At 33.2% G+C, this 72,089-nt stretch overlaps 1 protein-coding gene across 1 annotated transcript; it reads left to right on the top strand.

Annotated features, from left to right (window-relative positions):
- Positions 1-22,364: 22,364 nt before the first annotated feature.
- LOC149567389 (protein DETOXIFICATION 27-like) lies at positions 22,365-53,685 on the top strand. Its single transcript, XM_089817481.1, has 9 exons — positions 22,365-22,654; positions 49,197-49,738; positions 49,862-49,948; positions 52,030-52,086; positions 52,167-52,405; positions 52,725-52,843; positions 52,938-53,024; positions 53,112-53,185; positions 53,456-53,685. Exons 1-8 carry the CDS (start codon positions 22,412-22,414, stop codon positions 53,181-53,183), a joined length of 1,446 nt encoding a protein of 481 aa, XP_089673607.1. The 5' UTR covers positions 22,365-22,411; the 3' UTR covers positions 53,184-53,185; positions 53,456-53,685.
- The last annotated feature ends 18,404 nt before the right edge of the window (positions 53,686-72,089 follow it).

The following is a 72,089-nucleotide window of genomic DNA, read 5'->3' as shown; positions in this document are numbered from 1 at the left end:
ATCATCAATGTGTCATAATTTTGTACAAACCCTAGAAGCCTCGGTGTTTGAAATACTACTTTCTCTCTATTGCAAACCTTTGTTCATGCCCTTCCACGAAATAGTGATGGTCGTTGTTTCACACTCCTTGAGAACCTTGGATAGCGAAATAGTGATGGTCATTATTTGTAATCCCTTTGAAACAATTTATGTGAGATAGTGATGACCACTTCCCTTGCACTTTGCGATATATTTTGAAAATAATTTAGACCTTATTCATTTTTTATCAATTCAATCTGCTATTTTTCATATTCCCAACACCCATCAAAGTAGAAAGTTTTACAGAAAAGAAAGAAAGAGCCATACAAGGTGTTGAGAACAAAAAGGGTGCATTCAAGCCCTTTTTTGAATATTTCATTTAACATGGCACATGAGAATTTGTTGGGGCAAACACTAAATCATTTGCATATGAGAATTTTTTGGGGTAGACTAGGTTCATTTGGTAGCGGGAATTAGAGGGGAATTGGGATTGTCAAATCTTGAAATTGAGATTTTTAATGTTTGTGTTCAAAAAATAAAAATGGAAGGGATTTGTTATTCTTATTTACCCCAAAACCAACATTTGAATCTGCCACCTAAATAGGTGGAGTTGGGAAATTAATTCCAATTCTACTTAAATGGGAATTAGGGCAAACTAAACTCTATAATATTCTGAAATCCATATGCATAAACAAACATCAAATCAATAGTATTTTTTATTGCATGGGGTATTCTTCCCTTGCTTCTTGTCATGTTAAAACTTTATATATTATCAATAGTATTTTTATTGCATCATTAATTCTTCTGCTACCTGTTGCCATGTTAAATTTTATAATATTATTGATAGTATTTTGTATTGCATAGTTGATTCTCCCAATGCCTAAATTGGTGGATTGTGACAATTAGGAGAAGAATTGTTGTACTTGTTATTTCATTTCAAATTTTTTCTAAATTCGGCAAAGCCCAAGCCATCATCCTTGCCCTTGGATTCTTAGGAAATAGATAGCAATTGTTGAGTATGCACATCAACCTAGCAAAGAAAGCAATTGTACGTCACATGTGGCTTCATCAATACATTATATTGGATTCACCTTTCATTTTCCCATACAATTAATTAACCCTTCATTTTAATTTTTCGTGTTTGACTATTGCTATTTCAATTTCTTGAACTTTCATCTTGTTTTGTTTGCACATTTCTCAATTGCTTACCAAATCCTCTTTGAGAATGACCATCTTAAAAATGTCTTTTGAGTGGAATATAAAATGAATTTGGTGTGTGTTGTGTGTTCTTGGCTCTATAGAATTTGAGTCTCTATTGAATAGAAAGGATTCAAGTCTATGTTTCTCCTATTTCTATTGTTTCATGTGACTTCCTTTGTCATCATAGATGGTATTCCAACCCAGGCAATATTCCAATTCTAGGGAATCAAGTGCAAAAAATGTGTCTTCTCATTATAAATTCCAAGCCAACCAAATGGTTCCAGCCATATTTTGAAAATTATTTTTGGGATTTAAAACTTCTAGAATTGTCAAATACTAGAATTTGTCAATTCTAGCATTATTTAATTCTAGAAATCAAATGGGCCCTTAATCATTTGGGTGTGAGTTGGTGGAAAACAAAAGGCACATAAATTTAGAGTTTCTTGTGTTTCCTCCATGTTGCCAATAAAACTCCCAGTTATGCTCTTCCTTCCTGTAATTTTCATTTAACTTGTTAAAAAGAATCCATATTGAGAACCCACTTGAAACCCAATACCCCCGAAAGAGATTCAGCTAGTTTAACTATATGAGGTCTGGAATTAGCTTTAAAAGAGGGTAGAGTCCCTAGTGAAAAATACTTTTAAACCATAAGCTAAGAAATTTACCGATGAGTAAACCGCCAGAGATAAAGGTGAATGACTCCTTGCTAACCCCAAGCACAATCAATTTTCCATTGATCTTCAACAGGGAAATATATGGTTCCATCGGATGACATGCTGGAGTGGTGTCTAATACGTAATCTAAGCTCTCTGCTGCTCCCTGTCATACAGCTATACATTAGATATGTATCAATCTTACAGAAAATCAAGGAATAAATCACTGTTACCATTGAAATAGAACCCCAAACTAATTTAGCTTGGCTAAAGTAATGCTTGTATAGGAGACCAAAAAAATGCTGGACATCAAAACCAGGGAACTCAAATTGCCTCAGCTTTGCTAGGTGATGTTAGTATTGGAAAAAAAAATAAGTAAGAGCATTAATCATTACTCTTAGTAGGTGAGAGCAGTTAAATTTCTGTTTTTGACGTTTTTTTCAAAGCTTAAATTATTTTTAGTAGGTGAGCAGTTAAATTTCTGTTTTTGATGTTTTTTTAGGAGTTTAAACTATTTTCATTTTTTCAGTAGCTTATTTGGCAAGTTTATGATTTCTAAATAAGATTTGATGGTCACATTATCAAACATGATACCATATTAGTATGGTTTTTACCCAAGTGTTAATAGGGTCAAAAAAATGTAACACTAATAATCATGCGCTCAACCATGATTTATTGATGTCTGATGTCAAATCACATGATTTGTTGTTTTTTTCATCTAAGAAAATAGAAAAGTACCTGAGTTGTCCGGTTTGCACCTTGAGCCCTCAAACCAAATTTGGGTGCAAAGCAAGTACAAGTTCGCCTATGGGATTGTGTTGGGTATGCATAGGGTGTGTGCCAACATGGTGGATACTCATGGGTCCACATAGCCGCGAACCCATAAGTACCCACAATGTCGAGTGTACACCCTATGCATACCCAACACGAACATTAGGGAACCCATTGAGTACCCAAGTGAACCTGTGAGAACCTAAGACCCAAAGTTTAAAAAGTGGGCCCAAACTTGAGTTGAAAAATATTTTTAATTACATTTTATTCATAACTTTAAAAAACTATATTTCATTCAATTATGCTAAGTTACTGATTCTGATTCTGATGCAAATGTAGGATTCTGATGCACAGATGTGCGAATTTTTTTGTTTTGGATTTTGGATGTGTCTTTATATATGTAAAGAAATGCAGGAAATATACAAAAAAAAACCATTCCATTGCATGAATGGACAATGAATGGCCTCTTTTAGGGCCTTTTACGATTTAGGATAAAAAAGGAGCAAAAAAAAAGATTAAAATGGATCAAAGTTATCTCCTATTTCATCTCATTCAACTCCATTAAAATTGGAGGATTGAATCTCACTCTTGATCTAGACTGTGCACTCATATCGATCTTGACTATTGATCAAATTCTAGGATTCTATAAAAGAAACCTTCAATTTCTCATTTTGGGAGCATGCACATGAAAAGTATAGAACTAATGCTAATTTGATTACTCAAGTGTCTTGCATTTGAATTTTCTCTTGCTTTCATATGCTCATCATTTAGACTAAAATGCATTCATTTAGTTATTACTTTCCATTGTTCTTAGATTAATTTCAATTTCATCTAGATTAATCTAATATTTTTTCATTTGAAAAACATCAAAAACATAGATTAGATTGCATTTGCATTCTTCCAAATCCTTCATACTGGTTTGGTCTGGTTGTTGATCTCTCAATTCTAAGAGTGAATAGCTAAGTTACATGAGTACCCCTCCCCCCCCCCCCCCCTTCGGACCTCGAACTGGTTCGAGATTCGGGTCCGATTTGACCAAGGTTCGCCCAGAGTTCGATTTTCGAATCTTGGTTTGAACCATGGTTCGAACCCGGGCGGACCAGGCTGGGAAAATCGAACCAAGTTCGAACCCAGCCAAGAACCCGCCCACAGACGCAAAATTAAAGTTATTTATTTGCATTTTTTAATAATTCTTGGGGTCCACGTACCCTAAAAAGGTTTTATGAATTGGTTTTTTGTTCTCTCATAGTCATTTGTTGTTTCTAAATAGGTTGTTTTGCCTTGAAGGAGAGCACATAAGTTTTTGAGCAAGCATCCGGTTGTGCAAGGAGGAGTTTGAAGATTGACTTGTTGGTGTTCTTGAAGTGCGTGTGCATCATTTATACACATTTGCAAACTTGCAATGGCTGGAAAAGGACCAAGAGGTAAGATCTTATTCCATTTACTATTGTTTTGTTCTAGTTTTTCCATTTTTTTTTCATTTCTCTTTCAATCTTCATATGTTCTAAGTTCTTGAATCTTTTCCATTATTTCAAAATTCATCATTTTCTTGCATATAGATTATGAACATATATCTAATTAGTAATCTATTGTCATAGGGAAAGGTTCAAAAGTAATGTCATCTACCTCTTCATCAATAGGCAACACTGAACAAAGAATGGAAACCAACTCTGATTCTCCTCTATGGAAGTATGTAGACATTATAAAACCCATTCCAGGAGGTGGTGCATTTCGTTGGAGATGTCGAGGATGTGATGTAGAAAGAAATAGTTCTTATTATCGTGTGGTAGGCCATCTATGTGGTTATACTGGAAGAGGAGTCAAGAAATGCCCTGGCAAAAATGGTGTCCCTATACCAAATCACATCGTGTTAAAAGATATTGAAGAGCATGAGGCACCAGAAGAGAGAGAAGGACACAGGGCAATAGAACTCGGTAGTAGTAGCAATAAAAGTAAAAAAGCTAAGGGAATGCAGCCCCCCTCAGATGTTATTGTACAAGACCATCCCTTCTTCAATACTACAATGGACACTGACACTGAATCTGTCCCCATTGTACACAAAAGAAAGGGGCCAATAGAAACTTCTTTTCAAAACAAGGCTCAGGATATTGCTGACATTAAGGTGGGAAGATGCCTCTATGCAAATGGGTTGTCTTTTAATGTTGTCCACTCTCCGTTTTGGAAGGACATGTTGAGGGGTGCCAATGAAGCTCCAAAAGGGTATTGTGGCCCCGGTTATGAGAAAGTGTGCACCACCTTGTTGGATGATGAGGTCCAACGGGTTGAAAATCAATTGAAGCCCATAAGGGACTAATGCGTTGAGACAGGGGTGACAATTGTTTTAGATGGCTGGAAGGATTCTAGGAACCGTCCCTTGATCAATGTCCTTGCGGTGTCCCCTAAAGGGGCAATGTTTCTGAAAGTGGTGGATTGTGAGGGCAAAGTAAAAGATGGGCCATTTATTGCTGATATCTTAATTGAGGCCATTGAACAAGTGGGTGCAAGAAACGTTGTCCAAGTCATAACGGACAATGCAAAGAATTGTAGAGTAGCAGGTTTGTTGGTTGAATCACGATATCCACATATCTTTTGGACACCTTGTGCAGTCTATTCACTCAATCTTATGCTACAAAAGATTGGGAACCAAATTGAGTGGATCAAAATAGTGTATGAAGAGGCCGAGGACATACAAATGTTTGTCACAAACCACCACATGACTCAATCTCTTTTCAGGAACTACTCAAAATTGGAGCTATTGAAGGTAAATGAACTTGAACTCAAATTAGTAATTTAATTTTTAATATTTGACAATTTCTGATTTTTCATATTTTACTTGTGTAATTGCTAATGTGTATACTTTTCTTAGTTTTCTAAAATATGTATCTAATAGTTGTTTTTTGCTCTAATTTATGTCACAGGTTGCTGAGACTCGTTTTGCATCACATATAATCGTCTTAAGACGACTTGTGCAAGTGAAAGATGCACTTCAAGGTATGGTAATCAGCAACAATTGGGGTGTATGGAAGCAAAAGAACACTGAAAGGGCAAACAAAATAAAGGATAGGCTATTGGCTGACTCATGGTGGGAACGTGTGGAATATCTCCTTAAGATCACCGAGCCCATTATAAGCATGCTTAGGTACACTGACATGGATAGGCCTTGCCTTGGAGAGATCTATGATGGTATAGACTCGATTGAGAAGATCAGGCAAGTTATAAATGAGCAGGAGCAAGATCCGCAAGAGACCTTTTTCAAACAAGTGCAAAAAATTATTGATGAAAGATGGAACAAAATGACCACTCCATTACATTTGCTTGCCTATGCCTTGACCCCCAAATACTATAGCTCACAATATTGTGATCTACCAGGAAGGTTGCCACCATACATAGATATGGAAGTGTCTGACGGGTACCAGGCAACATTTAGAAGAATATTTCCTGATGATGATATAAGAGATGTAATCATGGATGAGTTCATAGAATTTGTCAATGCTATAGGTCTAAGTAATGATGCTCTTCGTCATCGGTTCAAGAAGCATGCTCGTGGTTGGTGGTATCTCCATGGCCAAAAATTCTAAACATTGCAGCCCCTTGCAATCAAAGTTATATCACAAGTAAGTTTTATTTTTTTTTAAATTAGCTCACTTTATCTTCAAAAGAATTTTTTAATAAGATTGAATTAATTCCTTTTTAACTGCCTACCCTATGTTGTCTTTATAGGTTGCTAGTTCTTCTGCATCAGAAAGAAATTGGAGCGCCTATTCTTTCATCCACTCGGTGAAGCGCAATAGGTTGCAATCAAAAAAATCCAAGAACCTGGTATTTGTGCATAACAACTTGCACCTTCTTTCACACAAGAGTCAAGAATACAAAGAAGGGGAGACAAAGAAGTGGGATGTAGATGCAGAGATTGTGGACTTGGATGCTTCCACTGCTATGCTTACAATTGATGATTTTGATAACTTTGATGCCAATACCATTGTTGATTCTGCTGCTAATCCCATTGGCCTTGGTGCAAGTAATAGCGTAGGCGAAGAAGGAGGAGATGAAGAAGAAGATGAAGAAGAAGAAGATGAATATGAAGAAGATGAAGATGAAGAATGAAGAACTTAGAACTAGAAATTCAGAATTTTAATAGATTTTCATTCTATTAGTTACTGTTAAACATTGAACGTGAAACAATGACACTTGAACTTGATATTTTAAATGTTTTGAATCTTTCATCTTTGATGTTGAAGTTAATTGAATTATGTTACTATATGATGGTATGCTCACCATGATACATTGATATGTTATTGTTTATGTTGTTTTAAAGTTTTAAATGTGTTTATGGTACTATGCTACATTCTAATTTTAACTCATGCTTCATAAAAATGTATATATATATATATATATATATATATATATATATATATATATATATATATATATATATATATATATATATATATATATATGTTTTTGTACTAAGGAACCCAAACAAACCCAAACCCCTTTCCAAAATTTCGTCGAACCAGCGAACCGGTTCTCGAACCCGAACCCGAAACTGAACCACGAACCGACAACTTAGGTGAATAGCAAAACCTCGTCTAGTTAGAAGGCAATAGATTACCTTGTGTAGGCATACCAAATGGAAAATCCCATGGTCATTTTGGGATGTTTCTGACATGTAAAGATCATGTTGAAGTGTGTGTGGATTTAGAGGCCCATAATTAGCACTCACATTTCCTAGCCCCCATCATGGGGTAGAAAAATCAATTTTCTGGCCTCAATTTTTAATTATTTTTTGACATTCTGACATTTATGTATGCACAATTCAACGAATTCTCATGCGATAAGATCATTCCTCGCATGAAGAAATTGAATCTTTGCATTCGTCTCAGTACTTTCTCGTGTGATAAAGTGTATGCTTGCATGAAGAAACCAATTTCTTGTGCAACACACAATGTATCCTCATGTGAAACCTTGTAGAGTTTTGCGCAAGATTTGACACTAGTAAAGGAAAAATTACAATTTTGAATTATGTTTTTCAATAATGACTTTGATCTAACACTTGTTTCTGAAGCATTTGTTTTTTATTTTTTATTTTTGAAGCAACTTAACAATGATTTGCAAATTGATTGTCAAATACACCTTGATACAAACATACAAACAATACTAATGATTTGACTACAGGATGTTCAGTCAAAGATTTGCTTGTCAAAGAACAAATTTAAACCTACTCAAATATTGCATATGTTTTAATGCTTTCTTACACACATAGTTTAATAGGGCTTGTGAGCATCGTAGGGCTCTAGATAAAGGAATAGGGGAGTATGCTTTGTGCTACTTGGAAGTGATGCACAAGAGTAAATCAGAAACCTAGGCACCTTTGGAAGATGGTACCTGAGGGATGTAAGAAAGTTAGTGGTTCTCCCAAGCAAATCTTCTTATGAAGAGATGATAATTTCCTTTTAGGAAAATCAAAATATTGGAAAAAGACACGTTGGGATTGATAAGCTAACTTAGTTATGAACATGTTCTATGTGTTTGGGTAAGGTGACAAGGTAGATGAGCATACTCTTTTCCCTTTGGGAAAATCAAAAACTTTGACCCTTGAATCTGAGCTATAGTCCAAGTCAACCTTTGGAGGGCCCACTAGAGTGATCCAACCTCTTGGAATGACCTAGGTGAGCACACACCTAACTCTGGTGATTCCAACTCACTCTAATAAAGAAGATTTGTAGAGAAAAAGACTCAAAAGCCATGTTAATTTCTTCTTCTTGATTTTGATATCACATATCAAGAAGAAGCTTTGTTTGTTGCATTGGTCAACCCTGCCCCTAATCTGATAGTCAAGTGTGTGCACTTACAAATGTTGGTGTGGGTTGATGGCCTCAACTTTATTCACAAAGCCACTGGGGATTAATATGAAATAAAAGCCTATTAAAAACTTTATAGACAATTCCTACCTAGTTCACCTCCGAAAGGGGGCATAATCTTTGTGCAAGGAGGGGGAAGAATCTCTCTTGTAGATCCTCACCATAGGCATGTACCTGGATGTTGGAAGGTGGTATACACCCTTGACCCCTACCACAAGGGTGCTCATTAAGAATATATGTTATTGAGTCCTTGAAATACACTGAAAATATAGGCACCCTTTAGTGGGGTGACAAGGCTATGTGAGGTGAACGCATGTGTATAAGTGTGAGACACAGATTTTATTGCCTCTACCATTTCTGGTTATAGAGATAAAAGATTGTTTTTTTCAAGTCTACAAATTTTCCAAACAACAAAAGGTCAAGGCTCCCTCATCCTTCCAAATTTCTTTCCTTAGACAGATTGCTTACATCTACTATTTGCATCCCTTGTCTAAGAAACAACTATTTACTTGCAAACCAACATGATGTCCAAAGTTTGAAAATGATGTCCATGTCTAGTTGAAACTTCCAAATACTATCAATATGTTATTCAGAAACTACCAAAATCATCAAAATCTTTTCAAGTATAGTCTAAACCTTTCAATTTTGTCCTTTCCTTGCCTGTAGTTTTGCAAAACTTCATGCAATAAAACACCTTTAGGACTATCAATTAACATTTCCTCATGCAGTCCTATGTACTTCCTTGTATGGGAAGTTGAGAATCCTTGTTCAAAATTTTACCCAAACATAGCAATTTTTGTCAAAATCTTGTCTTTACTGCCAATCTGTCACTTCCTCATGCAACTCTGTCCAAATCTTCATGTGAGAAAACACCTACAAATTTTTTGTTTTGAATCCTTGTGTGAGCTTTGGTCATAAAACTATTGACATTGGTCTACCAGAGGTGTTCCCTTGCTTGGTTATCAGTATTTCCTTGCTTGAATGTCATTTCCTCATGCAATTCTGTCCATAATTGTCCAAAAATAATGAGCTATTCTGAGCTCCCGTGTTAAAACTCGATCCAAATCTAATCAGTATCCAAAAAAATTTAGTCATTCCTCTGTTTGCAATAGTATAAAACTCAAATTTCCTTCTTAGTCGATTACTTGTGATTTGCACACAAACTAGTCTCCTTACTTAGTTGTCCTATTTTCCTCTCTTTTGTTTGTTAAACCTTTCATCATGATAGTCAAAACTTTCAGTTGTTCTAGCTATTTCTCTAACTATTTGTACCTAGATATACAACACACTTACTTACTTTGAGACAATGTTCTAATGTGATCCTTGTTCAAACTTTGTCTTAAGCCATTGTCTATGACTATTGCAACAAGGAGAGGACATGTGTTTCCTCCCCATAGACCAAGACGTAGTAGAGATAGAGGTAGAATATCACAGCAAAGGTCACTCCCAGTTTTACATATAGTCTAAATTTGGCGAAGGGTCATCATAATCTCTTTCACCTATTGGTCCACCTAGTGCTCAAAGAATATTTTCCATAAACTTGCAACAAACTAGGAATCCATTATATAAAGAACATTCTTAGTCGATCACTTGTGATTTGCACACAAACTAGTCTCCTTACTTAGTTGTCTTATTTTCCTCTCTTGTGTTTGTTATACCTTGCATCATGATAGTCAAAACTCTCAGTTGTTCTAGATATTTCTCTAACTATCTGTACCTAGATATACAACACACTTACTTACTTTGAGACAATGTTCTAGTGTGATCCTTGTTCAAACTTTGTCTTAAGACATTGTCTATGACTATTGCAACAAGGAGTGGACACGTGTTTCCTCCCATAGACCAAGACACAGTAGAGAAAGAGGTAGAAAATCACAACAAAGGTTACTCCCAGCTTTACATATAGTCTGAATTTGGTGAAGGGTCATCACAATCTCTTTCACCTATTGGTCCACCTAGTGCTCAAAGAATATTTTCCATAAACTTGCAACAAACTAGGAATCCATTATATAAAGAACATCTGGATATTGACAAGACACTTACATCTTTGAACAGAATAGCTAAACTTTTGTTCCAAACACCTATATAGTTGAAACATATTGAAACCTTCTACACTCCTAGAATGACTAATCAAGATCAAGAAATAGGAGACAATACCAACAAGAATACCAAAGAAATGAAAGGATGAAAGAACCTTACACCTACATGAATGAGTATGGGGATACTGAAGAGATGCCCCTCGAAGGCATAAAGTACTTTTAGAAAATGATTGAAATCTTGCTCCATGATGAGAAAGAAAAATATTTCCTCAAACTCACTCAAGAAGGAGCAAAACTACCTGAACATTTCAATGTTGAAACAATTGTCACACAAGAAGAGGAAACTAAAACCTCCAAGTTACAAAAAAAAACTCCAATCCATGTAAGAGAAATTAGCCTGAATGATGAGAGACAAAGATAAGCCAATTAAACATTACATGTTAGACACTATTTGTCCATTTCCTTTCAACAAGGACTTGTATATGCCTCCTTTTTGTAGAGGAGTTGAGTTACCCAAATACAAAAAATACTTAGGAACATCTGATCCCTAAGATCATTTGAGGGAGTTCGGTGATTTTTCTATGGAATTTGTGCACAATCAAACGTATCTCATGCATTTGTTCCCATGGAGTCTAGGGGGTCAAGCCATGGAATGGTTTTTAAGATTACCTATTGGTATTAAAACATTCGATGAGATTGCTAATATGTTTATTCAATAATACTCACATAATATACAACATCTAGTCAACATACAAGATTTGTGTAACCTTAAATAAAATATTGGCGAACTTTTCCTAATGTTTCTCTAAAGATGGCAACAATTGTATACCAAATACTCATGAAAAATCATTGAAATAGAAAAACTCAATATCTTCATGGATAATCTTTTACCTAATTTTGGGTATAGAATACAACTTCAAAGTCCACAACCTTTGAAGTTATGATTACACAAGCCATTTGAATAGAGGAGTTCATGGGGGCAAAATAACCCTTCAAAGAGACATCAAGCAAGGGTCTACCTCTATAAGGATAAATCCAAGTATGCTAACAAGAATCGAGAGGTAGTACATGATGGAGTAGCAAAAAATATTACTCCCAAACCCTCTAAAATGAATTTCAATCTCACAGACAATATCAATGTGTCTAAAACTAATAACAAATCTACTCTAGATAATGAGACATTTGGGAATAAAAGAAAGAACTCGTCTTGGGTTACTCAACCTAAACATGAATACATACCTCATGGTGAACCTATAAATGTGGTCTATAAAACCTTGCTTCAAAATTAGATCATTACTCCACTGGATAATTCTTGTCCTTATGATCCACAACCATGACCCACATGGTGGAATGAGAATGCTTATTGTGAATACCATTAGAAGAAGGGTCACAAAACAAACAATTGTATCAATCTACATCATAAAATTCAGGACCTAATTGATGATGGTGAAATAGTTGTTGGTGCACATAATAAGAATTCATACCACAAAGCTTTTAAGGAGCCATTTCCACATTATGACAAGGGAGAAAGCTTTAAACCAAAAACCAATAACAAGGTCAACTATGCATACACTAGATGATAATGTGATCAACATGGTTGAACCTTTGGACTTTGAACATTGTTATATTATCATGATTAAAGGAAAACATGATAATACAAAACCTAAGACTCCATTTGTCTTAAGAGGTGCTACATGCCTTACATCTAATCAAGAATAATCACAATATTGTGCCAATGTTGTTACACATTCTCATGCCAAGATAGTACTTAAAGGCCCTATACCTTATGCTCCTGAGGTAGATCAACATAAAGAAAAACCTATTGTTGGACCATCTATAAAAAATACAAAAATTGCAACATCCTCCACAGTTACCAACTATAGTATCTTTGACCAATTGCAATGAACAAATGCTCAAATAAAAATCTTTGAATTACTTAAAATCTTGCTTGCTCATAGACAGATTCTTGATAAAGCCCTCAATGAGGCACCTCAAGATCTTGATCTTGATAGGTTTCAATCTATGGTGGGTCATTTGACCTCACCTCATTATTTGTCCTTTTTTGAAGAGGACAATAATTCATTGAATCATCCTCTAATCAACCGTTGCACATTGAAGTTATGATACATCAAAAACGTGTTCTCGTGTGCTCATAGACAATGGAGCTAGTCAAAATATATATTTTTCTACTTTGCTCAAATAATTGGGTTATTTTGAAGAGTCTATTGATCCTCATCACAAAATAACCATCAAGGCATATGATGAAGTTGAACGTAAATCCCTAAGTCATGTTGTGTTTCCTCTTTGAGTTGGTCCAATTGAAAGAGATGTTACTTATCAAGTTTTAGATATTCCATTAGCATACAATATCTTGTTAGGGAGACTATGGATACATGAAATTCAAGAAGTGCCTTCAACATATCATCAATGTGTCAAGTTTCCATTCCAAGGCTCTAAAGTTACTATACCTGCTACTACTGGTTACACCTATAACATGCTAATATCTGCTAAAAGATTTTTACCTACTAAGAGAGAATCTATAGATCATCGTGTCAATAAGCTAAAAGAAATGGAGAAGTCACTCAAGTTAACAAAAATTGGGATGGACTAATATCATATTGAACCTATTATATCTTTGACATCTCTTCCTGAGTCTCACTGTCATTATGGGAGACCATCTAGAGTGAAGAGACCTTTTGTGCTATCACCTTAGACAAATTCAATGGTGCCTTTTTCAGAGCTACTATACCTCTAGAAGAGGAAGATAAAAATGGAGCCATCACTACATGGTTATATAAAGAGGAAATTCCAGCCGATTTGACGAATCAGTCTCGTGAGATCACTCTCGAAAAGTATGGTCCAGGTCTTAAGCTAATCAAATTCTTTGGTTACAAAGGAAATGGTCCAATTGGATGTAACAACAATGACTTGATTGATCATATCAAAGCAATATCGAGAAGGCCTTGGGACACAACAGGTTTAGGATTCAAGAAGGTTACCTTTCATATAGGGATCAATAAATTAATACTAGAATCTAAAAGTTCATCTGAACATGAGTCACAAACTTTCCATTCATCTCCTTCTCGAATCCATATCTGGTGATAACCACTCTTGAGATCTATCTTTGTGAAGTATTGAGCTCCACTCAAGCAGTCCATAAGATCATCCATCCTTGGCAAAGGAAACCGGTACTTGATGGTTATCCTATTTATAGCTCGAGAATCTGTACACATCCTCCACTCTCCATCCTTCTGTGGTGTGAGTACTGCAGGTACTGCACATGGACTCAGGCTCTCTCAAATCAAGCCCTTCCTCAACAGCTCCTGAACCTGTCTATTTAGCTCCTCTGTTTCAGTAGGAGTCATCTTGTCAGCAGCCTTGTTAGGCAAACTAGCTCCTGGAATCAGATCTATCTGATGACTGATTTGCCTTACTGGTGGTAATCCATCTGGAACATTATTAGAGATAATATCTCCAAATTCCCCTAGTAAATCTGAAACTTCAAGTGGTATTTCGCTACTACCTTCTTTATCTTTCCTAGGAATCAAAGCATAGCACATATGCTGATGTTTCATGCCATCTAAAAACTTCCTTTCATCAACAAGACAAATCCTAGCACTGCTATATACCTTTTCACCTTCCTTTTTCATGGGCTTCAATTTGTGGCGAACTCCATCCTTTGTCAGAGAGTATGTGTTTGCATGTCCATCATTGTACTACATGTCTATCAAACTGCCATGGTCTACCCAACAATAGATGGCAAACATCCATCGAAATAACATCACAGAGAACTTCATCATGGTAACTCCCAATTTTGAATTTCACTAAACATTGTTCACTTACCAGGACCTTATGATAATCTTTTACCCAAGCAATCCGATAGGGCTGGGGATGTTTCTCCCTCTTGAGCTTCAGCTTAGAGACCATCTCTTCTGATACCAAGTTATCAGTGCTACCACCATCAATGATCACATCACAAAATTTATCCTCACACTTGCATCTAGTACATAACAGACTCCTCCGTTGTCCTGGTTCAATCTCACCACTTAGTAGGACTCTTTCATTTACCAAGGTCTCTCCTCTTTTTGCATCCTCTGAATGCGATGATTGTGCATCCTCATCCACATGAGCAACCCTAGCTTGGCCCTCAGCTCTCCTATCTGTCCTTCCTTGTCGTTGAGGGCATTCAAAGGCACGATGGACTTCTTCATTGCAATGGAAATAGGTACCATGGAAGCTGCCTCTTCCTTGTCCACATCCTCTACCTCTTCCTCACTAATTTCCAAAGTCTTGATCATGGGAGTGGTTGAAACCCTCATTCCTTTGGTTCCTGCTAGTACCCACATCTTCATTTTTCCTTTGGGTTTCATTGTGGCCTCCAGATGATCTACCGCTTCCCCTTCCTCCTTGACTGTGCCCTCTTTGTCTTCCTTCAAACCTTTTATTCAGCTTCTCTTCAACTCATAGGGAAAATTGGTATGCCTCTTCAATGCTGGTCATTCTTACCAAACTTAATTCCTCTTGGATGCTAGGTCGCAACCCACTGATATAACGAGCAACCTTCTCCTTATTTGCTTCTGCATGCCCTGCTCTAATCAAGAGTCGATAAAACTCCTTTGTATATTCTTGGACTGATCTTCCTGCTTGCTTTAACCCATGCATCTTCTTAAACAAATCAAGCTCGTAGTCCATAGGAATGAACTGCTTCTTCAATTTGTCCACCATGCGATCCCATCTTGTGATCTTCTCCTTTCCTCTTCTGTTTCTTTCCAATTGGACCTCTTGCCACCAGATTTTGGCATGGCCTTTCAGTTTGGCCTTTGCAAACTTAACCCTATCTGGGTCCCTGATATCCTCATACTCAAAGTATTCTTCCAGTTCATTGATCCAATCGATCAACTCATCTGGTTTCAGATTTCCTGAAAATACACCCACTTCAATTGTAGGTCTTTTCCCAAACTTAGTAATGGCCCTAAAAAGCGTTTCCTCCGCATGATTTAGAACTTCCCGGTCAAATTCCCCTTCTGGTCCAATTTCATCTTCTTCGTTGTCATCTTCACTTTCATCACCTGCGGCCACCATTGTTCCTCTACGGAGCTCCTCCTGCAATGCTAGTACCTGCCTTTGGAGGGCTCTAACCTCCTTAGGATTAATAGCTCCGGCCCTTCCGCCATGCTCTCTTTGTGGAGGCATCTTCTTAACTCAAACCCACAACCACACAGTCCTGGTGCAAATTGCCTCACAGTCGGCGCTCTGTCTACACACTCAAGAAAAGCAGCTCTGATACCACTTGATGGGGACACAACCCAAGAACAGAATGGACACAACAAAAAAAGGGAAATTGTATTAACTGAAAAATAAGCTAGTACATTCAGTACAGAGAAAATAAACTTCAAAACATGCCCTAAGGGCTTACAATAGCATAAATGTGGAGATAATTTCTCCTTTCAGTACCTCCTCTCAAACTCCACTCTGAACTGCCTTTTACAATGTCAGAAATCTCCTTAAATAGACCTCGAAGGGTTAAGGACTAGGAATACATTCTAGAAAGTGCTAGTAGGCATCCATCGACCAAATAGAAGGTTCCAGAAGCTACGTTAGAAGTCGACGCAAATCTAGAAGAATCCAGAAATGGTAACCAAACTTCCGGGAGGCATAACTTTTGAACCATAACTCCGATTGATGAACCATTTACATTTTCGGAAAGCTCTCAAAGTGCTCTATAGCCCTCTAGAAAAGCTTTGCTCGTCCCCTATTTTTGGGCCCTTTTAAAGGTCATTTAATGCCCCTAACCTGACTTTGAAGCATTCTTAGGAGGTCTCCAAAACCTGAAAAATCACAATAAATTTCAAACCGTGGGGCCTTTTGACCTAATTCTTTTTGTGGAATGTTCTAAATCACAATTACATTCATTTGGCCAATTTACACCTCCTAGTTCTCCAAAATGATGGCTCAATTACATACTCCCATTTTTTTGGGATTTACACGAACACTGATAATGGAACTGTGAGAGTTGGAACCTTTATTTGACCCAAATGGGTATCCAAAAATGAAAACAAATGAAACAGAAACTAAGTCTAAGTACAATTTTTTTGGGTGACACAGGATTGCCCTTATACCTCTGGATGCTCCTGCATCAATAGGAGCTAGATGATGATATCATTTCGAATCCTCATCCTATTCTTGAAATAAGACATTACATATATAAGTGTGAAGTACAAATTCTGCATCCATATTGTTATAATAATTCAATAGTTTGTGAATATGAAAATGTTCTATAATTGTCCTAGATAAATAACCCTTATTCGTTAACTTCTATGTCCAATACTATTCTGGTTTATTATTATATAGGCATACTATTTTAATGAATTTCTTACATTTTATCCTTTATTATTTTCAACTATATTGATGGCTTATGAACTAGGTGCTACTAACTAGATTTTTAAATTAACGATCAATTATTTATTTTTGCAGCTAGTACAATGTATTACCACCTACTAACCCTTTATCAATAATTAATATTTTAATTTTAATATTTCGAACACTAAGCTTACATGCTTCTAATAACCATTACTTACTAACCATGAACCTCCACTAGCCTCTTTTATATTATTCAACATACAAATCTCATTTTTAATCAACTTCTTCCTACTTAATTGAAGGATACCTTGTACTAATTAGAGGGATTATAATCTCATGTTCTAAATATATATCTTTATATGTCATCAAAATGATAGACATATTATTTTATATTTTTGCATGTCCTAACTAACATATTATTTCTCATTGTCATACTTTACCTTTACCTATAAATCATATTACACATTACTTATAGTATGCTACGTTCATTGGTTATAGTTTATTTGAAGGTTAATTATAATGACTTAACAAATGTATATATACTATTTAATATACATGTGCAAAATAATTAAAAATATAGAGGTAATGTGAAGCATGTTCCCTAAACCCCAGATTAATTATATTGCTACCAAGTATTATTTTCATGATCTTAATAATAACTCATAACCTAAGGTGTCTTCCAAAATAAATCTACCTAATATAACATAACTAGATATTACTAACTAACATCTTAATCCTATCTCCCTAACACTTTTGACACATGATTTAATATAATAGTCTAACCTATAAATAAATCTAACCACCTTTATTTGATATCTTATTATCCCTACCACTAAAATAGATGCCTATCTCCCTTTTCCCAAGATTGTCTACTTTCCTAACCTACCACCTAGCACCTATCCCTTATAACATGCCTACATCTAATTCTTTGCATTTTAACTTTACTAACTACTTTTCCAACCCCCATTCCAAGAAAAATTCTCTTATAGGTTCACATGAGAGGAGGGAAGGCTCTTCTTTCCTTCTGATCCCTCCCTTTTAGCACTTTTCCCAAGATGATAAGGACGGTTAGGGGTCTTGTCTTGGTTGAAAGGCCTTTTAAATTTTATCCCCTCCACTTTTAATTCAATCTTGTCATCTCCCCCAAGACTAGGCATACTTGCTAGGAGTGGGTACACACTCCCATTTGTGAGGAGAGAGGGTAGGTTGGAAGACCAAGGATGGGCAGCTTGGAAGTGATGAGGATTTTTTTTAAAATATACTTTAGTTAAATAGGTGTTATGAATGGATCTACTTACCAAGAATACTTAGGTGTCATGTGTCTTAGCTATTTTTTTGTATTTTTTTTTGTATTGACCACATCTAATCCTAGGGTACTAGCATCTATTATTATACTTATCTTGTTCATAGGTAATATCCTTATTTATTTATTTATATATTTTTTTGTTGTAGATTGTGACATGCAGTCACATGTCTAACACTAGCATAAAGGGTGAAATAAGAAAGGTTTATTTCCTAAATCATTATTTGATGGTTCTCTTTTGTTGATAGGACTAGATGCTAGGAATATGCTTTGGATTATTTTATTGTATGTAATTGGGGAGAGGAATTATTTCCTTCTCCCATACAATTTCCAAAGAGTAAAATGCATCTATAGCATAGTCTCCCTTAAGGATTTTTAGGCTAGATCATATGTGGAGTTATACTTATCCATTTCAACTATGGATTTAAGATAGTTTATTTGATGATAAATTTATGTAACTTCATACATCTCATTAGTCTAGAGATTTATTGGTGCTAGAGGCTTAAAATTTATATACTCTCCATACAACCAACTATAAAGAGTTTCCAAAATGAATATACCTCTAAATGAAATTATTTATTTCCAAGAACATATTGAATCACTTCCTATGCATACATAAGATCTATTAAGAACTTAATATTTTCATTGCACCAAGATACATATCCGAAAACCTTGAAAATGAAATTACTCAAGTCGGCATTCAACAATCATTACAATATTTTTCTCACATGAGAGTTCCATTAGGTTTAGCCATTGTTTGCATACCAAAATCTAGGCAAGGACAAGAACTAAATTACATAACTTCAATTTGGCTTCTCATAATAACATGTATTCTCTTACATGAAAATTATCTCTTTTGCAAGGACAATTGTACACAAAGAAGTAATCTCTCTCACATTACAAGGAAATACATTAGAAGTTTGATAACACAACACAGTCACAAGATGACATGGAAAGCATTGGTCTCTTCACTACACTTGGTTCTTCAACAGTGCCAAGGGTGAAACCCTAATCTCCTCAAGGGTCTATCTTCACAAAACTTGCAAAACAACACAAAAACTAGGAACCATGGAGGCTCACCTCCCATCCTAGGCTTCTATGAAGCCACCCATCAAGCAGGGGAAAACAAAGCTAGAATGGGGGTACACACAAACATTTACAAATGCATACATCCACACAACACAAAACACTTAACAATCCCTTCCATGGCTTGCACAATGATTCACCATTGGAATCATGAATATGTTGGGTGAAGGTGGGCTCTTCAAAGAGGAGATTTCCTATGTCAATATAATTCACACACATTAAATTTCACCATGCCTCTACAAGGCTTGCACCATACATTCTTCTCTTCACAATTTCCACTTATCACCCCCAAATCATAATATGAATACAATGGCTTCAATGGAGCCCATACTCCATGAAGTTTCCCCCCCCCCTTTTGTCCAAGAGAAGAGGCTCTCAACTACATTGTTGAGCCCAACTAACCCCTTCACCCAAGGCTTCTCTTCCCTCCCAAGGGTGAGTGAAGCCTTCACACCCATGAACAAATTCAACATTCAAAAAAAACAAAGAGATAAAGGAAGAAAACTAACAAAATGCATGAAACTCATTGCACAATCACAACAAAACACAAAAATTACAATAACAATACATGATTCCATAACAACACTCCATACTTGCAGATTCATTATGTAATGCTAAAACAAAATGCTCATGGTTTGAGCACCAACCTTGGTCCAAGCTAAAGGCAATGATAGTTGATGAAGAGTACCCTTAGCCTCCCTCCAAAACCCTAACTATCTCTAAAATTAGAGAGTGGGTGAACAACCCACTAGTTTGTCCAAGACTCTCTAAAAAGGATTTCCCACTAACTATTTTGGTAAAAACACCCAGCCACTTCCTCTTACAAACTTGTCTCCCCCTAAGTTTTTATTTTTGGCTTCATGGAAACATGGGAAAGAACTCACGTGATAGCTCCATTTTCGAATTGGTGGAAGAAGGCATTGGTAAAGCCCCCCCCTAGGTTGTCTAGGCCCTATCATGGTCAAAATTAGGTCCCTAACATGTTATACTATCATAAGGGTAGTTTATTTTCACACAAAAGGCACTTTGGGACCACCTAATGACCCTTCAAAACCCTAGTCAAGTCTAAATTCGATTTTCCTTTTGATAATGACCCATCCTAGCCCTTGTCAAGTGGGTTTACTTAATCATTAACAAGATAATTAGTTTTAGGGTAAAATGCTACCATGACCAAACCCTAAGTGTCATGTCATTAACACACACCAAATCCACAAATGTCAAGTGACACATAAAAGCACAATACACATCATCATGACATGTCCCTAATGCATCTTTGAGATTAAAAATTTTACACACATGAACACTTACATTTATGAGTTAAAATACATCACAACGAGGCTTTTGAATCTTCCAAAGATTCGCCTTGGCTAGATCATGTTCACATAGGTTTGGACCTTGTTTCCCCCAAAATTTTCCATGGTTCCATTCCTGCATTCTGAACTCGGGCATCAGTAGTCCAAGGAGGTCATATAAAAATACATATCGTAAATGCATATAAATTCAAATGCTATGTAATCCATATTAACATAATTTAATTAAATTTCTTTTCCTAATCATTTCAAATAAATATCAAAATTTGCATATCACATTAAATCATAAATCATCATAATCAAATTAACATTTCACATCACATTATAATCTAATTTATATCCTACCATGTGTAAAGTTGCATCCATGTTTGTTCGATCATCCCTTTCAAAATATTAGGTTCTTAGCACATATCATAGATGCAAACCACTATTGTAATGTCAAAATCAATAGATAAAACAAGCCATTGTCCATCTAAGTCTCGAATAAATGTCTAAATATCAAAGTCCCAAATGTCAAAATACAATTAAAAATATATATGCTATGACGGGTCGGGGTGAGGCCTCACAATATTTCACTTGATAGAAAACATCTTTATAGAAAAACATCAGCTCCCACTAACATGTAGGGTCATGCATGAATGTCTTAATTATGAATGATTAAAAATATGATGAAATTTGATATACATGTATGAAAATCAATTTAGGATCTAGAGCTAAAAGGTGTTGTAACATAATATCCTTGGGCAAAAGGTTAGGCTAAAATGTGTACTGAACATTATGATAGATCAAACCCCAAAATTTTGAAAATGGGCAATAAAGCCATAATTATATTAGATCTAAGATTTCCTAAATTCAATGAAGGTGTGACCTTAAAGCCAAATCCTCGAAGTATAAACACGGGCAAGTCAATTGAAAATCTAGAAAAAAGCAACACTTTTCCCTCAAACTTATTTTGAGAATACTTATATACTAAATATAATATATCCATATACTAATTCCATTAACAAATCTACAAGCATAAATATCTAAATTATTAGGATATTAATTGCTAGAAAGTTTCATTAAATGATAATGACAATTAGCTCTAGAATAAAGAAGAAATAATAATTATGATACCACTTTGAAACTTCATTGTCCAAAGAATAAATAATATCTCTTTAATTGCATTTTCTATCATAAAAACAAAATTATTATCAAATTTATAAAATATTGATTCTAGAAATATAAATTTGATTTGATCAAAAAGTTGATTCTAAAAGTATACAATTTTTTTTGATGGATCAAGGGCCCATTGACTATACATTTGATTGATTTGATCAAATACAACTTTAAATAATTCATTATTAGAATGAGTATGTAACACTTCAAAATTTGATTGTCTCAAAATAATATCTCTTCAATTGCATATTCCACAATTATTGCCTACCTTATAAAGAAATAGATTTCACAAGTGCAACTTTTATTCACCACAATAACACTCTTATTTTTATAAAATCTGACTAAAGAGAGAATGCCAAATTGCAAGAATCACATTCTATGAAGTTGACCTTCTTGATAGCATTCTGATTTGTGGCTTGAAATAATAAACTCTCACATTCTATTCACATTTATTGTTAACCACACAGCAACTTAACCCACCACAGTCCAATAGCATTAGATAATTGATTACAGTCGTCCAAAATATATAAATAAAACAAAATGTTTACTGTAGTTGAAGAGAGAACAAAATGATATTTAATATGTATAGCTGTAGCAGGAAAACCAGTATATTATTTGCTCTGCAAATCTGTAAACGATAAGAGGAAAGAATATGGAAGAAGGGTATCTGAGCAAAGGTCTCATAGATGGAGAAGAAAAGGAGAAGTTCTCTAAAAGGTTTTGGATAGAGTCAAAAGCTCTATGGAAAATTGCAGGGGCTGCCATATTCAGTAGGCTTGCAACGTTTTCCTTCACACTCATTACTCAGATGTTTGTTGCACAAATTGGCAAGCTGGAGCTGGCTGCCTTTTCCATGGTCATTGGCCTTATTGTGGGCTTCACTCAAGGTCTTCTTGTAAGTAGATTTATCTCATCCACTTCTGTTTTCTCTTTGTTCTAACAACTTTCTTTACAAAAATTCAGCAATTTATGTTGTTATTGTTGAAAAGATCTCATTTTTGAAGAAGGAAACTATGCTGAAGTTGTCCTAAGATTGGATAAAATTTTTTTATCTAGATATGAGATGATAAATTAGTGGATTTTTTAAATACAATGAAAAGGGATAGAGGGTATTATTGGTTTTAAATTTTAAAACATTATCTTATTAAGGGATTGCGGATTGTTATCATATTTTAATTGAATGTTTAATTGGTTGTTATCATATTTTAGTTATGATATTAAAATTTGAGGTTGTATGTTTGAAGAGGATATTTTAGCAATTATATTGTTATACAATTTGTTGGATGGGGTATATTTTGTTTCAAGATTTAGCCAATCATTTTGTTTCAAGATTTAATGGAAGAGAATAAGGTTTGGAAAAAAGAGGACCTCATTATCAAACTTTTTAATAATTGTTGTAGAGTCTAAAAATCAGGATTATAAGATTTGTTGTCTCATAAGTGTGTTTTGCTAAAATTATCCTATTCTATATTTGTATATGTAAGTTTGAAGAGAATTTGAACGAACTATTTAGATTTTAGAAGTACACAATTTTTCATTTTAAAATGTTATATACTAACATTATTTAAATGAATTAAACCACAAAATAAAAGATCAAACTCTAAGTTGGTCGGTAAATAAACATCAATAACTATTAATTATATTAACTAAAATAATATATACATAATGATATCTTTCTTTGAGGATTCAGTTGATGGCCATAAATTTATCGATCATTTTCATTCACTATTTACTATCCTAAATAGTAGGAACCAAATGTAATTTATTTTAATTATATTAAATATTCTTCAAAAGATATGTTCTACTTACATCTAATATATCATTATACTATTGTATCTATCATTATATTGAATATGCCTTCTTAGATAAAATATTTAAATAAATCCATAACCATGTTTCACTTTGGTAGCTTTGGAAGGCAAGGTGGATTTGAGATGGATAAGTTTGAGTGAAGAGAAATAATGCAATAGGTGCCAAAAATGTCGATGAATTGCCTTTGGAGTTTTCCTATTAAGTTTCAGAAGGTAGAGTTTGAGATGGATAAGTTTGACTGAAGAGAAAGATAATCCAATAGGTGCAACCAATAATGTTATTGTATTTCCTTTGCAGTTTTTGTCTTTGTAGCTCATGATATTGTTCTCTATATATGTGGAATAGGAAGGTACACATGTTTTAACACGATACAAACTTCTGAATAGTTAATGTAGGGAAATAAATGTTTTTAATGACATTTAGGAGATAAGACAATCTATAGTATTCGAGAGTTAAATGAATGTTTCATTCAACAATTTGTATTTTGTATTTTAAATTATTAACCATAGATTTTTATTTTTCAATAAATTTTGATAGAATAGTTTTTATCTTTATATAATGTTTTTTCCTATCATTATATGTAGGATTAATTTATTTAATATAATATTATCTTTTCCTTCTATTTTTTATCTATTGATGATTCAACTTTGTTTCTTACATACTTTTTTATTTCCATATAATTGATATTTTAGGCACTCTTTCATGTTAATGCCTTATTTACTCACCTTCTTGGTATTTTTCTTCATTTGCGATTTTTTTCTTCTACTTAGCTTTTCTCCATCGCTAATTTTGGGCCAACGATATCCTTTCGTGGTCTCTCTTCCCTCAAATACCCTAACAACTTTTCTAACATCATCACTTATATTTGAAGGCTCCAATCTTAGCATACATGATTTCATATAGAATCACAAATTCTATATTGAAACCACTTCTACAACTAAAATGTCATTTAGTTTCTCTATTTGTCTTTACTTTGATGGTAACATGTTTCCCCAAATGTAATATTCACACAACACCATAGGCATAATGCATGACTCAAATAAAGTTTTCTCTATTTTATTTCTTCTCCCCTCCCCTCCATGGTAAACACATGAAAACCTTATTTTTGTCAATATTCAATTGCACTCTTTCCTCACAATGTAATAGTTCTAGAACTTATTAGCACCTAACCATTCATGTCTAAAAAGTTATAGATCTGATTGATATCTTCCCAAGTATTGTACTTCTACTATGTATATATTGGTCTAAGTGTAGTATAGGGTTGTCCATGAATAAATTTTGGCTAAAACACTACCATTTATTATATACATTTTGATTTTCATAATGATATTTAAGAACTATTTCATATTAATTCCTTATTTACTCACTCTCTTAGTATTTTTATTCATTTATATATTTTGTCTTCTATTCAACTTTTCCTCCATTCCCAACTTTGGGTGAACGATATCCTTTCATAGTCTTTCTTTCCTCAAATATCCTAAAAATACTTTTCGCACCACCAGTTCTATTTGAAGGCTCCAACTTAGCTAAGACGATCTCATATGTAATCACAACTTTTATTTTAAAACTACTTGCAAATAATGTCATTTAATCTTTTTTATCATCTTTATTTTGAGCTAACATGTTTTCCAAACTCAATATCCTACAACACCATAGGACTAATGAATGACCCAACTAAAATTTTCTCCATTTTTCTTCTTTTTTGCCTAAAGGTAAAGATGAGAACATTAGTTTTGTCAGTATCTAATTGCATTAACACCTCCCAACATAATTATTCTAGAGCTTGGTAGCTATTGGCATAATTGTCAAAGGAGTCAAGTTATGAAACCGGTGGAGCCTACCAATAAGATAGGTTATATGAGTGTTTTCATTCATGTCAATGAAAAATTGAAGTATCAACTAGTATGGGGAGAAAGGTAACTGATGAGACAAGGAATGAAACAAGTTCATCCTAGTCATAGGAGGACATGTCTAGAGTATGATGAAAGAGGGACATGTGAAGATAGGTAATATTTACAATCACATAGACAAGTGGACTAAGTATAAATCAACATCAAGCAGGAGATAGGAAATGAAAATAAGAAGTGGTGGCTAGTTGCCAACAAGATGGGATAAAATGAAGTCCTTAGGGATGATTGGAGAGATTTAGGCAGTGAAGATGATAAAGGGAAAAGGTAGGAAACCTACAACTAGACACGTCATTGAGTAGGTGTAATTGATCTAACACCTTGGATAATGTAGTGGGAAATATCACATTGATTTCTAACAAGAATATAGATGAGAGGATCCAAATTTGAATTCATCCCAATGATTAGACTAGATTCACAAGAAACTTATGACTGGTTGTTAATGGGAAGAACACCTAATACATGCAACCTGCAAGAATGATGCATGACATATAATAGTACACACAAGAAAAAGGTAGGAAAATTCTAATTTTGAATTATCAAATTAGGGTTTGAAGATGATTAAGGGTTGCATAAAGATCATTCAATTTTGAGTAAACAAAATGGATTGCATATTCTAAGAACTTGGAATACCATAGTGATAGATTGATTGCAATCATAGAAGAAAGGGGAGAAGAAAGGATGAAGGTATTAAGAATTGTACAAAAATGTGTTGAGTGAAACCATGGTGCCAAACACACAGTGGATAGAAGTGTTAAAGACAAGGAAAGTTGAATATGGAAGTGGTTAAGTCTAAATTGTAGAGTTCAATAAGTTACAAATCAATTTGTGAGCTTAAAGGAAATCTAACTCAAGCTATCTATCTATCTTTCACATATCACTCTTCTTGCTTCTTTCTTGTAATTACAATAGAAAATCCCATCGAGGGTGGACTTTAACAAGTCCTTTGTATAAAATTCCTTAACTGGGTAATACATTCACTTGTATCCTAAGTCCTTTAACTAGGCTACCTTTAATTGGGTAACAAATCTAAGAGATCTCTCCCAAATCCCTTAACTAGGTGACACTTGACAGTGCCTTTGTAATCTTTTAATAGTGATAAGATCTTGACCAGGAACACTCTATAGGGATACAAGCTTTGTGAGCATCACCTCACAATCATGGTTTTCCACCCTAATTGGGGTTCCATGAGATAAATTGGTGTTATTTCTGCATATATGTTTGCCTTGCATTCTATGTTATTTATCTACTAAATGGTTATAATATAGGAAGTCATATCAATAGAAAAGTAAATGATAAAAGTTTTAATTTACTAGTAATATACTAATACCCCCCTCCTTAGTATATTTGGTAATTTTCCATTTGTATAACTTTTATAATATTAATTAAAGTCTCAATTTTATAATAAGCTTACAATATAGACTCTTAGGCCAACACCATTACTATCATATCTGATAATGTAACTTGTTTACAAATTTATTTCCAAGGGAGAATTCACAAATTTGGCAAAAGTGTGAATTCAATAATTATTCCAATAGTAGAACTATGGTTTTGTCTATCGCTTTTGACAATATATTGAAGGTTTCTGCTTTCATAGATTTAGATAATGCAAAACATCAACTAATTTTCTCAGTCAAAATCCATAAGCATGTCAACTTATCCTCTTAGCCTTTATTTTATTACTTTCTCATAGAGGTGAATTCTCTTCTCTAGGCCATGAGGGACTATAAGTTAAACACTTTATTCAACAACTATTAGATTTCCCAACAAGTGACTTTTATTTAATAATTCTCCATTGACATAAAGTCACTTAAATTTATTAAGTAAATAGTTAAATTAAGCAATCATTAAATTTGATATAATTTGACAACTTAGAAATTAATTATTTAATTAACTTCAAATGTCACAAAAAGGGGATATTATTGTCCTAATAACTCTCCTTTCTATTAAATTTTTTAGTTAAATTCTAATAAGCATTCTGACACACATACATATTATGTTGTCATCTTTCTTGAAAGATAATGACCTTTTGCAATTATGAAAATAACTCCCAAATTGGTAGGATGCATGGATTTGATACCAATGTTATATCCCTTAGTGATATGAGATAAAATTTCTCCATTATACTCTTTGAAATTCCATCAAACAATCTGCATGAATGTTGGTTAGGAGTTTCAATTTGCAAATGTGCTAGAATATATAATTGATATTCAATGCAAGATCTATGTGGAATCAAAAATGAAAGAAATCAACAAAACCCTACTAACAAAATGTGTTTCCAAATTTAAAGAGTACGTGTAACCATGTAATTAAATTTTTAAATTCATATGAAATATTAGAAAACTAACCTCCCAATACCATTAGTATATAAACTCAAAATGGAAAATTTCTTACCTTATCTAACATTTGTGAATTGTGTCAAATTAGACAATGATGGAATAATTAAAAATTAGTTTAATTGGTTCATGCCAAAAAAGAATCTAATTGTAATGCCCCACCCATGGATTCTTGGAAACAAGGATAAAGCATACACTAATTTATTTTTCTTGCTAACTAAAGCATAGATACATTCATACATAAATCATAATGATCACAAGGAAAAAAAAATTAACCAACTCACCAAATATTTCCAAGTGTTCCATTACTTACAAAATACATACATTTCCATGTAAGTGATTAATCATGCAAGGTTAATTAAATTATCAATATTGAATTAGATATGACATTCATTTTAATGCCCAAATACAAGATCTTAAATGATTAAATATGGAAGTCAGTTTCTGGCTTAAACAAAAGAATAATGTGTGGTGCCACATATTTGTTCTCTAGATATCATCATTATTCATTTGACTATGCAGCAATCATATATTATCTTGATATCTACATTACTTATATGTGAAAATATTACAGGCATAATGAATATATGCTGATAGCAATAATATAGTATGGAGTTGTAAAAAGGGTTTTGGAACTAAAATGCATAAGACACTTGATCTAAATTTCTTTTTAAACATACAGAGAGAAAACAAAAACCAGAGATTGTGTGCATCCAACTTCTACCTCTGCTATTTGATGTTATCAAATTCATATGATTTAACCAATTTATAAATCTCCATGTTGGTGTGAGAAATAAAAATAAATTTCAATCACCAAAAATCCTAACTGTTGCTTGCACAACCCAAAAAAAAATTGCTCGGCAACAACTATTATCGAGTGATAGTTTTGCTCGGTAACCAAAGAAACCATGTGGCAGGAGTGTTTACCAAGTGAGCTCGGTAAATGAAGAGAAAACAACTCGGTAGATGAAGAATCAACTCGATAAATGAAGAAATCGGTACACACTACAGGGTGTGATTACCGAGTGAACTCGGTAAGCAATGCGATCACCGAGTGAACTCGGTAGCCATTGGAGAGTGGAGCTCAGTAGATGAAGATACCGAGTGAACTTGATAGAGATAGTAGAGATAAGATCTTTTAACAAGACTTCACTGAGTGATGATTTATAACATGAACAACTTTCACCATTAAAACCAGAAATTCAAAACTTGAAGCTTCCAAATAAAACTTTTCAAATGCAATGAATAGAAGGAGACAAACAGATTCAAGTATGCCTGCTTGCTTTCTATTCAACTTGGATTAAATCATTACAAAATTTGGGAGCATTCGGCTTCAACCAGAAAACCCTAAAATAACCTTAAAACTTCAAACTGGAAAAACTTCAAACTTTAAACTTCAAACTTATAGCTCTAATGGCTGCATACTACAATGCCTAAAGCAATCACTGCTTCAACAAGTCGAATCAAAACAAAAAACTATGAACTTACAGGATGACACAAAAAGCACGTGCAACTGCAGTCACAAAATAAGCTTCCTCTGTCTCTGCAATAACCAAATCTGCTGATCACTTCCTTTCCCCCTTTTCTCTGCAACTTCTCTGCTCTGCTGAACTCTCTCTATCTCTCTAGATCTTTGAATCTCGAATGAATGACAAAACATTCCTTTTGTCTTTGGCAAAATATTTTCCCCCTCATTTTTTATTTCAAAATCTCACCTACCAAAATAAATGTTTATGACTATTGGCAGGTCGTCAAGGATGGTAGGTGGGTGTTTGGCTCCAATGACAAATGACCAACTGCATTAAATATTCCAATACTTCCCCCTTTGTCCCAAGCCAAACAAAAAAGGATCACTGCTGATCCAAATCAACTACACCAAGACACTCTCTTAGGTGTACAAATGTTCCAATCCCTAATGGCTTAGTAAAAATGTCTGCTAGCTGCTGCTCAGACTTACGAAATTCTACTTTGATATCTCCATTCTCCACCAACTCCCTAATGAAGTGATATCTGATCTCTATATGTTTGCTTCTCCCATGGAAGACTGGATTCTTGGACAATGCAATAGATGAGATGTTGTCACAATAAATTGTGGTTCCATCCTCTTGCCTTTCATTCAAATCTGTCAAGATCCTCCTTAACCAAATAGCTTGACATGCTGCTGCATTTGCTGCTATATATTCAACCTCTGGTGTAGATTGAGCAACAATAGGTTGCTTCTTGGATGCCCATGAAATTGCACCTGATCCCATGTCGAACATATATCCGAAAGTGCTCTTCCTATCATCTAAACTTCCAGCCCTATCACTATTAGTGTAACCAACCAATTTGAATTCATTTTCTGTAGTATACAAAATCCCAAATCCCTTGGTACCTTTCACATACCTTAGGATCCTCTTTCCCACTTTCCAATGGGAATCCTTTGGTGTTTCCATAAATCTGGAAATTAGACTTATTGCATGCATTAGGTTTGGTTGAGTTGCAGTCAAATACATTAAACTTCCAACCATACTCTTGTATAGTGTTGGATCCACTCTCTTGCTAGAGTCTTCCTTGATCAACTTCAGACCTACTGCTATTGGTGTGGGGGTTGCCTTACTATTTTGAATTTTAAATCTCTCCAAGATCTGCCTTGCATATTTTTCTTGAGAGATGAAGATGCCATCATGCATTTGTTTTACTTCTATGCCTAGAAAGTATTTCAAGAGACCTAGATCTGTCATCTCAAATTCATTTTTCATGGCCTCTTTGAACTCACCAATTAGAGCTTTGTCATTACTAGTAAAAATCAAGTCCTCTACATACAAGACAACAATCAAAACATTTCTATTTACTACCTTGATGTAGAGAGTAGGCTCACCATTTCTTTTTCTATAGCCATTGCTCATCAAATATGAGTCAATCCTACTATACCATGCCCGTGGAGCTTGCTTGAGCCCATAAAGAGCTCTCTTCAATCTATATAATTTGTTTTCTTCACCTGCAACTTCATAACCAGGTGGCTACTCCACATATACTTCTTCCTTCAATACACCATTTAGGAAGGCAAACTTCACATCCATTTGGAATACCTTCCACTTGTGCTGAGCTGCAATTGCTATGACAACACACACAGTTTCCATTCTTGCAACAGGGGCATATGTCTAATCATAATCTCTACCATATTGTTGTTTGTAGCCCTTGACTACCAGCCTTGCCTTATGCTTATCAATTTTGCCTTCAGCATTGCATTTGGTCTTGTAGACCCATTTCACTCCAATCACTTGCTTCTTGGGAGGCAATTCAATTAGCTCCCATGTCTCATTCCTTTCTATAGCATCTATCTCCTCATCCATGGCCTTACACCATTTCTTCTCCTTAATAGCTTCTTCAAAATATATTGGATCACTATGAGAAAATAATGCAAAATTAACACTCTCATCATAATCTTCATACCTTTCATCTTGGTATATCTCCCTAAGACTCTTGGTCTTTCTTGGTAACAGGGAGGAGAGTGTGGGATTAGAATCTTCACTGCTACTGCTTGGCACTGACACTCAGTCATGCCTAGAGGAGCTCGGTAATGAATGAGGCTGCTTGCCTTTTCTTCTATCTGCTCCTTCTTCTTGTTGTTCATCAACATCCTCTTCACTCATAATTGGCACTTTACTTGAAGTGCTTGGTAACTCATCATTTGGACCATACCAAGATCGATTTTCAAGAAATTCCACATCTCTTGAAAGAGTCATCTTATTGTTCAACGGATCATACAATCTATATGCCTTTGATTCTGAGCTATACCCTGTGAAGATACACTTCACACCTTTGTCATCCAATTTCTACCTTTTCTCTTTAGGTACATGTGCATATGCAATGCAACCAAACACCCTTAGATGTTCAACTGTCCATCTTCCTCGTGACCATGCTTCCATTGGAATCTTGTCACAGACTGCCTTTGTAGGACACCTATTAATTAGGTAACCTGCTATTGCCATAGCCTCTCCCCAAAATTCAGTTGGGAGACCTTTCTCTTTCATCATGCTCCTTGCCATTTCAACAATGGTCATGTTCTTTCTTTCAGCCACTCCATTCTGTTGTGGTGTATAGCTGGTTGTGAGCTCTTTCTTTATACCATGTTTCTTGCAAAAATTTACAAAAAAATTGGAGTTATACTCCCCTCCTCTATCTGATCTTAGGACCTTGATATAGTGTCCACATTCTCTTTCAGCCTGGGCTTTAAATTCTACAAATTTATCAAATGCTTCATATTTATTCTTTAAGAAATACACCCATGTCCTAAAACTAAAATCATCAATAAATGTCATGAAATAAGTACTCCCCCCAATGGAAGTAACTTGCATAGGACTGACTAGGTCAGTATGCACTAACTCTAATGGATATCTAGTCCTCCTAGAATTTTCAAAATTAAAGGGAAGCCTATGTTGCTTACCCAAAATACAAGCCTCACACTTGTCACATGAATTTCCTATACGTGAAAAACCTTCTACCATTCTTTTATTTGACAATAAATTTAAACCAGCATAGCCAAGATGACAATACTTGAGGTGCCATAGCCATGAGGGGTCTTCAATCACACTCCTTAGAGCTGATTGTGTGGGAGGTGTAGCACAAACTTGAGATGAGAAACATGTCTCTATCTTCAAGGGAAACATTATGTTCTTTGTCATTTGAACTACTGCAAGTAAATTCTTGCTCCCATCCTTTTCATGAATGACACATGTGTCATTCTCCATCAGCACTTTGTATCCATTTTGAATGAGCTGACCAATGCTCATCAAATTGTGCTTCATACCAGAGGCAAAATATACATTTTTTATTTCCTTCTTCTCACCTTTCTTAGTGCGGACCATAATAGATCCTTTGCCCACTACTGGTAGGGTTTCATTATTACCCATCTTAATTTCTGATTTTAAACTCTTGTCAATGAATGAAAACAAGGTTTCATTACCACTCATGTGGTTGCTACATCCACTGTCGAGGTACCAAACCTCAGGGCTTCCTTCTTCACCACCATTACACATGATGAAGGTAGTGGCATTCTTTCCACTTCCTATGTTAACATCAGCCACGTTTGCTTGTCCTGACTAATCATTTTGCTTCTTCCAGCATTCACTTGCATAATGCCCATATTTATGACAGTAGTACTAGTATACATTACTTCTATTTGAGTTGTAGTTTTTCTTACCTCCTCTTGAGGTATTTTGAGAGCTACTTGCTCCATCTGCTCTTCCTGAGCTTTGTGCTGCAACATTCCTTTGTCCTCCATTACCTCTGCCTCTGCCTCTAGAGTTTCTACCTAAGCCATTTCTTCCTCTCCCCCTTCCTCTTGGATTTGTCTAAGCCTTGAATGCTTGCTCTTGGGAAGATGAAGAAGCAGATCTGTTGATCCTATGCTCATGGGTTTGAAGAGTACCCATCAACTCATCCATTGTCAAAAAAGTGAGGTCTTTTGCCTCTTCTATGGTCATGACCAAATTGTCATATTTATGAGGTAAAATCCTCATTATCTTTTCCACTATCCTCTACTCTTAATAGTCTTCTCCATTTGATTTCAATTGGTTAATCACATTGGAGGTCCTTGAACTGAAATCTGCAACTGATTCATTTTTCTTCATCTGAAGGTTCTCAAACTCCCTCCTTATATTTTGTAGTTTTACTGTGCGGACTTTATCAATCCCCTTGAAGTTTGTCTCAAGGATATCTCATGCTTCCTTTGCATAATTTGCTGCTACAATCTTTGGGAATATTGTCTCTGTCATTATTGCTTCAATAAGAATTAATGCCTTAGCATCCTTCCTCCTTGACTCTTTCAAATGAGTCTTTTGTGCATTTGTGAGTGCAACATATTGAGTTGGATTTGTTACATCATTGAAAGCATTTGTCACAAACTCCCACAAATAATTTGCAACCATTATGGTCTTCATCTTTTTTGCCCATGTATCATAAATTTTCCCATTAAAGGATGGTGGCTATTGCCATATCTTTCCTGCATCTCCTACCATGTCAAATATCCCAAGAAAACAAATGCCCTAACTCACTGTGGATATGGGGCCTCAAAGCTCTGATACCATGTGAGAAATAAAAACAAATTTCAATCACCAAAAACCCTAACTGTTGCTTGCACAACCCAAAAAAAAAATTGCTCGACAACAACTATTACTGAGTGATAGTTTTTCTTAGTAACCAAAGAAACCAAGTGGCAGGAGTGTTTACCCAGTGAGCTCGATAAATGAAGAGAAAATAACTTGGTAGACACTGTAGGGTGTGATTACCGAGTGAACTCGGTAAGCAATGTGATTACTGAGTGAACTCGGTAGCCACTGGAGAGTGGAGCTTGGTAGATGAAGATACCAAGTGAACTTGGTAGAGATAGCAGAGATAAGATCTTTTAACAAGACTTCATCGAGTGATGATTTATAACATGAACAACTTTCACCATTAAAACTAGAAATCCAAAACTTGAAGCTTCCAAATAAAACTTTTCAAATGCAATGAATAGAAGGAGACAAATGGATTCAAGTATGCTTGCTTGCTTTCTATTCAACTTGGATTAAATCATTACAAAATTTGGGAGCATTCGGCTTCAACTAAAAAACCCTAAAACTTCAAACTGGAAAAACTTCAAACTTTAAACTTCAAACTTATAGCTCTAATGGTTGCATACTACAATGCCTGGAGCAATCACTGCTTCAACAAGTCGAATCAAAACAACAAACTATGAACTTACAGGATGACACAGAAAGCACGTGCAACTGCAGTCACAGAATAAGCTTCCTTTGTCTTTGCAATAACCAAATCTGCCGATCACTTCCTTTCCACCTTTTCTCTACAACTTCTCTACTTTGTTGAACTCTCTCTGTCTCTCTAGATCTCTGAATCTCGAATGAATGACAAAACATTCCTTTTGTCTTTGAAAAAATATTTTCCCCCTCATTTTTTATTTAAAAATCTGACCTACCAAAATAAATGTTTATGACTGTTGGCAGGTCGTTAGGGATGGTAGGTGGGCGTTTGGCTCTAGGGACAAACGACCAACTGCATTTAATATTCTAACAGTTGGTAGTTTTCAAAATTTGTTTCATTGCATAATTGAAGATGTTGATTTTGAAAGCCACGATCATGAGTATGTTTATTAGTTGGCGGGTTTCAATCAAAATTATAAACATTTTCAAGATGCGGTTTTGATTAATTTCAATTTGAGTGTGATTATCTTTTTATTGGTCGATTCATGAAAATAATGGGATGGGACCAATTCAGATTTGCATATGTTTAATGAATATTGCACAGGTTTATTATTTCAGAATTTCTAATAATTTGGAGGCCTTGAAAAGAGTAATGGCTTTATGATTGAGTGTTATTTGAATATAATTGGTTACATATTTTAAGATTAATTTAGTTTGACATTGAAAATAGATGGTTTTATGATTATGAGTGGTGTGAGACATTGAAATTTAGCTACAATGTGACCAACTTTCTCACATGAGAAACAAATCAATGGAATCTTTCCTCTTAATTTTTCATTTCCCTTTACTGGCATTGAATAATGATGATATCTAGAGAACAAATATGTGGCACCACCCAAGCCTATGTCTATGGATAAAATCAAAGAAGTAAGGAGCACAATATTATGATATTGATATTGCATCCTCTTTGAACTATTCTGAATTTGATGAAGTCAAAGCTTGTGCTACTACATTTGACATTTGGGAAAAAATGAAGAAATTCTTTGGAGGTCACAAAAATGTGCAAAGAGCTAAGGCAAAAAGCTTAAGAGGAAAGTTTGATCGATTGAAAATGAAAGAAGGTTAGCTCATCACCCAGTATAGTGAAAGGGTCAATGAAAGTGTTAGTGTAATCAAAGCTTCATGAGGAACAATTGATGATGAAACCATAATCAAAAAGGTACTAAGAAATCTTCTTCCTATTTATGCAATTAGATTTTTGACTATTTAAGAGATGAGATGCAATCCTGCACATGATCTAACCCTAAATACTCTTGTGGGAAGATTGACTTCTTTTGAGTTGGACAATTTTGATAATTGTTCTCCTTCTTCTAACAATCTTGAATCTGCATTCAAAGATAAACTAACCCTTGGTAGAAAAGGAGGGAACTTAAAAGGAAAAAAAGTTGACAGTGACAATGAAGAAGATTCAGATGAGGACCTTGAAGTTATTGAGGCTCTCCTAGCAAAAAGGGCAGTAAAGGGAAATGAAAAATTAAGAGGAAAGATTCCATTGATTTGTTTCTCATGTGAGGAAGTTGGCCACATTGTAGCTAAATTTCCAAACAAGGAAGATAAAGAAGAAAATAAGTTCAACAAATTCAAAGGCAAGAAAAAATCCAAAGGCAAGAAAGAATTCAAAAGCTACAAGAAATTCAGAGGGAAAGGTGAGAAATCATGTTACATTGCAAAAGATTCCAATAGTGATGATGAAGAAGATGAAGTAGTTTATATTGTTATCAAAGATGAATTTGATGATGAGGAAAATGAAAAAATGGCACTTACCTCTCATGTTAGAAAAAAACATACATGGATCATAGATAATGGTAGCTAGTATTAACCAAGTTTGGTTGGCTAACAAAGAAAGCTTTGCATTAATTGAGTGTTTAGTCTAGGATTAGCCGATTGGTAGAAGATTACTTTTGTTAATTATTTGGTAATGCAAGCCAACTAAATGGATGTTTATTGATGTTTTGAAAGGGTTTACAAGCTAACTTTTCCTAACTTATGATATATAAGAAAGATGAAGTTGTGAGGATAAAAGAGAGTATCAAGTTGAATAAAAGAGATGGATATGTGAGAGAAGTCAAGGAAGAGAAGATTGTGTGATGGTTAAGATGCAAGGAAATATATGATCAGAAAGGATCCAAAGGTTAAGAAAATTTAGTAGCTTCATCAATCAGGTCAAACTACTATTTCTTTCTAACCATTGTAGCAGTAAATAAATCTCTTAACAGATTTGACTTAACAATCATTTTGTAGATCCTCTAACAAGGTAGCATTTCTTTATTGAAGTCTCTAAAGACCTCTAAGAAGGACACTCCTAATAGGGTGATTCAAATCCTCTAACAAGGTCACACTTAAACATGTGTTTTGTAACCTTTAACAGAGCCGACTCCTAATAGGGCTCACTTCAAAAGAGTGAAAAATTATAACTAGTTGCATTGGTGGTTTTTTCCATATTGGGTTTTCATGTCAAATCTTGTTGTCTCATGTGTTCATTTTATTTGTTTAATGCTTCATGTTTCTACAACTAAGTTACTAAAGGTTAATACACGTTAATATCTTAAGATTTCTTTGTTAACCGAGTTACAATGAATATCTAGTTCTAACCAAGTAGAGAAAGTATTTGGTTTAAGGAGTAAAAGTTTGTGTTGACATCGAAGGGACTTGGATTTGTTTTTGTGGTAATTGATTAACCCATCCCCTCTCAGTTTGTGTTGGTCTTGAAGAGGTTTCAAGCCCTTAGAAAGAGAACCCATAATAGCAAAACAAGGAGAAGGTGAACTTGTAGAGTTCAATCTAAAGATTGGTAAAAGAAGGACTTTTCCTCGATCAAAGATGACATCTAAACAACATGTTCTCGAGTTTGATGCAAAAGCATTCCAAAGATCTTTTGTGGAATTAAAGGCTTTGGTTGACATTCTTCTCCAAGAGAGACATGAACAAAAGTTGAGGAAAGCAAATAAAGCTAAGAATAAGGAGGAAGCAAAATCCTCATTAAATGATGCAAAAGGTAAAGGAGCAAGAGGTAGTAGTGACCCTCCTAAACCTCCATCTCCATCTTCATCTTCTTCTTTGTCTTCTTCTTCTTTGTTTACTTATTTTTTAAAGAAACTTGAGCCTATTAATGTGCCTTTGTTAAAACTGGATGTTAAGTTTGATTTTCCTGTATATAGTGATGAATTGGATGTAGAGAAACTAGATAATTAGCTTAAGCAGATTGAAGTGTACTGCAAGGTTCAAAAGATTTTGAATGATTCTTCCAAAATCTAGCTAGCTACTCTTAGAATGGGAGGTACTGCATTAGTCTGGTGGGAGAGTAAGATCCAGGATGATCTTGTTGCACATGGTAAAATCATTTCATATTGGTATGAATTTACTTTTGCTTTGAAAAAATAGTTTTATCCATGGGGTTATATGCAACAAGCCATTATGTATTGGCAAAATCTAAGGCAAGGTAAAGGATAGTAAGTACAAGAGTATACACAAGTGTTTAGGAAGAAGGCATTAACTCTTGGAATTCCTCTTTATACACAAGATACTTTGTTAAAGTATATAGGTGGAATGCATTCGTATTTGAAGCATACGATATTGATGTTTAGCCCTTCTAACTTTGATGAAGTATGTGTTCAAGCGACTCATATTGAAGCAGGTGGAGGAAACATGAGTTTTAGTTTTAAGAAGGAATTTTCTCCCCCTAATAGCATCAAGAAAGAAAAGAAGGTAGCCATAGTGAAGAAAGAGGAAGATGACAAGCTTACATGTTCGCATTGTTAGAAGAAAGGACATGCGGAAGAGAAGTGTTGGAACTTGCATCCAAAATTGAAACCAAAGTGGTTTAGGGATCGCAAGGGTAAACAAAAATCTACAGTTGTTGTTTAGGATCTTGGATCAGATTCTGGTGATGAAGCAACAATACTAGCTGTGTGTTTGAGAGGTAAAGCTTTTATTAATTCTACCACTGATGTTTCATGTGCTTCTACTTCCAAAAGTCATGTTGTTCCTGAAGATAGAAAAAGATCTAAGATTTTTCATATAAGGGTGATTTCTAAGAACACTAAAATCAATACATTGATAGATAGTGGTTCCCAAGTTAATCTAATTTCAGAAGAGGTTGTTAAATAGTTAGGATTGGAAACTAAGCCGCATAAGAGACCTTATCCATTAGGCTAGGTGTACAATGATAACAGATTGTGAGTTACTAAGAAATGTAAGTTAAGATTTGCAATAACATCTAAGTTCATAGATGAGATTGAGTTTGATGTGGTTCCACTTAATATGTGTGGGATTGTGTTGGGTAGCCCATACTTATATGATAGGAAAGCTATCTAATATAGGGGACATAATAGATATCATTTGTTTAAAGATGGAATTGAATATATTATAAGAGCTCATCGCATGAAGAATGTAGGATCAATTGTAAACACAGGACATTTGAAAATGATTGTTAATGCAAGAAGTAAATTGACTCTCATGTCTGCAACAGCTAGTGAGGATCAGGTGCAAGCAGAATCAAGTCTTCAGCTAGTGATGGTAAAAGAGGATTTGACAGGTTCATTTTCTAATGATGTTTCTATACGAGAGGTTCAACATGTTGATACTTTTTTCATTTCATCAGTTATTTTAGTTCTGTTGCTTCTATTTCTACTAGTTGGTACTATGTGGGTGATGGAAGTAACAATGAACACTGGTGCATATATGGTCGATTGTATTAGCAGTGTTATGTCATTCTTCATAATGTGTTTGATGGTTCAGGTATTTAGAATTCCAGCAGTTTGTATAGGTGATACTGGACAAGTGAGGCGAACATGCCCTCATTTCCATTCTATGTAAAATAGACTTTTGGAGGTCCAAAAGCTTCTCAGTGGGGAGGAATGATCCAGGTGGATCTAGAAGGCCAAAAATTCAACAATCTCATTATCTCTCAAATTCAACATCACTGCAAAGAGCTTAGAGAATGGAACCCAATGCAACTTGAATAGGTGAAAAAGGAGCTCGTTTGCAGTAGTTACGTTCGGTCAAAGTTCTAGTTAACAGGCAGACCAGAGGGCTAGATAAGAGGCAAAATTAGACCATCTTGAAAGTGGTCAAGAATGGATTTCAAAATGAAGAGCACGATGAAAGCTTTCCAACAACATTTGTTTTGTCAAAAACAGAGATCGAATGTGAAAGTTATGATGGTTTGAAGTTCAGGTAAAAGTGTGGATTCTGATGATGTTAGCATGGCATCATAAAATCTTAAAGAGAGGGAAAAAATTCAAATTCAAATTAAAATGATTATTTAATTCGAATTACAGAAATTAGTTGATGGGAGTTGAACTCTCAACCATTGCCCTCGTAAAAGTAAGGCCAACCAATGGGCTATTTATAATATATTAGATATTATAGGAAGAATTTGTGTATAGCCACAACAAACAGCCTGCCCATTATTTAAAATAGGGGTTTTTGTTATTTTATTATAACTTTTAACCCCAAAAATTAGTAAAGGCCAAAATAATAAAAAGGCTAAAGGGGTTAAACAAAAATGTAATTTGTTATGAGCGAGTTAAGGGGGTTATTTTGTTATTTCAAATTGGGCTATGTAATTATGGTGATGGTTATATGGTTTTAAGCCATTTTTGGATAAAATCATGTATTAAAAGGGGTATAGTCCTTTTGTAAAGGCATTCTACAATTAGCTTGGGAGGAAAAATTTGCTCCTGGGAGAATCTGGAGAAGTTTTGTGATACTTGAGAGAGCTTGTAGGTGAGAGATTATTCTAAGCACGAAGTTATTATCTTCAAGTGTGAAAGAGAGACACTATAAAGGCTGAAGCTTGGATGTTGTAAGAAGGTGTGTTTTGCCTGCCGACATTAATAAAGTAGTCCCCAAATTGAGAAGCAAACCCGGAGACATAGTCCTAACCGGATGAACTCCATTATCAAATTGTTTGCATCTCTTCTATCTCTTTCTTATTTCTCTCATTTTTCTAGTTATGTTCTTTATTTTATGTTATTAAACACATTTTTAATTTTAAGCGTTTAATGCATAAATCTTCTTGTAATTTCAACGGTTAAAGATACATAGCCACGCATTTATTGTCTGGATCGAGAATTTAAATCTAATTAATAGGATTAAGTCATTAAACTAATAGATCCTAAATCAGATCACCTAGTAAATAAATTATGTCTATCAAATTTCTATTATTTATTATTGGTGCTTGTTATGCTGATTTTTGATACTCAATAATGATCAGTAACTACCAAGTTATGAAAGAAACATATCAAATCATCTGTACCTTTGTTATTATTTATTTGACTGAGTTTTTCCCCAAGAGTCTTAAATTGTTGGTCTAGTTTAACCTAGATTTACACTTTTTGCTACATACCCTTTGTATGGAGAGTTATTTCAAATTGTGAACAGATGTAGGTTTGACTGAAGACAGTTAATGGACTAAACTGAATTGATTCTGAACTTCAAGATTTTTGCATCAATTAGAACTAATTGAAGTTGCTTCTATGTGTTGATGGAATCATTTCCTAATAGATTCTCATAGAGTAGTTTACAGACTGCTAATAAATCTAGCTAGGAAAGAATCATGCAAGGGACATTATATAATTCATAATTGCAACATAAAATAGTGGGTTTTCAGTAAAGCATGTGATACTTGGAACATAAGTTTGTCTACACCAGACAATGAAGTTGTTGAAATTTATTAAGAAACATGTTTTATGGTTTCTAAACTATTCCATAGGCAAATAGTGCTCTATTTCTCACTCATGAATGATCATCTTGATTTTTCAAGTGATAATAATATTTGATGAGAGCCAGTCTCCAACATGTAAACAATAAAACTAATCAAATACAGATATATAAACATGCTCAACTACTTGAAAGCCCAAAATTTTCCATTTCTAAGATAAATTTTGCTAGAACACGATGTATAGGAAAAACTGATCTTTATTATAATTGCAATTACACCAGTAAGAAAGATAGAGAAAAAGACAACTATATCAACTTGTAGTATAAAATTGTACTCTTGGACATATAATGCATACAAATATCTTTGTTATAGACAATCCATTGATTTTTTATTTACAAATCAACATAAACTCACGTGGAACCATTCTGAGACCAAACCCTAATTATGTGTGAATTTGGGTTGGAATTTAAACACCCAAAATTTAAGAATTTTGTAAAGACATTGACAAAACACAACAATAATGGTAAATAACTCAATTGGCATGGTGTATCTCTTGAATAAAATGATTTATTTATTTTCACTTGCATAAGAAATCATATTATTAAATTATTTTTTAGAGCACAAAAAAATTAATAATAAATGGAGAACTTTGTATTTGCATCCACAAAATAGTAAAGACGACATATAAATAGAAAGAAAAATAACTTCATATTAAAACCTACTGCACATCACATCATAAATTAAGAACAAACAACAAAAATGCCACATTCAAATCCAATTGTAAACGTTGCGACTCTTACCACTGCTGAAATATAAATAGAAAAGCCCCACAATGAGATAACCTTATTATGATCGTGAGTCCATCGATAGGAACAACACAATAAGAGCTAGTCGCATCAAAGCGCACCAAAAAAATGGCAATTTCAAACACATGATGTACAAATAGAAAATTTAGGGCAAATATATTATAATGCAACTATTTGTGAATCCAACTCAATTGTTAATAGATTTAGTTAGAGTATATTAGAAGTTGCTTTGTTCCCTTTCCCTGTCAATAATACCTTTTTGTTAAAGTTATTTATATTTCATCATAATGTTCTACAAATAAACTTTGATTTTTTTTTCTCTTCTCCATTTCCCCAATAATAATATATAGCACCAAAATTGGAGGCGAGATCAAATAAATTTGGGGGTTGAGATAAATTTGGCGATCCTCTTTTTGCTGATCTTGTTAAGTCTTTATCTAAAGCACCTATAAGGACATATTTGTTGACATTGATAATTTGGCTTGTTCTTCTTAAATTCATTTTTTAAAGACTAAGTGATTTAAATGTAGGATAATTTAAATAATTTCAAAGAAAAGGTTAAATTAAACATTAAACAATAAATAATATGAAAAATATATCTTCAAACTCTACTAAGAGAACCAAGGAATGCACTCTCAATTAAAGTAGTAGGCTAAACTCATTCTTCATCTCGAGGAGAAAACTATAGAAGAATAGATTAAGATATTCTAAATGTTTTTTTCTTGCCAATTCTACATAGAGAATTGTGGTAATTGGTAGGACTATGGTACATGTAGAAATGGCTATTTTGGATCCTACTATTATTATCTATAATTGTCTATTTTTCATGAAAATTTAGAGAAAATTAACTGTTGATATTCTCATACATAGTTTTCCAACTGGTACGATTTTAGCTTGGCTATGGTGGGACTCATTTACTATGGATTCTTGTAGGTTCAGAGGAGTGGAAAATCTTATCTGATTTAAATATAACCTATAATGAAAGTAAACAAAAACCTAGTCAAAACCCTAACCATAGATAACCTTGTGACAATAATTAACTATGACCAATGACATAACCATTGTTAAGATCCTATAAAGGAACACACCAAAAAAATTACAAACACTAGCATGGATGATTAAATAGGGTAATAAAGTTATTGAGTAATCTAATATAAAAATGAATTAGAGAAACTCAAACAAAAAGAGAGAATATCCATCTACATAATTCATAGAATCTAGAGGAAAATCTAACCTCGATACAAAGGAAGAAGTATGAGCAACAAACGTAAAATAGAAAACAATATTAAAACTAAGAATAATTACTAAACCCATCAAACCTAAATAAAAAAAGAAAAGGAATAAACTAGAAGAAAAAGAATTTGGAAAACTAACCGTAGATCTTAATGGGGGCCTCCAGGTCAAGAAAATTAGGTTGGCTGAGAAATATATCTTTGGAAGCCTGACAGAGCTGCTGAATTTCTACCTTGGACGCTTGCACTATCCGCAAAACATAAAGAATAGGGATTACTCATGCACATGGTGGAACCTCAAGCTATGCAATGACTGATACTGGGAGGAATAGCCAATCTCTTTAAAAAAAATTTAAAAAATAGTGTACCATTAAATGGAAGAAGTAAAGGTTGTGTAATTGGATGAAAAAGGTATTGCATACAGTGCCAAATCGAGGCGATGTTTATGCACCCAAAAAAATGCATCCTATTTGACTGTTTATTAAATTTATTAATTAACTTAAAATTCACAAAACCATAGTTTTGTAATTTTTAAATCGATTAATAAATTGAAAAAGCCATCAAATCAAGTGAATTTTTTTGGCTATTTAGCCAAAGGCCCAAATTGATGTCCCCTGTGTGGTAATAAAGCTACACAATCAACCATGCCATGTTCAAGAAAATGAGCACAAGCCACGAGAATGAAGTGACTCAAGTCAGAAAAGTAGTTGTATTGAAACATGCAAGAGAGGCGTCTTACAAACTGTGCATATGACAGGTAGAAAGTGAGTTAATTTTTGTATTGAATTTTATACAAGAAAAATTCAAAGACTACAAGGAAATTCCTTTGCAACCATTAGGAAGTCAAAGAAATACAATGTAAAAATATAGGAGAAATGAAATGAGTAGGAGGGTAGAATTTGATGGGATCTTTGCTATGTTTGCTCAATTCCTAAGGCATATTTAATGTCAAAGTTATGTGAAAACATTAGTCCCCACCTATGGTAGCAGGGACTAATAATCTTCACACACAAATATACTTGATGCTTGACACAACCTCATTAATAAATTTGCAAAAAAAAAAGCAAAAATCACAAATTGATAGTAATAATTCTCCTCTATATTTTCCAGAAGATGATACAAAATAATAAGTCCCACAAAAAAGAGAGCTTTCTTTTCAAAAAGATATACTAACATTTCATCCAAAAAATCATATTTTAGGAGTTGTTACAAATCATAACCATTTCTTATGAACCATCAGATTGTTGAGTGGTAACCACAAAATGAATTGATGACATTAAGCAATGTGATTAATTAAAAACTAATGACGTCAAAAAAAAACAAGATGTTAAATAGGACTCAATAGTTCAATCATGAGAAAATAATTACAATCCATAGAGGATAATATGAATAAGCATCCAAACATAATAGAAGGCATGAGCCAAAATGACTTTGAGCATTGTTACAACTTGAACACACAAGGAATAAATTACAACTCAAATATGAAAACATCATATAAATACCATAAATGGATAGTAGAAAAATTTAAAAAATATAACATGAACAAGAGAGGAACAACATAAATAGTGAGGCATCATAACAGTTTCTATAATAATATGAACACCTTTATGTAGAGAAGACTCAAAGTGCTTGAATGACAAACGAATCTTAGTTACAAAGGATCTCTATCATAGATACATCATTTAAAAAATAGGAAATTTGATAGAAATCACATGAAGGAAATAAACATGAATATTAAATTAAAGTTGATGGCTCACTCAATGAAAACAAGCTGAACAAAAATTCTACTAACATACCCAAAAATTGAAAATTCTACTAGCATACCCAAAAATTGAAAACACATACAAATTGATAACAACCAAATTTAAAAGGCATGTCAAATAGGTAGTCATCAGTTGTAACATAAGAACTAATCTTTTGGAAGAGAAAAATGATCTAGAAAGGTAAGAAAATGATCTTACTCGTAGCTCTTCAAGTTCAACAAATACAAATTGCCTAAAAGATACTATTGCAATTTGCTATAGATATAAAAACTAGAGAACAAGAGAGACTCATTTATTACTACTCTCTAATCCACTATGATACCATGCTAATTGTTTTCCCATAAATAAGGATAAATAACAATAAATAAAATGAAGAAAATTATACACATAAAGATATAACAATTTATCCTAGGAAAACTCTCCAATTTCAAGGAAAAAAGCCCAACCTCACCAAAAAAATCTCTCTTTTTATTAAATATTAGACATCCAAGTACAATGATTGAATTGAATACATTTCTTATTAGACAAAGCAACCATGTATATCATGAATTCATAGACTCTTAATATCATAACCAAAAGTCTCTTCATTTTTTGAATGTGAATCTCTTCACATTTCCAAACACGTGTCTCTTTACATGTTACGTGTCTCCTCATATAATGAAATGTTAAGAAATATAGAGGGTGAGACACCTAGCACAACTTGAATGACACATCGTACTCACTTGATTACACATGAAAATGATAGAAATATAATCATTGATCTCTTCTCTAGCAATATTAAAGATAAAGATCTCTATAACATCTATGATCTTCAACCAAAGTCATCAATTTATTTAAAGGTTAGGATGATGACACTATCACCTTATATGTAAAGGAAATCCTTTTAGATGAGAAGATCATTTCTAATATTTATGGTCTATAAATAAAAGGAATGAAGTTTTTGAAGGAAAGGAAAATCTCAAAGTGTTGTCAGCAAATCTCCCGAAGCCCTGGAGGAAAGAGAAGCTCTAATGAAAGGTAATAACACTTTCTTTGACCTCGAGAAGATTAAACCTTTATGGAGTGACTTATGTTAAAACCTATTATGAAATATTTGACACTTGATGGGAGATACACTAGGGTCCATGATTATCATCTCATTTTGTTAAATCATTTTACGCATAAAATTTTGGTTTCCTTTATGTATTTTTACTCTCTCCTATGAATGAAATCATCAAGAAGCATGGGATAATCCAAATAAGGCACTTCATCAAGGTCTCACAATGTTAATATATGAACACTTAAATTCTAGGGTTACTAAAAGTTTTCCCAAGAAAATATTAGTTGAGGAAGTGGAAGGGAAGGAGGTTAAAAGGTTTGAAAGAGGGTAGGAAATTAATTTGGAGGAGGAAGTTGAGGAATCCACCAACCCTTTGGTTAAAAAGATTAAGAAAATACATTTCAAGACTACACCTAGAACTTTTTTATTTGAGGAGAATGAAGGAATGTAGAGTAACAAGAGTATGGAGGACATTTCCCCATCCTTAGTTGTTGAAAACAAGAAATATGTTTCTTTGAAGATTTCCCTATCTATTGTTGGCATCTTTGAAAGGAAGGAGAAAATTCATAATAAAGGTGATGATTAAAGGGTCGCCAATACTAAAGCCTTTGACATGAAGAAGAAGAAGGTTAGCACTCATAAGTTTGTGGGGTAAATTAACATGGGTGAAAGTAGTTTATCTACTTGCTAAGAAACCAAGGGCTAGTTTTGAGGTTGAGATGACCAATATTTCCTCTATGTTTGACTTTAGTAAAGCTTTGAGTGAGGATACAACTTATTTTTTGAGTGGTGAACTTGAAGTTGTAGTAGTAAGGATAACTCTAAGAAAAGTGAAGACCCCAATAAGTATGATAGATTTACCATTGAGGTTCCAAAAGAGGATTTGTAGTCTATCAAAGATGGTGTGCTAGATCTTCTTAGGATCATTAATTTGGTATTTCATGAGATTAAGGACATTCAAAATAAGAAAAGGGTACTTTCTAACAAACCAAATTTCTTGGAGATGCAATAATAGGAAATTATAACTATTTTTATGATGATGTTAAATATTTGACTAAAGCCGTGTGTAATGTTGAAGCTATTGAAGTAGAATTTGACAAAAAATTTGAGGAAATAAATAACAAAATCACTAAAGTTGATTCCTCTCTAAATGAAATTGGAAAAAAGAGCTACAATATCCTAAAGGCTTTGGTTGAAAAGCTTAAAATTCTAGTGGTTAAACTTGAATATATTAATTAGAACTATGCAGTAGTGAACATCAGTAAAGTCAATGTGTTGGTCTTGAAGAGGTTTCAAGCCCTTAGAAAGAGAACCCATAATAGGAAAGGAAAGAATGCCCTCAAGTCTCAAAGACATTGAAGATTTGAAGAGCCCTACTAAAAAGATGTAGTAGATGGAGTTGGAAGTTGTTGACCTTAAAAATGTTTATTTTTCTTTTTTTCCCTTTTGGTGTATTTTTTTTCTTTTGTTTGTTTTAGTTGGTTTGTGGTTAGTATTAGTCTTGTCTCTATTAATGCCAACTTTGTATTTTTGTGAATGTTTTTCATAGTTCCATATTTTTTTTACTGAGATTCAACTCTTATCTTATGCAATGATGATGCACATGGTTTTAGATCTCTTCAAAACATATTTTTCACTTTATAAAAAAATTGATATTGCATAAATAAATTTTTATTTTTATCAACAGAATATAATATAACATCATACCCCATCCCATTTTTTTCCTTCACTAAGCATTAAATTTGATTCATAAAAATATACTTAAGAACATTTACTTCAAGTTATATTTTTAATAATTTATTGAATATATTTATGATTTTTGAGCTAGATATTTTCTATTAAAATAATCTCTAAACATGCATACCAACCAACTTCCACAAACATAATCAAAATGTATGTTACAATATGTACTCAATGTAGCATACAATAATCTTTCATGTTTTTCAATTTTGGGTTGATATTATAAAAATTATAGAAATTAAATAATATACATGTGTAAGCCATATGAAGATATTTAGGCATATGAAGAATGAAAATCTTGATTAGTTATAACAAGAATGACAAATTATATACTTACAAAAACTAAAATGTAGATTGAAGTTATATTAGTATTCTGGAAGTTCATACAAATTAAGTTTTGTGAAAAATATAAATTTGGAAGCTTGATATGTAGATAAAATTCTCACATCTAGAAATCCAGGGCTACTCCCAACTGAAGGGGTATATTTTCCTTGTTTTAAATATAACAAATATTCCAACATTACAATATGATAAAAAACTTAATAAAAAACAATAACAAAAAAACATTAGAACATGCTAGCACAAATACAATTAACATCAAGCTATAATTCATATTATGACAGGTCAATATTTTATTAGTGTAATTGTATTATGATGCAAAACATATGTCTTTGGCTTTGTTTTGGACCCCCACATCTATGTACATTACCTTCACTATGTTTGAATGATTTTTCAATTTTGATTCATTTGTAATTTGGTGAAGGAAATCATCTTTTATTACCATGACCCATAGAAGTAACTCCTTGAATACTTCCAAAACGGGTCTATATATTTAGAGAAGAGGTTATGTTTTTCTATATGCTATCCAAATAGTCATTGCTAGACATGACCACTCTTTCATGGGAGCAACATGCACTTTGGTGAAAGATGAGGTCTAACAACTTTAGACATGTAACTAAAAATAAAGAGAGTATAACACTTTTGCAAAGTGTTAACTTGGGATTTAATTTCTCTTCTAAAAGGAACAAATAAGATTTAAAAATATATATATATTAGACCATGTTAATTGTCAATGGAATTGCTAATAGGTGAATTGCTTGTTCAATTATAAAGATTTTTTAACAAAATAAACAATTTAGACTATTTAGAAACATTTTATTCTATAAAAAGAAAGTACTCTATTAGACACGATTATGTAGTTAGATGTTTAAAAAATCTATAAATAATGACTATTAAAGAAAAAATAATTTATAAAATTATTTCCGCAACATTTTTTCCTCTTCTATTAATCCATAATATATTTCTCATTTCAATTTATGTATGTCCAATTGTTGGAAGCTTAAATATGTGAGTATCATAACTAATATTTTTAATCTATTATATTACTTTTTGTAGATGGGAATGGGAACTGCTTTAGGAACACTATGTGGACAAGCTTATGGAGCACATCAAGAACACATGTTGGGAATATACATGCAACGCTCTTGGATCATTCTCACTGGTTTTGCAATCACAATTATACCTATTTATATCTTTACCACACCTCTATTAAAATTATTTGGTCAACCAGATGATGTTGCAGATTTATCAGCCAAAGTATCTTTGTGGTGTATTCCAATGCATTTTGCTTTTGTGTTTTATTATACCCTTAATAGATTTTTGCAATCACAATCTTGGAATATTGTAACTGCCTGGTCATCAACACTTGGGGTAATCTTCAACATTCTTTCATGTTGGTTGCTTGTATCAAAATGGAATATGGGTCTAGATGGTGCATTTATTTCCCTAAATGTAGCATGGTGGATACCTGTGGTTATTCAATATATATATGTTACATGTGGGTGGTGTCCAAATGCATGGAAAGGATATTCAATGGAGGCATTTGAAAGTATTTGGCCCCTCTTCAAACTATCCGTAGCATCTGGTATCATGTTATGGTTAGATTTTACTTTTCCTAAAATCTCTAATAGTTTTAGGATGTAAAAGTCAATACAACAATTCAATTTTTTAAAAGTCATTACATAGAGAGGTTTATACTATCTTGATTTTTTCTTTTACAGCTTGGAGATTTGGTACTATAGAATATTGGTCCTCATGACAGGAAATATATCAAACATTGAAGTTGAACTCGATTCACTCTCTATTTGGTAAGATAATTGCTCCTTTCAAAATTAAACTTACACTTGAGATAATACATGTATGTACCTTCTATATAAAGTCATATTATTAACTGTAATAAATTATTCTCAATTCCTTTTCTTTTTTTCATCTTATGATATAGATATGTACTCTCATCTTGTAAAAGGAATTTATATCAATTGACTTCAAAATAAATAATGATAGGAATGTAAATTATAAAATAACTTAATATTGCTAAAAAATATGAAAGTAAGTTAAATACATCTTAAATCATACATATTTATTGTGTAATTATTAGAAATATTTTTTTTTGAAAATTTACCAATAGTAAAGATAGTTTTTAAAAGTGTTTTAGATGAATCTTACCTCTATAAGCCTAGGATATAAAGTAATTTAAGATTAGGAGATTTAAAATAATTTTATCCTATAGATAAATTTTTGAAGAATATTAAATTAAGAGGAATGTACAAGTTTTACTTTTCTTTTATAGGGTCAACTTTTTAATTAATATTTAACATTAAAAGGGTTTTAAAGTACCACTCCACAATTTTCTTAGATAATTTATGAATTTTGACATCTTTAAGGCTAAATAGACATGTAGCATCTAGTATTTATGTAAAATATAATTATTTGAGTATATTTTTTTAAATAAAGAATATTTTTTTAGTAAAAACATTAAAAAAGAAAAAGATGCTTATTTAAAAAATAATAATCTTTTCCATTTTAATTAGATTATTATGTTCAACTAGATATACAAATTTTATCCTTATTATTTATTATATATTTAATATATTAACTAACATATTAAAATTAATAGCTACATCTAATTTATATATACTATGCTAATTTAATCTTCTTAAATTTAAAATTACATTCAACACAAAAAAAATCTCACAAAGTGCTTAGGTTGCTAAATCTATAATTTACATATGATTCACGTGAATTGTTCATCATTTAAATATATAATTGTTTTAATCAAATCATAATAACTTTTATTGAATTTTATAAATGTACACATCTTGTGGCACTTCCTAGCATAGATTTTATTAACAAATTATAATTTTTTGATAAATGCAAGAACATCTTCTTATAAATTACTTTATTCAATATTAAATTATTATAAATGGGTCAAATCATCTAGCTATATAATATAATGGGATGTTTTAAACAACTTATAGATATAATTTTAAATTTTAAAATCGCAGAGTTATAATTAATTTTAATAATACAAATATATATAATCAAGTTACATCATTCATAACTTGTAAATTAGATAATAATTTTAAAACATTAAAATAGAAATACATCAAGAAACTAATATATTTCCATTTCTTATATATCCAAATAAAGATAAAATTTAATCTTATATGAAGTAATTCATTACAACAGATTCTTACATTTCAAGAAGAATGTGTGGTTTTGGCCTTTTAAGCTATGATTATAAACGAAAGAGAAAAAACAATAAACACATAATTGTACATAAAAATTCTATCGATATAGTTTTGAGTATTTGATATCCCTTGAGTTGGATAGACTTTGTAATTTTTTGGGTTGACAACTTAATATCTATCTATCCACTAACATCCCTAGTGAATCATGCCAACCTACTTGATTATGCTTAATTTGTATAAAATTTCAAAGAAGTAGATTATAAATCATTATGCCCCTAACTTTATTTATGATAATATAATTATTTTTGGATTTTTCATAAATTAAAATTATATTTTGTTATTAATATTTCTTATCTATTATTTTTTTTAAAGATAATTACATGATATGATTTATCTTTCTACATGCCCCTCTTTTTCAACAAGTAATAGGCTAAAGTCTAGATTAATTATTATTTAAGATGGAGTAGATTCAAGACCTCTCAAATAAGAGGCTCACAATTTACTATTGTGTAATAGGCTCTTGTCTTCCTCCTTCCCCTCTTTTAACCTAAAACTTATTAAATGATTTAAATTTTATCTCATTATTTACATAGGATCAATTTGTATAAAAAATATTTCTTTCATATAAGGACAATCTTGTAGCATAATATTTATGTCTTTGTCTTCTAATGTAATCTACTAATGTTTTTTGTGTGTAGCTTAAATATCAATTCATGGGAGATGGCTATACCTCTTTCTTTCCTTGCTTCAGCCAGGTATACTTATAAGATAAGTCAAAAGTATGTAGTATAGTTGTATTATTCTAGTTTAATCTAACATAGCATTAAATGTGCAGTGTGAGGGTTGCTACTGAGCTTGGAGCTGGGAGGCCCAAGGGAGCCAAATTTTCAATCATTGTATCAGTGATTACCTCCACAATTATAGGACTCACACTATTAGTTCTTATTTTGACCTTAAGTAGTGAGTTTGCTAGGATTTTTACAGATAGTGTCGATGAACAAAAAAATATACATAAATTGGCAGTACCACTATCATTTGCAATTCTATTCAATAGCGTACAACCAACCCTTATTGGTAAGTACTTTGTACATGTATATGCATTTTACAATATTTTAAATTAGAATATAACTAAGTTATATAAATAATGATTTTTTTATTTTTGTTTAGTTAGTTAATTCATTTTGAGTAAGCCTTATCTATATTATAAGCCTTCTTCCACTATTTTTTCATGTTTAAAGGATTGAACTATCAATAAAATATTCATCCTCTGCCTTTACAAAAAAAGGTGGCTAGTATTTAAAGCAATCTAAGTTTAATTTAATTTATTTTTAACTTTCCTTGAATTAGATAGTTTATTATGTATATTCATATTAATCTTTAAAATTATTCTCAGGTGTTGCTGTGGGATTGGGCTTGCAAGTTATTGTAGCCTACATAAACACTGCATGTTACTATATAATTGGTGTTCCATTTGGCATTCTTCTTGACCATATCTTTCATTTAGAAGCTATGGTGGGTAGTGGATTTGAACATACTTATTGTACATTTGTATGTTACAAAAAATGTAGTATTTCACTTTTAATGATCATTTTTATTTACTTCATAGGGCATTTGGTTGGGAATGATATGTGGGACCATATTCCAAACCCTTGCATTGATATTTATCATATGGAAAGTAGATTGGAATAAAGAGGTAAGTACTTAGCCTTGTTCCTCTTCTAGAAATTTATAGACTAAAAAATATTAATAAATGTTTTAATTTTATTTTCTCTCGTTATAGGCCAAAACAATTACAAGTAAAATGAATTTTGGGATCTCTCCAATAGCCCAAAAATACAAGAACCTTGCATAGAGGTTAGTTTTCCATTGAAAATTTTCACTTGTTGAAAAATGCTTTTTTTCCTAATAAATTGATACAACTAATTGATGATACATTTTTTACAATAGAGTATTGAAAATTGGGATATGGTCTAGCTTCAAAAGATGATAAAAGATTCAATCTCTCTGCTGATATCTAGAGTCATGTCTTAGAAAATAAAAATCTCAAAAATATCACAGGACCTGTAGATGATGCCTCAAATGAATATGTATTGATAGGTTGGAATGACTATCTCTTTTCTACAGAGTTTCTTGAATCTCTCAAAGTGAATGCTAGACGGGTGTTAATGAAGTCTAATTATCTAATACCTTTGCAAACATTGTGATGTAAATATTGTTTTATCCTATGGTCGGTACTATTGTATGTTCTAGCTTCCCTTTTTACCCCTATTTTGTTGTTGTGAGAGGGTTATGACATGTATACTCTTGTATCCTCAGTTTTGTTGTGCAATTGATGAAGATAATCTATCTCTAAACATTTATCTCGATTACTTTCATCTAAATTGATTGTATCAAAATGCTTAAACTATTTTAATAATTTGGGATATGGTTTGGAAGAGAAGAAACACCAACAAGGTGGAACTAAAAAGGCATTAAGAAATATATTAAAACAATTTTTATTTATATAGGTATATATTGTATATGTAGTTAAAATCTATTATGATGAGGGGTTTGCATGTATTCTAAAATATTTTTAGAGGTGCTCACACTTTTATTTGATGATTTTTTGATTAAAAAAAAAGTTTAAAATTGTATCATATAGTGAATATGTTCTATTTTCAAAGTATAGAAATAATTTAAATCATACATAAAACATCAAGATTATTATTAAACAATTTATTACTATTAGGAAATATGTATGGTAAAGATAGATTATTAATGTAAATTTTATTTCATGATATCAAAAATTGATGTTTTGATGATGCTTGTAGTGACTCTCACATTTGCATTATGTATACCATCTTGATGAATGTGACCTTGACATTCTTGCTTTTAGAGTGATCATATTGGGACCCATGAGTGGTTTGCACCCTTGGGGTGATTTGATTAATGTTATTGTATTAGTAGATTGATTGTGCTTTAAAAAAAACTTAAGAGACTTATAATGTATTCGATGGTGTCATTGAGGTTTGTGCTAGTGGTTACTTGGATTTGTATGGTATCATGATGTTACTCTACGAGTACCCTTGAGATATGAACATTGGTTGAACACTAAGATGCATTGAAATGCTACACTTGATTCTAGTTCCTGTAGTAGTGTTGACTCATATGTTGGATTATGTTGTTGGTAGTATCTTGTTTCGTATGATAGTTTCTGGTGTATTTTACGTTTGAGACTATTGATGTTTCTTCAGAATGACTATTTTGGATTTTGCAAAGTATAATTCCATATATGCCATTGAGTAATTTAGTTGTTAATTCCATTGATATATGTTTAGAATAATCAAAAAATGATTTATTTATATTAGAGCTTGAGATTATGGATTACATTTACATATGGAAGATGCTCATTTGGACTCATGATTATTGTGCATCTATGCTATAGGTATATGTCTGTTTATTTAAGTTGATATATGTCCTCAAAGGAACATAAATGATTATTTAAATATTTTAACTTAAATGCAATATCATGTAATTATATGTTTTTATAATGTACTATACTAGTGTTATGCATGGATTTCTTGTTGGTGCTAGTAAAAAATTGAAATGAAGTTATAGTCACTTTCTTGTGAGATATACATAGTGTCTGACTCTCCTTTACATAACTTTGTGTTTGTTTGTCCTTCGGCTATTATATATTGAGAATCTACACTTCATTTTTATTGAACAAGTACGAGGTACATTCACCTTCATTGCATGATTTGTGTATGTCCATATATCCTCAACAATGGGAACCAAGAGATAATATTTCTAACTTTAAATACTGAGCCAATGCCATCCCTGCATGGGGGATGTATTTGAAATTCATTATTACTATTATTCACCCTTTGCTAATTGGTAATCTAAATTCATTAGACCTATGACCATGTTTTTGCATTTAGGGTTCTATAATTATCATGGAAAATATTGATTAAATATTTAGTTAATTGATTTGAGGGGTTTTAACTATTTGATTTAATTTATTGTAATTATCATCTAATTTAATTTGGTTGGATTATATATCTAGATTACTATTTGTAGAGTGGTATTCCTAGTGTTTGGTATAAGGACACAAGTATCAAGATGGGTGTACCTTACCATCATGCGATTGGGTATGGAGTTGATCATAAGATAGTGTCCACTATTTGGATTAATTACCACCTTGTTAAAGGTGAGACCATAGTCTATTTGTGTTAAGTGATCCCATCTCCCAATGATAGTTGAAATCTCATAATCATAGAGATTGTGTTCCTCCTATGCTTGATGGTAAGTTGTGTTGAGAGTATCCCTTTGAAAGGAAGGACTGCACTATTGAGCTTATATGTTACAAGTGCTCTTTTTTGTGATTGTACAACCTAGTATGTTTGAACATCTTTATACCTTGAGTTATATGTATCATGCCTTAGAAGAGAGCAATTTTGGTAAGGAATCTTCATCCTTTGAGTTTTGATAGTAGGTTAGTGAGATTATGGTTGGAGTTAAGAATGCTCTTGTTTGGCATGGTAGTTTTCTTTCAATAATTGGGATGCTTCTTCCCTATGATTCAAATTTTATTTAGAAGTATTTGGTGCATAGATCTTGGATAGATTCTAATTTGTAGTACTCATCTCATGATGAGGTGGAGTGTCTTGTTCTTTGTTTCTTGGTGTGGACATTGCGGCTGGACGAGTCTTCCCTATAACACATTAAGCTTAATATTAAAGGACTTTGTGAGAGGTACACTCTTTCCATTATGTTTAACCCTTTTCCAATGGATGATGAGATGATTGGTGAGAATTGAAGTGGTTTGGCTGGACCTGTGGAGAAGTCAATTGGCTATTCTTTGTTTGATTGGTATTGATCCTTTATTTGGTGTGCTTCTGTTGGTGAACAAATCTATCTTCCTCCTAATGATTCTTTATTGACTCTATCTCCCTCCTTATATTAAAGATAACAAAGTTCACAATAGTTGGACAAGTTCAATAACTACCTCCACTCTAAATTATTATAAGGTACAACTCCTCCATTGGATATGCAATGGATCCTTAAACTAAAAACATGATCTTGATTTTAGCTAGAAAATAATCAAAGGTGACATAAATCATTCTTAGATAAGTGCTCATTGATAAATGATTGTAAGAAATGACAACTGATCAAGAAAATACAAAGTTCTTGTATTTGAACATTCATAGGTTTTTCAAAAGATAACAATAATATTCAAATAAGATAATTGTTGATTTACAAAGACCAGAATCAATCAAAGATTTCAAAGAAACTTTCTTCAACTAAATCTTCAACACACAGATCCAGATTAATCTCATAATTCATTCATGTTGCAATGATTCTCAGTTCAATCACAAATGATCTGCCACATACTAGATATTAATTTGGTTCTATTATCACTATAAAAATGATAACATTCGGCCATATACTAACAAAGAGAAAAAAACCACTCTTTTTTCTTTCATTTATCTTCTAACTCCTAATCATTTTTTCAGATCTACCTTGAATCGTTTATGTCAAAGGGGGTCTCCCTAAAACCTAACCCCCTCGACACTTGAAAAAAGTAGTTACTAAAACATAAAAGTTGAACATGGGATGCGTGCTCCCTGAGTTAAAAATAACTTAAAATAAAATATAAAGGAACCAATTAAGTAGGAGAACCATGGTCTTCATTCCCAACTTTCTCTTCATTTCCACCTTCATTACATGTCAGCTTCAACCCATAGTAGATACCTACGAACTCATGAAGTGCACTTGAATTGGAAATTCTTATGATCAACAATCATGCCTTCCACATGTCTTGACCCCAATTCATTATATTGAGGGGTCTTGTATACTCTAGAAAGTGATCCATACAAAGGGTCAACATAGACTCAATTTATGCTACCTTTGGAAACTCTATTGGTGTGAGATTAACTATTTTTTTGGTCCCCTTTAAATCAACCTTAAAAGACTTGAAGATAGGTTCAATATCAGATTTCCCTGTATCAAATTGGATCATGTTGTTGGGGCTTATTATTTGCATATCTTTAGTAAACATAATATACATGCACTTGATTTTGGTTTCAATACTTTGAGCATTGGTAATAACATACCTATAGATTGAACATATATAAGTCATGTTTATTTTTATCACATATAGTGTGCTAGAATATATTGTTTTGAAAGGGTTTTTGGCTAAGACCTTTTCCATTCCATAGTGTTTTGCATCTAAGATATGTACAACCACGACTGACTATTTACTTTTCTACATTTCCCAAGTAGGTGTTTGCACTCATACCTCATTTAGCAAAGCATTAGCTTCATTAAAGATTGTTACACATTGTTGGAGAAACTCCTTACCTTTTTGGATTAAACCATTCGTCCATTCATCTACAGTTATCGCCATGACTTTTCCATGTTGAATTTGGTTCAATAGCCTTTTGTTGTTAGGTGACATTGGATCAAAGCTTTGGGGTGCTTGGACTAGAGGTAAAACATTTGAAGCATCCAAGGAATCAATATACTCCACCAGCGTATTGATTACTTAGGTTCTTTCTTTTTCCTTGCATCAATTTGGGATTGAATTAACATATGCTAAATATATTTACTCAACTATTCCTCTTTGGTTTCACTATTTAATACTCCTAGGCCTACCCTTGTGATCTCAAAACTTTTAACATTCAAATCTATGGGAATATATTTGGGTTTTACAAGCCAACGTATGTTGTTACTTCTCCTATTTTGGCATTTGTTATTAAGTGAGCATAGATTTTCATTCTTTTGGGCTTTAGTGCTTTAGCAATATATTTCTTCACCATATTACATGCAGGTACATACATTGAAACCAAGATTATTTTCTTTGTTACAAAGCTAGTCAACCAATTTGGTATCGTTGAGGAAGGTTTGATTCTTGCATGTCTTTGATGGGTGTGCTCAATGAATCCAGAACTTGTGAAACACTATCTAAAGTAGCTTGAACTTGTTGTTCATTATCCATTAAACCTTCAACTTGTTCTTGATCTACATCAAGATCTATTTTTTCTTTGTTCCTATTTTGACATGCTTCCTTGCTTCTTGAGCCTTGACTTGGACCTGGTCCTTTGTACCACAAGTTGATTTTGAACCAGTTCAACAATCACTAACTTCAAACCCTTTTTGTTATCTATAGAATCAATGGAAAATATTGTATTAACATTGGAGGAAGAAGGATATTCTTGGATTGTTTCTTCAATTTGAGACTGAGATGTTCCTTCTTTTCTCTTATGTTGAATCCATGATTTGGTGCATTCAATAACACCATTGATTATTTTCATTAAGTCATCCATTTTGGGTTCAAACCAATTGATAGGAGGTAGGTTATGGTCTTGTTATTTGAGGTATTCAGGTTTAATGATTCATGAACCATCCTCTTGAACTCTATTGAGTTTATGTTTCAACTTAAAGGCCAAAACCTGTGACAACACCATCTCGAAATGACTCCTCCTTTGAAATTCTCTTTCATTCAAGCATCCTCCCAATAATCCTCTAGGTGGGGTTTAGGTGAGAAATAATTTCCCACTTATAGGACTCTTCCAACAAATTCTTTATTATCGAACCCTTGTTTAGCTTGATAGATTTTGAAATCAAAAGCACACAAATCAGTTCCAATATTCATAACATCCTATAGATTTTTAAATGAAAGATTGCCAATACTCATTGGAAATAAGTTGTCCCTTTTATCTTCAAGTAGAAACTTTATTGTTACCACTTCCAGTTGATGACAAACCTCGGCTAGAATAAAACAATCTAGAGAAAATCTAGGAGATCTTAAAGGTCCTTCATCAAATCTTCCCACCCTTAGGTATGTAAACTAGGAAAACTAGATGAATAGACTACCATATACTTGTATGAATTACAAGGCTTCTAGAGAGACCCTTTCTTCCCCATTGCCTTCTAGTTCAAAACATTATTTACCAGGGAAAATATCATGAACCTTTTTATAATCAGTCAACACTTGGCCCTTCTATAGGGAAGGACAATAATTATATTTGAAAACTTCATCATTCCAAGGTTCATGTGGCAAGGGAGTGAGATTTTCAGTACAAGCTAAGCAATAGATGAGGTACAAAGACATAAAGAAGTCTTTATTTATGGTTTTTGTTAGCTTCAATTGATCCCTCATAGAACTTGCTATAATTTCATCCCATTCTAGATATCATTTTCCATCTAGAATAATATTAATAAAATGATACATCTAGTCTTTGAAAAGGTATACTTTCGGTGAACCTTTGATTATGTGTAACATGACCACCAAACCATGAATGTGAAGCTTCATATAATATTTATTCAAACCTTTTGGAAGTCGTGAACCTCCCTTGTAGAATTTTTTAGTCCAATGACAGGCTATGATAGAATGATTCTTTTCAGAATTCTCATTGAACTTGGCATAGGACTGGGAAGGGATAAAATAAGTGAATGTTTCATGTGGTATCTTAAACATAGAGGTGATGGTGTCTCAGTCTACTAAAAGCAAAATGATCTTTCATTTATCCTAATGCATTGAGACCTAATGTCATAGTGTTAGCCCATTCCTAAACTAGTTCAAGGCTAACAATGGCTTGAGGAAAGTCACAACTTATAATATCCCACTTTACATGATTTCCCCCATGAATTCAACTTCCATATTTGACTGAATTTTATCATAAACATCATCTATATTGACCTCCCTTAAATTTGAATTAGTTAACAAGGGACTCTTTCAATCCATAGTAACATTGTTATCAAAAAAATGTAGAAATGATTTCTTTTTTTCCAATTCTTGAAGAATATCACAATGCTCAATTAACCCAAAAAAGAAGTTTGTTGAGAACTGGAAACTTGAAGTGAAGAAATGAAAAAAAATTACCTTGAACCTATAGTAAGTAACTTGATTGAACCTCCTAAACCCTTTATCATGCATATCTACACAACTAGTATTCAAAATAAAAATGGATTTACCATTGAGGATGAATCTATTTAAAGAATGTGAATACTTAATTAATACAAAGAATTGGATTTTGACAAGATTTACTTGTCTAAAAATTCAGTATGATAAGACTCTTTGTAGTAATTTCCATAAATAAGCATCCTTTTGCTCTTTTTTCTTTTTATCTCATCGTAAATACTTTGACATGTGTTTAACTTCCTCTATTTCTTGATCCTTTCTTTGTGGGAGATTTCCATTTATTGATTCAAACAAACCAAACTCCATCATTATTGCCATTTTTATTGTTAATCCATGTACAATCTTTTCCATTTCTTGCATCATCAAGATGCGCATGGGGTCCACCTTCATATTCTTGATGTTCAATCTCCTTCATCCTAGACACTTTCTTGTACTACATCCCACCTATTCATCTTTCAAAAGAACTCTCTAAAGTGATGAACTATTTTGAACCAATTTGAACTAGGTTCAAAGTGGTTCAGAAGGTTCAAAGGGGTTTGAAATTTCAAAGAGGTTCAATAGTTCAAGAAGTTTGAAGGTTCATAACTTGATTAAATGAAAAGTCTTTAACTAACTGAAAGTAAAAAATAAGTGTTATCTTTAGGACGACTTTGTAGGATATGTATTCAGGCAATTTTGGGCTGAAGGAAAATTAAAGCCAATGGTTCCAAAGAAAATGAAAACCAAAATAAAGGAAACTCTCTAAAAAATACATGAACTAACATTGGCTTTGATTTAGGACTTGGTTTCAATGAAACACAGAGAACTTAGGACTCTAGTTAACAATAAGGAAGACCATACAACAAACAAAAGTAAAACTAAACAACAAAAAATAAGAAAATAGGAAGGGAAAATATGTACAAAAGAACATAACTTAAAATCAAAACTTATAAAGCTTTAGATCTTTGCCCAATATAAGTAAGCCATAAGATTTCTCCATCTAGGTATGCCAACTTGAAAGTGTTTGAAATAATTTTTTCTTATATCACAAAGGGCCCTTTCCAGAGCAACTCAAATTTACCATGAGATCCTTTAGGTTCTCTACATATATCCCATAATATGTCTTCATCACCTTTTATGAACCTCCTTGGTTTGGATCTCCTATCAAATTTCCTTTTAACCTTCAATTGGTGTTCTATGATACGATCAACTATTTTTTCCCTTTCCTCTTCCAACTTGGTTAGGTAGAAAATTATGTTTTCCAAAGAGCTTTGAAATTGCTCATCTTCCACAATTGATTTCAATTTTGTTTATGCAATTTAAATGCAACCATGTCGATCACCCTTTTTGGAGTGGTTTAGTCTTCCCAAAGTGCTTCATATAATTTCTTATGCTAGTTCTTAGCATTATCACTCACCAACTTATTCATAATGGGCACTAAGTTTTTGTTGCTTGATTCTACCTATCCATTCCCTTGAGGAAAATAATCAAAAGAGTGGGCTAAAAATATGCCATAATTACAATAGAACGTGGCTAGTTCTTAAGATGAGAAGTATGTGGCATTATCAACAACTATTTTCTGAGGTACTTCGAAGCAAACAAATATATACTCCTTTAGAAAATCACAAATCACTTGTGAACTACTTCTTTTGGTGGGAATCACCTCAACCCATTTAGCAAAATAGTCAGTCTCTATTAATATGTATGAATGATGTGCACTGGATATTGGATTTATCAGGCCTATAAAATCTAAACTCCATAGTTTAAAAGGTTCATCAATCACAATTGGTTTAAGGGGTAGTGCAACCAACTAAGGTTTTCTCTTGAAAAGTTTGTATTTCTCATAGTTCTTCACACATGTGTAACTATCTTGAAACATTCTAGGCCAATAAAAACATCTTAAGATTTTAAACATTCTTACAATAGATGAGAAATGTCCTACACATGACTCATCATGAAAAGTCTTTAGAAGTTATTTCTACTTCAAACTATTTCAAAACATCTCAAAAAGGTTCCGTCCATGCCTTTTTTATACATAATGCCTTGAGTAATAACATATTTTCTTGATTTATGCCTCAAGTTCCTTTTTTTGCAAGGTGTCAAATATGCAGGGTATTCCCTATAAGTTAAATAGTGTGCAATATTAGAGAACCAAGGATCAGTAAGGATCACTAGAAGGGGTACAAGTTCAATTTAGGCATCGCTTTCAAGTAAATTTTCATTTTCTTCCAATAACTTACAAAGTACTCAATCCCTTACTAATTTAGTTGGATTCAAGATGAGATCATATTCCTAAATTTTTGCCACCCAAGATACTCCCTTATTCACCCCAATTTCTTGTTGAGTGAGAATTCTCTTGATTGTTGCATCAGGTATGTGTACTATTGAATAGGAATGTAGGATATAGTATCTAAAGTGTTTGATAGACTTTACCATAGAATACACATGCTTTTCTATAACTGAGTACTTAAGTTCATGTTTTTTTAATGGGGTACTCATGAAAGCTATGAGTGCTTCTTCTGATCATTTTTTTGAGTCAAGATGCCTGAGAGTATGTTTTGCTACATAGCAATATATGATAAAATATTTCTTATAGTTTCAGATAACTAGCATGGGTGGTTTGTTTATAGAAACTTTGATCACATCAAATGCCTTTTCGCCTTCTTCATTCCATTTAAAATGATTCTTTTCACTCATCATATCAATTATATGTTTGGTAATCTTTGAAAATCTTGGAATAACAGCCCTTATAAATTTTACCTAGCAAAAGAAATATTTTACTCCACTTCTATTTGCAAGCATTTTCAATTTCTAGATAGCTCTTACTCTCTCTAGATCTATTCTTATGCCTTCTTTTGAAAAAATATGTCCCAAGAGTTTACTTTCTTCAATAAAGAAGATTGATTTCTTATGATTGAGAGATATGTTGTATTCTCTACACCTTTGCATCACTATCCATAAATCTAGAAGATGATGTTTCCTTTGTCTTGAGAACATGGTAAGATCATCATGGTACACCACTATGATCTTATTCCTCAAATCCTAGAAAAAGGAATTCGTAGCCCTCTGGAATGTTGCTCCAACATTGGTCAAATCAAAAGGCATCTTATTGTAAGCATAGGTTCCCAAAGGATTTATGATGACTATTTTATGCCAATCTTCTTCAGCCATGCTTATTTGATTATAGATGGAAAAATTTTCTAACATAGACATCATTTTAGAACCAACTATAGTTTGAAGAATGTGTTCCATTGTGAGCAAAGTATAATTATTTCGAGACTAGCTTGGGTAAGATTACAAAATCCACACAAATTCTAATCTCTCGATTTTCTTTTTCCCTGGAACAATATTAGCTATCCAAGTAGAATGATGAATCAAATAAATTATCCTTGCCTTTAAAATTTTATCCACATACTTTGGGATTATAATTCTACAATTTCTATTGAAAAGGTATTGCATCTAGTTTCAGGAGAATATGCTGCTCAAAATTCCCATCTTTGAAATTCTTGATATCTTCATACCCCTAGGCAAATACATCTATGTACTCAAGCAACAAATCCCTTAGCTTTCTCCTATCAAAGGAAGAATAGGATTTACCCACTAATATCCACTTTGGTTCAAGATCAGTACCAACGTTTACTTTGTCATAGTCTTTAGTAGTTTCAGAATGTACTAGTCTTATATTAGTTGGACTATCATCTCTATTAGAAAATAAATGTTCTAAAGAAACCACACCCTTTGGTATTTTGTTTCCATTTAATTGAATTACATCATCTTCAGTAGATGATTTATTGTGATTATTATTGGAACCCTAAAAATACAAGTCAGAAAAAAAAAATTGGCACATGGTAGAAACTCTTCAATTTGATCATCATTATTGAAAACTTGTTAGTGATATACATTGTTTGGAATGCTTAGTCGATATATAATTTGAATTCTATAGCTATCTATTTTGAAATCAAGATGAGGTAAAAGGAGTGATCTTAAAACTATGAGAGACTTAGCTTGAGTATTAATACTTCTAGGAATAGCATTAATAAAAAATGCCTCAAAGGATTCTAGCTCATCCAATACCCGATGTCTATAATTCTTTAACCTTTCATTCTTCAAGTTCCTAACTTGGTTCACTATAAGTTCAGTGTCTCCTCTTGCTACCAATCATTTGATTCCTATGTGTTTTACTTCGTGTAGATCAACCAATAAATATTTTTACTCTATACTATTATTAGTATTTTTAAAATTAAGCTTAAAAGAGAAAAGGGAAGAAATCACCCAATGGAGATACTAATACTACACTGACATATGATCCAATACTTGAAGAAATCCTGTTGATTTCCACTATCCATAGCACTAAACTCTCTTCACTTGAACTCATTAATGGTTCAACTTCCTCTTCTAGAAAAACAATATAATTTATGATCTAACATTCATGATAAAAAATTTCAGCTTTAGGGTCATCAGAAGAGAAGACAATATATTTTCTTTTAGGTTTAGGATGCTGTTTTATCTTGTTCTTTCCCATATGTTTAACAACTTCTAATCAATGAGATCTATTAGATTTCCACAATCCATAATAATGTTGTTAGATTTTTGGATTTGATTGTGTATAGTTTTTTTACATCAACGTTTTGGATCATACTACATGATCCATCGTAAAGATGCTAGAGAGAAAAGTGATAATATGATCTTTGAAAGAGACTTTACCATCACCTCTAAAAATCAACAACACATATCAAGCCCCTTTAGGTAGATCTCCAAGGTTTGGCCCTAGGTTCAAAGGGCTTCTTGTTTGTCCCCTAGGATTTATAACCATATTTGGTAACACAAAGTTCAGGGGTTGAATATTTATATTAAGAGGTGTTGTAGTGCTTGGGGTGGTGAGTGCTTGCACTATTAGTAAGGGTTGAGATACAAGATGTGATGAGGAGGTTATGCTAACATATTTTACTTTCCTCCTCCTTTGAGTGTGATCAATAGAAAAAACCAAATTTCTCGCTGGTTCAAAGTCTTGATCTATAACAACTTTCTACCTCTTGGCTTTAGTATATTTTGGTCCAGCCAGTTTATCAAACCACTAAGAATATAACTTAATTTCTTCTAGGGCCCTATGCAACCCCTTTCTACTACTTCATTTCCTTGAACAATAGGGACACCTCTCAATCTTTTGGCTATTTCTTCCTCTCTTTAAAGGAGTCTCAACTCTTGCTGATATTGTATCTTACTCATTCTCAAGTTCCAAGCCACTACATTTAAATCAGAAACAATATCTTCTAGTGCATCATGAAATCCTAAATTAGGTTGTAGTAAAGGAAACACATCATAATATAGTAAAATCATGATTGATCATCATCAAAATTTCTATGCAAACCAAGTCATCACTCATTCAACTCCCCAGTAGAGTTGCCAAAAATTTATTGGTGAATAGATTTGTCTTTACACCAATGATTCTTTATTGAATCTATCTTCCTCTGTATATTAAAAATAAAAAGTTCACAATAGTTGGGTAGGTTCAATAACTACCTCCCCTCTAAATTCTTATGAGGTACAACTCCGCTGTTGGTTATGCAATGAATCCTTAAACTAAACACACAATCTTGTTTTTAACTAGAAAATAATCAAAGGCAACTCAATTCATTCTTAGATAAGAAATCATTGATGAACAATTATAAGAAATCATAACTAATCAAGAAAATAAAAAAGTTCTTCTTGTGTTTGAACATTCATAGGTTTGTCAAAAGATAACAGTTTTATTTGAATTAGATAATTATTGATTAACAAAGATTAGAGTCAATCAAAGATTTCAAAGAAACTTTCTTCAACTAAATCTTAACCACATAGATTCAAATTAATCTCATAATTCAGTCATCTTGCAATGATTCTTAGTTCAACCACAAATGATTTGCCACATACTAGATATTAATTTGATTGAAGTTTAATCCTAATGGGCTATTTTTTGTCTCTTCTCTATATGGTAATACCTTTGACGACTATCATGAACCTTGTTGTGCTAAAGCCTGGTTCAAAGGTCTGACACCTAACGTTAACATCTTTTTTTGGATCTTATTGCAGGAAAATATTATAACTACTAATAATTTAAAGAAAAAAGGTCTTTGTCTTGTTAGTAGATGTTATCTTTGCAAGGAAGAGGAAGAGTCGGTTAATCACTTGACCATTCACTATTCCTAAACTAGAATCTTATGGGAAAGAATTGTTAGACTTTTGGATATGGAGTGGATTCTCCCTTATAGAATCCAAGATTTGTTCTTATCTTGGAAGTCGTCCTCTTGTAATGACTTGATTAATAAGTTATGGAATTACATTCTACCTTATTTATGTTGGGGTGTTTGTAAGGAAAGGAATGATAGGATTTTTAGGGTTAAGGAATCAAATGCTAATCAGATATTTCATAAGATCAAGAGTATGGTGATGGAGAATGTCAGGCTAAGTGGGAAAGTCCAAGAGCCTCATGATGAGTGGGAATCCAAAGTCATTAAGAATTGGAAAGTGGAAGGGGCTAGTTACCCTCAAAGTCAGAAAAGTCTTAGAAGCTTGGCTTGATGGGATTTCTCACCCAAGGGATGGTATAAGGTTAATTTTGATGGGGCCTCAAAGGGAAACCTAGGGATTATGGGGTGTGGTATTATTATCGAAAATGAAAATGGGTATAGTATTGGAGAAATGGCAGCCCCTATTGGAAAGCAGACCAATCACATAACAAAAGCTAGTGCAACTCTTTATGGACTTTTATATGCTAAGAGTATGAATATGGAGAAAATTTGGCTAGAAGGGGATTCTCTAAATATTATTAATTGTCTTAACAAGGTTACTACCCCCTCATGGACTATTCATAAAATTATATGCAAAGCCATAAATTTAATCAATTCCTTTGTGGAATGTGTTGTTACTCATATTTTCAAAGAAACTAACAAAGTGGCTAATAGGGCAACAAACTTGGCTTGTAAAAGTCACCTCCCAATTGACGGGCTATCTATGATAGAGTACAACATAATTGGAAGTTTAAAAAATGTTCTAATAATGATGGCAGTGGTAATTAGGAGAAATTATAAGATGTGTTGGAGAGGGGGTGTATTATAAGATTGTGTGATGCGACTACCCATTTATGACCACATGGATTGTGGGTATTTTTTCAAAAGAAAAAAACCTGCTGTGACTTTGGAGTAGAGAATTATAACTTGCTTAAGTTCACTAGTAAGAATAGCAATTTCTATAGAACCAATAACATGGGAGGTAGGAGAAAGAGGTGTGAGCCAGGGAATTACAGGAAGCAAAAACCAGAGATATGGGACATTTTGCAGTAGGGAAAGTTTACGGGATTTATGGAGAAACTAAAGGAAAGTAACCCATCTATTACCAAGAAATTTATTAAAACTTGGAAGAACGACAATGTTCTGGTTGGAAATCAGAGAATGGAAGTCACTGAGGATATCATTGCTGAAGCCACTAGCCTAGACATAGAAGGGATTAACTTCTACAAAGACAGGAATATATCTAATAGAGCTATTGACGAGTTTGTGAAGTCAACCAAGGAGAGAAATAGGTTGGTTAAAATTTGCAATTCTTACTTTATCCCTCATTCTATTTCTAGACCTTGAAGGTTTATCATGTGTGTTATGATTGAGTATATTACCCTAGATGACCATTTTACTAAGATTTATGGTCACCACTTCATGCTAGCTAATCACTTTAAACATAGGGTTAGGATTAACTTCCTCTTTTACCTTTGGCAACCTCTGGATAATACCATTTTAATCCTTCAAAATGAATCAGATGGGGATTGTGCTTGTCATGAGAGTTTGATGGTGTTGATTATGAATTTTCTTGAGTTAAAAAAGTGGACAGACCTCGAATAAGAAAAAAGGCTATGGAATGTGAAACTGAGAGGAGTGATTCAGATGAGGTATATGAAGAAAAAATAGATGAGGAAGAAGTAGAGTATATGACAAACAAAAGAAAGAATCATACCCTTGGGAGCTCGTCATCTAAGAGAAGGACAATAAATGAGGTGGATTATGAGATGAAGATTGGGATTGCTAAGGAGACTAAAGAGGAAAAATGGAAGAAGAATAAGGGTAAAACTTGTAGCAGAATTAAAACTATAAATAATATGAAGAAAAATTAAAGATGCATGAACATCCCCTCAGATGATGGACCCCTAATTGATAAAATTGAGAATGATCTGAAAGGTAAGAAGATTATGGTTCAAGGGAAGGCTAAGGATAAAAATACTAAGGATGTCGATGTAGGGAAAGATAATGTGGATCTCCATGAGGATAATCTAAATCAGAGCATTTCTCAAGATGATCAAGGGCATATGGAGGGTGTCTTAGGCAACCCTGCGAAGATGAGAAGGGACATTAATTTTATGAATGAACAATTATAAAATATAAGAAGGGAGTTTGAGCATCTAAACAAAACAAATAGGGGTGAGATGACTTTAGGCCAACATAGGCTCTCGGAGGTGATTGGGAATGATAAAGAAGTTAAGAATTTGATGAAGAGAGTCCCACCTCTTGAAGCTAAAAAATAGAACTATTGATCAAGTGGTGAAGGACATGCAAAAGAAGATGGCTATTTTGGAGGACTGACTTGAGGGCACACAGAATGTTTTGAAAAAACATACTGATCGGGGTTGTTCCTTATTGAAAGTTGTTGTGGAGAATATCAAGAATTTGTTGGGTAAGCTAGAGTAGGGGAGAAATCAGGGTACAAAGGAGATGAAAGATGATCAAGGTCTCAACAAATGCACAAGGCCAAACTCGAAGAAAAAAAAGGTTATTGATGATAAAGAGATCGACGGGCTGGGGGCCTCTGTTGTGAACATGAATATTTTAGATGATTAGACAACTAACCTATTGAAGACTTTATAGTTGTCATGTTGTTGTCTCTCTGATGTATTTTTGCCTAATTTTTATTCTGCATGTTTTTTTAGGGCCTTTCATTTTGGCATGTTCAATTTTTTGGTGTTGGTGCACAATTTCTCTTGGGCTTTTACTATTTATCTTGTGTTATAGCACTTGCTTGGTTCTTTTTAAAATGTTTCAAGTCCTTGCAAAACCTATTTTTACTCAATCAAAACAACGAGAAAAAACCATTATGTTTTATTTCCTTTATCTTCTGACCCCTAATTCATCTTTCAAATCTACCTTAAATAGTTTATGTTAGATGGGGTCTCCCTAGAAACTCAACCCCTTTGATAGTTAACACAAGTAGTTACTAAAACACAAAAGTTCACTATGGGACACGTATTCCCTGAGTTCAAAAGTACCTTAAAAAATACATAAAGGAACCCATTAAGTCAAAGAACCATGGCCTTTGTTCCAAACTTGCTCTTTGTTGCCACCTACATCACACACTAGCTTTCACCTACAATAGACACCTATGAACTTGTGAAGTACACTTGAATTGGTAGTAATTAAGCTCAATAGTAACACCTTCCACACATCTTGATCCCATTTCATTATATTGAGCTTTCTTGTATGCTCTAGCAAGTGATCCATACAAAGGGTCAACATAGACTCAATTTGTGCTACCTTTGTAAAATCTCTAGGCATGAGATTAACTATTTCTTTGGTCCCCTTTAAATCAGCCTCAAAAGACTTGAATAAAGGTTCAATATCATATTTCCTTGCATCAAATTGAATCATGTTTTTGGGGCTTATTATATGCATATCTTTAGTAAACCTAGTATACATGTGCTTGATTTCAGTTTCAATACTTTGAGAATTGGTCATAACAGACCCATAGATTGAGCATCTCCAAGTCGTGTTTCTTTTTATCCCATATAGTATGCTAGAATCTACAATTTTGAAAGGTTTCGTGGCTAACAACTTTTCCACACCATATTATTCTACGTCTAAGATCTATAAAATTGTGACTGACCATTTACCTTCCTCTATTTTCTAGGCGGGTACTTGCACTTGTACCTCATTTAGCAAAGCATCAACTTTATTAAAGTCTTTTCCACATTACTAAAGAAATTCTTTATCTTTTTGGATTACACCATCTATCCATTCATTGATAGCTTTTGCCATGAATTTTCTATGTTGAATTTGGTTCAACAACCTTTTGTTGTCAAGTGACATTGGATCAAAGCTTTGGGGTGGTTGGACTAGAGGTAACACACCATAACTATCCAGAGAATCAATATACTATTAGTTTGTGGTGACTGATTAGGAAAGTACTGTACATACTTCATAAAAAAAAATTGGGCCATGACCGACGTTGTGGCCGACATATGGTTGACATATGGCCAACATGTTGTAACCCTAAAGTGGCATAAAATACTTGTATAAAAGGGCTTAAGGTTAGGGATGTTTTCATTGTGGTGATGTGAAATTGGTTCTTGCGACAATATTGAGCTATAAGGGATTACATATTGTAATCAGGATGCAATCACTGGATTGTAATAATATTGGACTTGTTGTTTGGTGGACGTAGCCCAAGACTTGGGTGAACCACGTTAAATCTTGGTGTCTTGTGCTCTTTTCTATGTGATTTATTATTTTTTGTTATTGGTTATATTTGCATGTAATTGATATTTCTATTCATGGTTTAATCCTAACATGTGGTATCAGAGAGAGGTTGTTCTTTCAAATATCCTCTGCAAGAAAGTCTCACGGTTGAGTGGGAGCGATGAAAAACGAGGGTAAGCTGAGAGTTGATAGGTTTAATGGGCAGTTCTTTTAGTTATGAAAGATGAAAATAGAAGAGTATCTTTATTAGAACGATTTATAGAAGCCGTTGGAAGGCAAAAACAAGAATCAAGGATCTATGTCAAATGATGACTAGGATCTTTTGGACAAAAAGGCACTTGGAAGCATTCGGTTATGCTTGGTAGCATCGGTGACATTTAATATTACAATAGCGAAGACAACAAAAGATTTGATAAAAACCCTAGCGACACTGTATGAAAGCCCTCCGCTTCAAACAAGGTATTTCTCATGAAGCGATTATTTAATATGAAAATGGTAGAAGGTGGATCTATTGCATATCATTTAAATGAGTTTAATACTATTACTAGTCAGTTATCTTCTGTGGATATCAATTTTGATGAAGAAATTAGGGCTCTCTTGATTTTGTATTCTTTGCCTGAAAGCTGAAATGACTTGGTAAAGGTTGGGAGTAATTATGTTCCTGGATCTAGTAACCTAAAATATGATGATGTGATTGGTCTTATTTTGAGTGAGAAAACTCATAGAAAATCCTCAGGTGGATCTACATCAGGAAGTGCTTTGAATGCACAAAGTCGAGGCAAAATGACTAAGAGAGACAATAATTCCAAAAATTGTGGAAAATCAAGAGAAAAGTCAAAGGGGAGGAGGTCTCAATCAAGAGGACCAAATGACTACTAGTACTGTGGGAAATCAAAGCATAAAAATAAAGATTGTTGGAATCAAAAGAAAAATGAAGGAGATAAACCAGATGGAGACAAGGAGGCAAATGTGGTATGTAACAAATCTGAAGAGGATGCTTTGCTTCTGTCTTTAGAAAGTTTTGATGATTCATAAGTTTTAGATTCTGGTGCTTCATTTCATGCTACACCTCATAGAGGTTATTTCATTAGTTATGTCCAAGGGGATTTTGGGCTTATTTATTTGGGGGAGAATGAACCCTATCAGATTGTTGGAAAGGGAAAAGTTAAGATTAAGTTGCAAAATGGGAATCATTGGCTACTACATGAGGTAAGACATGTTCAAAGATTGAATAAGAATTTAATTTTAGCAAGAAAACTCGGTGATGAGGGTTGTGTAGTTACTTTTAATAATAAAAATTGGAAAGTTACAAAAGGTTCCCTTGTAGTAGCAAAACATGTGAAAGTAGGTACCTTATATCTTTGTATAGGTCATATTGTTC

Source organism: Cupressus sempervirens, chromosome 3, assembly GCF_028749045.1.
Source record: "Cupressus sempervirens isolate cs-2001-9-10 chromosome 3, ASM2874904v1, whole genome shotgun sequence".
Lineage (NCBI taxonomy): Eukaryota > Viridiplantae > Streptophyta > Pinopsida > Cupressales > Cupressaceae > Cupressus > Cupressus sempervirens.
The sequence above is the reverse complement of the archived record's forward strand: the minus strand, read 5'-3'. Positions and strand labels throughout refer to the sequence as shown.

Coding starts and splice junctions, on each gene's coding strand:
- LOC149567389 (XM_089817481.1), top strand. CDS start 22,412: ATGGAAGAAGGGTATCTGAGCAAAGGTCTCATAGATGGAGAAGAAAAG. Junction 52,087..52,166: donor TCTTTCCTTGCTTCAGCCAG/GTATACTTATAA, acceptor TTAAATGTGCAG/TGTGAGGGTTGCTACTGAGC. Junction 53,025..53,111: donor AAGTAGATTGGAATAAAGAG/GTAAGTACTTAG, acceptor CTCTCGTTATAG/GCCAAAACAATTACAAGTAA.